This window comes from Oncorhynchus tshawytscha, linkage group LG19 (assembly GCF_018296145.1).
Source record: "Oncorhynchus tshawytscha isolate Ot180627B linkage group LG19, Otsh_v2.0, whole genome shotgun sequence".
Lineage (NCBI taxonomy): Eukaryota > Metazoa > Chordata > Actinopteri > Salmoniformes > Salmonidae > Oncorhynchus > Oncorhynchus tshawytscha.
This window is the reverse complement of record NC_056447.1, coordinates 54,342,079-54,403,026: the sequence shown is the minus strand read 5'-3', so window position 1 is coordinate 54,403,026 and position 60,948 is coordinate 54,342,079. Positions and strand designations below refer to the sequence as shown.

At 43.6% G+C, this 60,948-nt stretch overlaps 2 protein-coding genes and 4 pseudogenes across 3 annotated transcripts; 4 read left to right on the top strand and 2 right to left on the bottom strand.

Annotated features, from left to right (window-relative positions):
- The first annotated feature begins 3,153 nt into the window (after positions 1 to 3,153).
- On the top strand, positions 3,154 to 12,094 carry LOC112251446 (eukaryotic translation initiation factor 3 subunit J-A-like). Of its 2 annotated transcripts, none has more exons than XM_042301906.1 (8): positions 3,154 to 3,264; positions 3,386 to 3,483; positions 6,988 to 7,042; positions 7,134 to 7,228; positions 8,006 to 8,117; positions 9,765 to 9,926; positions 10,061 to 10,134; positions 10,433 to 12,094. In XM_042301906.1, the coding sequence occupies exons 1-8, from the start codon at positions 3,222 to 3,224 to the stop codon at positions 10,565 to 10,567; spliced, it is 774 nt and encodes a 257-aa protein (XP_042157840.1). In that variant the 5' UTR covers positions 3,154 to 3,221; the 3' UTR covers positions 10,568 to 12,094. The 2 variants fall into 2 exon arrangements, with proteins under 2 accessions (XP_042157840.1, XP_042157841.1); XM_042301907.1 differs by having other exon boundaries at positions 9,765 to 9,930; positions 10,433 to 10,575.
- Positions 12,095 to 17,914: 5,820 nt separating this feature from the next.
- LOC121840130 lies at positions 17,915 to 18,081 on the top strand (annotated as a pseudogene).
- Positions 18,082 to 19,396: 1,315 nt separating this feature from the next.
- LOC121840126 lies at positions 19,397 to 19,576 on the bottom strand (annotated as a pseudogene).
- A 2,049-nt stretch (positions 19,577 to 21,625) lies between these two features.
- On the bottom strand, positions 21,626 to 21,719 carry LOC121840129 (annotated as a pseudogene).
- A 1,649-nt stretch (positions 21,720 to 23,368) lies between these two features.
- Positions 23,369 to 23,494, top strand: LOC121840134 (annotated as a pseudogene).
- A 4,079-nt stretch (positions 23,495 to 27,573) lies between these two features.
- LOC121840099 lies at positions 27,574 to 36,655 on the top strand. Its single transcript, XM_042301889.1, has 8 exons — positions 27,574 to 27,979; positions 28,719 to 29,670; positions 29,887 to 30,022; positions 30,221 to 30,316; positions 32,681 to 32,782; positions 35,080 to 35,225; positions 35,423 to 35,445; positions 36,537 to 36,655. The coding sequence occupies exons 1-6, from the start codon at positions 27,709 to 27,711 to the stop codon at positions 35,116 to 35,118; spliced, it is 1,596 nt and encodes a 531-aa protein (XP_042157823.1). The 5' UTR covers positions 27,574 to 27,708; the 3' UTR covers positions 35,119 to 35,225; positions 35,423 to 35,445; positions 36,537 to 36,655.
- The last annotated feature ends 24,293 nt before the right edge of the window (positions 36,656 to 60,948 follow it).

Sequence of the window (60,948 nt, the reverse complement as noted above, 5' to 3'; positions counted from 1 at the left end):
CAGTAGTTTAAACAGACCTCTGGTGGCATGTCTTGTGGGGTATGCATGGGTGTCTTAGCTGTGCGCCAGTAGTTTAAACAGACCTCTGGTGGCATGTCTTGTGGGGTATGCATGGGTGTCTTAGCTGTGCGCCAGTAGTTTAAACAGACCTCTGGTGGCATGTCTTGGGGGTATGCATGGGTGTCTTAGCTGTGCGCCAGTAGTTTAAACAGACCTCTGGTGGCATGTCTTGGGGGTATGCAGGGGTGTTTGATCTGTGTGCCAGCAGTTTAAACAGACCTCTGGTGGCATGTCTTGTGGGGTATGCATGGGTGTCTTAGCTGTGCGCCAGTAGTTTAAACAGACCTCTGGTGGCATGTCTTGGGGGGTATGCAGGGGTGTTTGATCTGTGTGCCAGCAGTTTAAACAGACCTCTGGTGGCATGTCTTGGGGGGTATGCAGGGGTGTCTGATCTGTGTGCCAGCAGTTTAAACAGAGAGTTTGGTACATTCAACATGTCAATACCTCTCACAAATACAAGTAGTGATCAAGTCAATCTCTCCTCCACTTTCAGCCAGGACAGATTGACATGCATATTATTAAAGTTAGCTATTTGTGTACATCCAAGGGCCAGCCGTGCTGCCCTGTTCTGAGCCAATTGCAATTTTCCTAAGTCCCTCTTTGTGGCACCACACGACTGAACAGTAGTCCAGGTGTGACAAAACTTGCACCTGTAGGACCTGCCCTGTTGAGAACACCTTATTATGAACAGACTTCTCCCCATCTTAGCTACTGTGGTATCAATATGTTTTGACCATGACAGTTTACAATCCAGGGTTACTCCAAGAAGTTTAGTCTCCTCAACTTGCTCAATTTTCACAATATTCATTACTAGATTTAGTTGAGGTTTAGTGAAATATGTGTCCCAAATGCAATGCTTTTAGTTAGACAATAATGTTTTCACCTCTTCCAAACTTACCTTTCGGAATTCAAAATTACAATGTTTGTCTTTCATAATTTGGTCAAATATACTTGGATGTGTAGTGTCAGCGTTTGTTGTTTGCATGTTATGCCTACTTGTATTGCTAATCTTACCAATGAAAAAATCATTAAAGAAGTTGGCCATATGAATGGGTTTTGTGATGACTGAGCCATCTGATTCAATGAATGATGGAGCTGAGTTTGCCTTTTTGCCCAACATTTCATTTATGGTACTCCAATGCTTTGTAATATCATTCTTTATGTCATTTATCTTTGTTTCATAGTGTAGTTTTTTATTTTTTAAATTCAGTTTAGTCACATGATTTCTCAGTTTGCAGTACGTTAGCCAATCGGTTGTGCCGCCAGACTTATTTCCCATTTCTTTTGCCTCATCCCTCTCAACCATACCATTTTTCAATTTCACATCAATCCATGGGGATTTAACAGTGCCTACAGTCATTTTCTTAATGGGAGCATGCTTATTAGTAACTGGAATAAGCTATTTCATAAATGTGTCATGTGCAGCATCTGGTTGTTCCTCCATTGCACACCACAGACCAACAAATATTATTTACATCAACAACATAGGAATCACTACAAAACATATTGTATGACCTCTTATACGCTATACTAGGCCCAGCCTGACCTCTTATACACTATATTAGGCCCAGCCTGACCTCTTATACACTATATTAGGCCCAGCCTGACCTCTTATACACTATATTAGGCCCAGCCTGACCTCTTATACACTATATTAGGCCCAGCCTGACCTCTTATACACTATATTAGGCCCAGCCTGACCTCTTATACACTATATTAGGCCCAGCCTGAGCTCATATACACTATATTAGGCCCAGCCTGACCTCTTATACACTATATTAGGCCCAGCCTGACCTCTTATACACTATATTAGGCCCAGCCTGAGCTCATATACACTATATTAGGCCCAGCCTGAGCTCATATACACTATATTAGGCCCAGCCTGACCTCTTATACACTATATTAGGCCCAGCCTGACCTCTTATACACTATATTAGGCCCAGCCTGACCTCTTATACACTATATTAGGCCCAGCCTGAGCTCATATACACTATATTAGGCCCAGCCTGACCTCTTATACTCTATATTAGGCCCAGCCTGACCTCATATACACTATATTAGGCCCAGCCTGACCTCTTATACTCTATATTAGGCCCCGCCTTTGGATATGTGGTTTTCCTAGCTTCTATATTGTGATCACGACATCCGATGGATTTGGATACTGTTTTAAAGCACATTTCTCCAGCATTAGTAAAGATGTGATCAATACATGTTGACAATTCAATTCCTGTGCTGTTTGTAACTACCCTGGTAGGTTGATTGATAACCTGAACCAGGTTGCAGGCACTAGTTACAGATTGAAGCTTTTTCTTGAGTGGGCAGCCTGATGAGAGCCAGTCAATATTTAAATCACCCAGAAAATATACTTCTCTGTTGATATCACATACATTATCAAGCATTTCACACATATTATCCAGATAGTGACTGTTAGCACTTGGTGGTCTATAGCAGCTTCCCACCAGAATGGGTTTTAGGTGAGGCAGATGAACCTGTAGCCATATTACTTCAACAGTATTTAACATGAGATCCTCTCTAAGCTTTACAGAAATGTAGTTCTGAATATAAAACAGCAGCACCTCCACCTTTGGCATTTTTGTCTTCTCTGTAAATGTTATAACCTTGTATTGCTACTACTGTATCATCAAAGGTATTATCTAAGTGAGTTTCAGAGATTGTCACAATATGTAAATAAATGTGTGCACAACATTTGAGAGAAATAAGCTTTTGTGCTTGTGGAAGATTTCTGGGATCTTTTATTTCAGCTCATGAAACATGGTACCAACACTTTACATGTTGCGTTTATATTTTAGCTCAGTGTAGATCGGGCACACCAATATAATTGACTGCTGAAGCTGCACCCCACAATAGTCTATTTTACTTACCAGTCACAAAAATGACTATGAAATCACCTTATATTCAGTGAAATTAAGATATTCATTTTTATTTTCCATAATTTTAGATATTCTGTACATGTGTAACTGACAGTATTTTTTTTTTTTTTGGCTTGATCTAATTCTATGTTGTCACTAATTAGGAAGCAGTAATGACTGGACAGACAAGAATAATGGGAGCATACAGACGACAGCACAGAACTATATGTACGTGAATTTTCTCTCGGAACCAAAGAGCCAGTTACCGATTGTACACACACGGAATTCATTATGATCAGACACACAGGCAAGATGGCGGAGGGAGATTCATGGGGTAAGAATCCACCTGTGTGTGGAATGGCATATTATTCAAGTTATACCTCATCGTTAACAATTACACATATCAGAGATGATAGTTTAAGTTTGTAAAAAAATGTGTGTATTGTTGGTCTTAGATGCTGACACTTTTGATCCGGATGAGCTTGTTATCGGTACCAAGAAGGCTGTTGTAGCGGATAAATGGGAAGGCGAGGACGAGGATGACGATATCAAGGTAACCAGCTAACTTAATTAGCTGGCTAACATCACAGTTGACGAGTGGACAACCAAAACAACACTAGATCATTTATCGAGAACGTGTATTCTACTCTGAATATCACCTGAACCATAAATTGATTTCGAGGTCCTCTCTTCGCATCCTAGCTAACTAAGGTTAGATCACCCAGAACCCAGATGATGTGCACAGTGTTAGCCAGTTAGCTAAAGTTTAGCCGAGTGGTCCCCAGTCTAGCGAGGACCAGTCGGGACTCATAGGATGACAGTTGTTATTTTTATATATAAATCTATACAGTGGGGAGAACAAGTATTTGATACACTGCCGATCTTGCAGGTTTTCCAACTTACAAAGCATATAGAGGTCTGTAATTTTTATCATAGGTACACTTCAACTGTGAGACTGAATCTAAAACAAAAATCCAGAACATCACATTGTATGATTTTTAAGTAATTAATTTGCATTTTATTGCATGACATAAGTATTTGATACATCAGAAAAGCAGAACTTATTATTTGGTACAGAAACCTTTGTTTGCAATTACAGAGATCATACGTTTCCTGTAGTTCTTGACCAGGTTTGCACACACTGCAGCAGGGATTTTGGCCCACTCCTCCATACAGACCTTCTCCAGATCCTTCAGGTTTCGGGGCTGTCGCTGGGCAATACGGACTTTCAGCTCCCTCCAAAGATTTTCTATTGGGTTCAGGTCTGGAGACTGGCTAGGCCACTCCAGGACCTTGAGATGCTTCTTACGGAGCCAGTCCTTAGTTGCCCTGGCTGTGTGTTTTGGGTTATTGTCATGCTGGAAGACCCAGCCACGACCCATCTTCTATGGTCTTACTGAGGGAAGGAGGTTGTTGGCCAAGATCTTGCGATACATGGCCCCATCCATTGTCCCCTTGGCAGAAAAGCATCCCCAAAGAATGATGTTTCCATCTCCGTGCTTCACGGCTGGGAGGGTGTTCTTGGGGTTGTACTCATCCTTCTTCCTCCAAACACAGCGAGTGGAGTTTAGACAAAAAGCTCTATTTTTGTCTCATCAGACCACATGACCTTCTCCCATTTCTCCTCTGGATCATCCAGATGGTCATTGGCAAACTTCAAACGGGCCTGGACATGCGCTGGCTTGAGCAGGGGGACCCTGCGTGCGCTGCAGGATTTTAATCCATGATGGCGTAGTGTGTTACTAATGGTTTTCTATGAGACTGTGGTCCCAGCTCTCTTCAGGTCATTGACCAGGTCCTGACGTGTAGTTCTGGGCTAATCCCTCACCTTCCTCACGGTCATTGATGCCCCACGAGGTGAGATCTTGCATGGAGCCCCAGACCGAGGGTGATTGACCGTCATCTTGAACTTCTTCCATTGTCTAATAATTGTGCCAACAGTTGTTGCCTTCTCACCAAGCTGCTTGCCTATTGTCCTGTAGCCCATCCCAGCCTTGTGCAGGTCTACAATTTATCCCTGATGTCCTTACACAGCTCTCTGGTCTTAGCCATTGTGGAGAGTTTGGAGTCTGTTTGATTGAGTGTGTGGACAGGTGTCTTTTATACAGGTAATGAATTCAAACAGGTGCAGTTAATACAGGTAATGAGTGGAGAACAGGAGGTCTTAAAGGAAAACTAACAGGTCTGTGAGAGCTGGAATTCTTACTAGTTGGTAGGTGATCAAATACTTATGTCATGCAATAAAATGCAAATTAATTACTTAAAAATCATATAATGTGATTTTCTGGATTTTTGTTTTAGATTCCGTCTCTCACAGTTGAAGTGTACCTATGATACAAATTACAGACCTCTATATGCTTTGTAAGTAGGAAAACCTGGTAGTACATGTCAGTAGTACATGTCAGTAGTGGTAGTACTGGTCAGTAGTGGTAGTACTGGTCAGTAGTGGTAGTGCAGGTCAGTAGTGCAGGTCAGTAGTGGTAGTACAGGTCAGTAGTAGTAGTACAGGTCAGTAGTAGTAGTACAGGTCAGTAATGGTAGTGCAGGTCAGTAGTACAGGTCAGTAGTGGTAGTCCAGGTCAGTAGTGGTAGTCCAGGTCAGTAGTGGTAGTCCAGGTCAGTAGTGGTAGTCCAGGTCAGTAGTGGTAGTACTGGTCAGTAGTGGTAGTACAGGTCAGTAGTGGTAGTACAGGTCAGTAGTGGTAGTGCAGGTCAGTAGTAGTAGTGCAGGTCAGTAGTAGTAGTGCAGGTCAGTAGTAGTAGTGCAGGTCAGTAGTACAGGTCAGTAGTAGTGCAGGTCAGTAGTAGTAGAACAGGTCAGTAGTACAGGTCAGTAGTAGTAGTGCAGGTCAGTAGTAGTAGTGCAGGTGCACCGTGAGGCCCAAACCACTGTTGATAGCAGCTGCCTTGTGAATTCACGTGGAATTTTTTTATTTTTTAAAATTTTAAACAGGATTTATTTTTTCTGTGGATTTAGAATGTTTTCCATTTGTCACATCCCTAGAGTCAACTACCATTATAATTCAAACAGTGGATACAAACGTCATTGTCCTCCTTGCTGGGATTTTCTATTTTACCAATGATTATCCAACAATAGATCTGTGGTTTGCTTTAGGAATGGGTGAAATCTACCAGGACATTTGCATCAACACCATCTGAGAAAGCTTTGCCAGGCTTCCACAGGTTGATTTCAGGATTGATCAGTCCTTGCATCCATAGATCTGTACATTTTAAGTAATTAATTTCTCCGGGCCCATCTCACTTTTTACCAAAACAGTACCAAACATAACTTTGTTATTGTTTCCATTGCAGACTGTCGCTTTAAGGAAAACATTTTGAATTACTACTTCATTTCATGTTATGAAAATTTTCCTTAAGCTATTTTAAACATGTTCATTACCATCTACATTGGCAGCCATTTTGAATTCCGCTTCCTAATTTAAGTTTGCAATGAGTACCCCTTCTAGGATGTATTTCGTATCATCTGAAGAATGTTTAACAAATGTCATGCTTTTATCTGTTGCATAACATTTTAGGGTCAAATACCAGCTGTTATGGCAGCCATTTTGATTTTTTTGTTGCAATAACTCACTTCCTGGTTAAGTTTGAAAAAGGTACTCCTACTGGGGTATATTTTCATATTTTCTGAGAAATGTTTGTACCAAATTTCATGCTTGTATCCACCGTTTGCTGGATCCACCTTGCAGCTAAACATTAAAGGCATTGGATTACTAGCCCCATTAGCTAACTATCAACTTAGCTATCGTATGGGATGCTTATTAGTCACGTTGACTTTTGTTTACTAGTGATCACATGAGTAAACAAATAACATCCAGTGATTATGTTGCGACAGGTAGTCTAGTGGTTAGAGTGGAGGGGCGGCAGGTAGCCCAGTGGTTAGAGTGGAGGGACGGCAGGTAGCCCAGTGGTTAGAGCGTTGGGCTAGGAACCGAGAGGTTGCAACTATTCCCCGGTAGGCCGTCATTGAAAATAAGAATTTCTGAAGCTTACGTCCATTTGTCCCTAACCTTGTTTTCTCCTGTTTCCTGTTTTGTAGGACAACTGGGATGATGACGAGGAGGAATTGAAAAAAACAGAAGAGAAAAAAGCAGGTATTTTTTTAAACCAGTGAGATCTGACTGTATTAATTGAATACAAGCTCAATTGTTATTTTTTCTCTCTTTTTTTCTCTTGTCTTTATAGCAGAGACAAAACTTTCTGAAAAGAAGAAATTAGCTGAAAAAATCAAGGAAAAGGAAAGTTTACAAATGAAAAAACAAGAAGAGCTGAGAAAGCGGGTAAGTGTTTTATTTAAATTAGGTGTTTTATTTAAATTAGGTGTTTTATTTAAAGTAGGTGTTTTATTTAAAGTAGGTGTTTTATTTAAATTAGGTGTTTTATTTAAATTAGGTGTTTTATTTAAATTGGGTGTTTTATTTAAAGTAGGTGTTTTATTTAAAGTGGGTGTTTTATTTAAAGTAGGTGTTTTATTTAAATTAGGTGTTTTATTTAAAGTAGGTGTTTTATTTAAAGTAGGTGTTTTTTTAAAAGTAGGTGTTTTTTTAAAAGTAGGTGTTTTTTTAAAAGTAGGTGTTTTTTTAAAAGTAGGTGTTTTTTTAAAAGTAGGTGTTTTTTTAAAAGTAGGTGTTTTTTTAAAAGTAGGTGTTTTACATACAAGGATATTTTTTCTTGTCGTTGCTATGGAGTACATTCGTTATGGCTCGTCGTCACCATAACCAACCCAGCTACTGCCACAGTGACTGCTAGTTTGCTTATCAAAATTCAGCAGAAAGTTGACCTTTTTTTGCTTTAAGCCAATTTCCCTGATTATTTGAGTTGTATTTATCACATTTTAAAGTTTAATTTTAAATCACTAGAAGACACTTTTACATTTTGGTTTGGGCCCATATTAGGAAACAAACTGTATTTCATCTGGTTTTCCGGACCCAGATTCATTAAGCCTCTAAAATCAGCCTTAAGGGGTTTCACACACTGTCCATGAATAACAAAGTCATTGGCTGCTGGATCTGAAAGTATATTTCTTTGTTTGTTTGTTTGTTTGTTTGTTTGTTTAGTTAGAGGAATCACAGGAAACAGAACTCTCACCGGAGGATGAGCTAGCAGAGAAACTCAGAGTGAAGAAACTACAGGAGGACGCTGATCTTCTATTGGCTCAGGAGGCTTTCGGTAAGAGACCTGTATTACAGGAGGACGCTGATCTTCTATTGGCTCAGGAGAACGCTACCTGCTCGACTGCATAGTGCCAACTGTGAAGTTTGGTGGAGGAGGAATAATGGTCTGGGGCTGTTTGTCATGGTTCGGGCTAGGGCTCTTAGTTACAGTGAAGGGAAATCTCAACACTACAGCATACAATGACTTTCTACATGATTCTGTGCTTTCAAATTTGTGGAAACAGTTTGGGGAAGGCTCTTTCAGCATGAATACCCCCGTGCACAAAGCGAGGTCCATGCAGAAATGGTTTGTCGATCAGTGTTTGACTGCCTGCACAGAGACCTGACCTTAATCCCATCGAAAGCCTTCGGGATGAATTGGAATGCTGACTGCGGGCCTAATCGCCCAACATCAGTGCCGACCTCACTAATGCTCTTGTGTCTGAATGGAAGCAAGTCCCCGCAGCAATGTTCCAACATCTAGTGGAAAGCCTTCCCAGAAGAGTGGAGGCTGTAATAGCAGCAATGTTCCTACATCTAGTGGAAAGCCTTCCCTGAAGAGTGGAGGCTGTTATAGCAGCAATGTTCCAACATCTAGTGGAAAGCCTTCCCAGAAGAGTGGAGGCTGTTATAGCAGCAATGTTCCACCATCTAGTGGAAAGCCTTCCCAGAATAGTGGAGGCTGTAATAGCAGCAATGTTCCAACATCTAGTGGAAAGCCTTCCCAGAAGAGTGGAGGCTGTTATAGCAGCAATGTTCCAACATCTAGTGGAAAGCCTTCCCAGAAGAGTGGAGGCTGTTATAGCAGCAATTTTCCAACATCTAGTGGAAAGCCTTCCCAGAAGAGTGGAGGCTGTTATAGCAGCAATGTTCCACCATCTAGTGGAAAGCCTTCCCAGAATATTGGAGGCTGTAATAGCAGCAATGTTCCAACATCTAGTGTAAAGCCTTCCCAGAAGAGTGGAGGCTGTAATAGCAGCAATGTTCCAACATCTAGTGGGAAGCCTTCCCAGAAGAGTGGAGGCTGTTATAGCAGCAATGTTCCAACATCTAGTGGAAAGCCTTCCCAGAAGAGTGGAGGCTGTTATAGCAGCAATGTTCCAACATCTAGTGGAAAGCCTTCCCAGAAGAGTGGAGGCTGTTATAGCAGCAATTTTCCAACATCTAGTGGAAAGCCTTCCCAGAAGAGTGGAGGCTGTTAAAGCAGCAATGTTCCAACATCTAGTGGAAAGCCTTCCCAGAAGAGTGGAGGCTGTTATAGCAGCAATTTTCCAACATCTAGTGGAAAGCCTTCCCAGAAGAGTGGAGGCTGTTAAAGCAGCAATGTTCCAACATCTAGTGGAAAGCCTTCCCAGAAGAGTGGAGGCTGTTATAGCAGCAAAGGGGGGACCAACTACATATTAATGCCCATGATTTTGGAATGAGATGTTCAACAAGCAGGTGTCCACATACTTTTGATCATGTAGTGTATGTTGAATGATAAATATTTAAGGCTGACAGTCTACACATATTACAGATTCATAGAAAGCTTTAGAGAATCTGCGATTTATATTGCAAAATGTCTGGTTTTAGCATCAAGAGTTTTAGACATTGTCAACACCAGTTGCCTGTGGAAAGCTTCATATCATTGGTGCTCAAATCATTTTTTTCCTTCTCAAATCAGGTGTCGTCAACAACGTAAAAGGAATTGATGCCATAAGCCCGTCTTCTAAAGATGAGTTCACAGAGTTTGAAAAGTTGTTAAAAGACAAGATATCACCTTTTGAGACTTCAATACACTATTCCGGCTTCCTGGAGTCCTTGTTTCGAGACCTCTGTCTCTCATGCAAGTATTGACTTAATAATATACCGTTTGAAAAGTAACCGATGATATTGGTCATGCATCTCAATGGTCAGTGGGGCTGTATGTCCCTGTATTATATGAAATACTGTTTTAACTGTGCATCTCTTATGTTACAGTGGAGGTGGAGGACTTGAAGAAAGTCAGCAACTCCCTGACAGTCTTACTAAGTGAAAAACAGAAACAGGAAAAGGTTAGTGGGTTTTTTAAAATTTTCTTTTTCAAAATGACAGACAAAAAAAAAAGTTTAAAAAAAAATCTGTGACAAAACTGACATGCTTTATTTACAAAAAACAAACACAAGCAAGCTTTTAAAATGGTTACAGACAGAGACATTTATCACCAGTATCCATGGTCTACTTAGACCGGTATTCAGTCTTGTTCATTAGGCATCAAACGGAAGACAACAGACTGAAACAGTGAGGCCCTAATGGAAATGATGATCAAATGAATTACTGTCATAAGACAAAACGAATCTTTATTTCCAACAGCAGCTGAATAAAGGAAAGAAGAAAAAGAAAGGTGTGGTTGCTGCCGGAGGGATGAAGTCCAAGATGAAGGATGACCTATCGGACTACGGCGAGTTCCATGGAGGTTACGCACAAGACTACGAGGACTTCATGTGACGTGACACCAACCCGATTTCTGCGTCTCAAATGACACCCTGTTCCCGATGTAGAACCCTTATATAGGGGATCGGGTGGCATTTAGTAGGCTTCCACTGTCTGTCCCCATTCCCCCTCCGCTCTGCTCCACCCAGCCCCCTCAGAGCATGACCTATGACCTATTCTACTGCCCAGAGCCATCCAATGATAACCACCCTTATGTCGCCCACCGCCAGCCGCACACAAACTCGATTCTGAAAGAAGTGTTGAATGGTTTGACGAGGAACGTCTGATTTCAACGGGGTTGTTTCTCCTCGTTAGAAATTCCTTCAACGGTTCCTCGAAACTGACTGACCAATAAGACTGTGTTCTGGATACCAAAATGTTTCACCTCCCATAATGAGATGCGAAAACCCAGCAGCAAACTTGTTTTTTTTCCCAATCCTAGAATGAATTTAATTTGATCTTTTAAAAGAAATGATCTGTCAAACTAAATTTAATTGTTACTGTTTGACGAAGGAAAATACATTTTGTGTTCCGTGCAAATCAGATTATTACTATTTTTCTCACTCAAAGGATGGCTATTGGCATTCTGAAATATAATACTACATTGTTATGTAAAGAATATAGTTCTCCAAATGTCAGTTCGGTGCTCATCACATATTACACTTGGGAATATATTGATCCTTGACATCATATAGTATTTTTCAGGAGAACATGTCCAAATAAGTCAAGGAGTTTAGGACCAGTTGAGAAAAGCAACATTGACATGTTAGATAAATTCAGGACTTGGTTTGCATGGTCACATAGTCTACAAATATGTTTTGGGGGGTGAATTCCTAAATTCCGTGTTTATAGAATGTTTAAAGATTGATTACTTGTAGTTGTAAGGAGGGTAATATTGCCCGGAACATTCTTCCCCCTACATTATATTAATTTTATAGGAAAATAATACAAAATGTTATGAGTAATTAAAGGCTAGGAAGTATTGAAGCCACACAAGTCAATGTGTGAACAGAGGCCCATATACTGCTGAAATGAATATGATGTAACCATAGTCTGAACTGTCCGTGTATTTTAATGGAGGAATGATGGCGCTGAAAATAATCTGTTATGTAGCATTTCAATAAATAGTCAGTAGTCAAGTAGAAAACACAGCGCTGACCATTTCATCCTGGGCCTGTGTTCACAAAACGTCTGAGTAGATACGCTGATCTAGAATCAGATCCCCCCCCTCTTATTCATTATGATCAGAAAAGGCTAAACTGATCCTAGAGCAGCACTGCTACGCTGAGAAACCCAGTATAATCACTTCCACTGAGTTGAAGCAACAATCACTCTAGGTCTCCTTGGCATAACTTTGCACGGCTTGTATCAAGTGAGGTGAGAAACAGACCAAATGTATTTAGGAAAGAAGGTTGTAATCACTTGTTTTTCTTTTTCACAGCACATTTTCAGGATTGGTAATGGAAATATAAACATAATATTAAAGACTAGTTGTCTTATTTTATCCACCTAATTTAATAAAATCATTGTTTTAAAAAAGTATATATTTTTTTTAATGCATTTTAGAATTTGGATAATTTTGGCTAAACAAATATGATGTATTTTTAATGTTATTTATGGGTTGATCTGCTAATTGCGCCCAGAGCATAACGGGGAAGAGTGGTGAACGAGTTACCGACTAACTACCATAACGTCAAAAGAAATAACTACCTTCAACAAACAGTCTCCATTGGGGGAATTCCTCTCGTTCATCAGACGACTTGAATCAGTGTTTTTGTCAACGTATTGTGACATGGAATCCATGTGGGAAATATATTGGATTTGGAAGAAGAAAAAAAGGTCTCGACTTGTTTCGAGGGTGACATTTCAAACAACAATATTATGTCGTCACGGTAACCACAATATTATGTCGTCACGGTAACCACAATATTATGTCGTCACGGTAACCACAATATTATGTCGTCACGGTAACCACAATATTATGTCGTCACGGTAACCACAATATTATGTCGACACGGTAACCACAATATTATGTCGTCATGGTAACCCCATTTGAACATAGACAAACCTTGCAATGCAAGTTGAACATGTTGCTTTAAAACAATGTCATGTCCACGATCAGAAGAAAGAAAACAATAGGCTACGCAGCACATCCTACTGGAAAAATAGAAAAATAGCTATGATATAGTTGTCACTGACTATTACCAATGAGCTATCGTGAGAATGATTGTCGAAAGGTCTCCACTTGAAAACGAAATAGATTCACTGTTGCTATCGAAGTCATTCTGAAGGGTAGATTTAACAGATGCAAATGATCCTGCTTTATCACTATTTAGGCCTGTAAACTGAGTGTACAAAACATTAGGAACACCTTCCTAAATTTGAGTTGCACCCCCTTTTGCCCTCAGAACAGACTCAAAGTATATTTGGGTACAAAAATTAAATCTTAATTAAAACAATAGCAGGGCATAACCAGTCATTATTATTCCTGAACTCTACAAGGTGTTGAAGGCGTTCCACAGGGATGCTGGCACATGTTGACTCCAATGCTTCCCACAGTTGTGTCAAGTTGGCTGGATGACCTTTGGGTGGTGGACCATTCTTGATACACACGGAAAACTGTTGAGCGTGAAAAACACAGCAGCGTTGCAGTTCTTGACACAAACCATCTACTACCATACCCCGTTCAAAGGCACGTAAATATTTTTTGGTCTTGCCCATTAACCCTCTGAATGACACACAAACCCAATCCATGTCTCAATTGTCTCAAAGCTGAAGAATCCTTCTTTAACCCGTCTCCTCCCCTTCATCTACACTGATGGAAGTGGATTTAACAAGTTACATCAGTAAGGGATTTTAGCTTTCACCTGGATTCACCTGGTCAGTCTGTATCATGGAAAGAGCAGGTTTTGTATGTATACATCATTTGCAAAGTCATCAACAGCTACTGTTTCGATTCAACCCAAAAAATAGACAATACAATGGTTTCAGGTTCTGTTAGATTTCAAATGTATTGATACAGTATTCACAATCTCCGCTGTGGAGCTTTGCAGACTTCTGGTGCAACCAATTACCTTCAGATCTTATTTAGGGGCTTCACAGCAAAGGGGAGGGGCTTCACAGCAAAGGGGAGGGGCTTCACAGCAAAGGGGGTGAATATACATATATGGAAGCACCACTTTTGCATTTTATATTTATTTTAAAAAATTCTGAACCAAGTTATTTTTTACATTTCACTTCAACAATTTGGACTATTTTGAGTCTGTCCATTACATGAAATCCAAATAAAAATCAATTCAAATTACAGGTTGTAATGTAACAAAATGGGAAAAACAGCAAGGGTATGAATACTTCCGCAAAGCTCTGTATTTAGTGACCCGCTCCTCTGGGCTGCAGTGACCCGCTCCTCTGGGCTGCAGTGACCCGCTCCTCTGGGCTGCAGTGACCCGCTCCTCTGGGCTGCAGTGACCCGCTCCTCTGGGCTGCAGTGACCCGCTCCTCTGGGCTGCAGTGACCCGCTCCTCTGGGCTGCAGTGACCCGCTCCTCTGGGCTGCAGTGACCCGTCTCATGCTACCACTAGAGTGAAAGCACCGCCAGCATTCAAAAGTGACCAAAACATCAGCCAGGAAGCATAGGAACTGAGAAATGGTCTGTGGTCACCACCTGCAGAACCACTCCTTTATTGGGGGTGTCTTGCTAATTGCCTATAATTTCCACCTGTTGTCTATTCCATTTGCAGAACAGCATGTGACATTTATTGTCAATCAGTGTTGCTTCCTAAGTGGACAGTTTGATTTCATAGAAGTGTGATTGACTTGGAGTTACATTGTGTTGTTTAAGTGTTCCCTTTATGTTTTTGAGCCGTGTATAACAAACATAAGTATTCCTTTTGCTATGAGACTCGAAATTAAGCTCAAGTGCCTCCTGTTTCCACTGATCATCCAGGTTGTAAAGGCAACAAAATAGGAGAAATGCCAAGGGGGGTGAATACTTTAGCACGCCACTGTGTACCTGCAACGTGGTACTCTCCACTGAGACAGTCTGCTACACCTGCAACGTGGTACTCTCCACTGAGACAGTCTGCTACACCTGCAACGTGGTACTCTCCTCTGAGACAGTCTGCTACACCTGCAACGTGGTACTCTCCACTGAGACAGTCTGCTACACCTGCTACGTGGTACTCTCCTCTGAGACAGTCTGCTACACCTGCAACGTGGTACTCTCCTCTGAGACAGTCTGCTACACCTGCTACGTGGTACTCTCCTCTGAGACAGTCTGCTACACCTGCTACGTGGTACTCTCCTCTGAGACAGTCTGCTACACCTGCTACGTGGTACTCTCCTCTGACAGTCTGCTACACCTGCTACGTGGTACTCTCCTCTGAGACAGTCTGCTACACCTGCTACGTGGTACTCTCCTCTGAGACAGTCTGCTACACCTGCTACGTGGTACTCTCCTCTGAGACAGTCTGCTACACCTGCTACGTGGTACTCTCCTCTGAGACAGTCTGCTACACCTGCTACGTGGTACTCTCCTCTGACAGTCTGCTACACCTGCTACGTGGTACTCTCCTCTGAGACAGTCTGCTACACCTGCTACGTGGTACTCTCCTCTGAGACAGTCTGCTACACCTGCTACGTGGTACTCTCCTCTGACAGTCTGCTACACCTGCTACGTGGTACTCTCCTCTGAGACAGTCTGCTACACCTGCTACGTGGTACTCTCCTCTGAGACAGTCTGCTACACCTGCTACGTGGTACTCTCCTCTGAGACAGTCTGCTACACCTGCAACGTGGTACTCTCCTCTGACAGTCTGCTACACCTGCTACGTGGTACTCTCCTCTGAGACAGTCTGCTACACCTGCAACGTGGTACTCTCCTCTGACAGTCTGCTACACCTGCAACGTGGTACTCTCCTCTGACAGTCTGCTACACCTGCAACGTGGTACTCTCCTCTGACAGTCTGCTACACCTGCAACGTGGTACTCTCCTCTGACAGTCTGCTACACCTGCTACGTGGTACTCTCCTCTGAGACAGTCTGCTACACCTGCAACGTGGTACTCTCCTCTGACAGTCTGCTACACCTGCAACGTGGTACTCTCCTCTGACAGTCTGCTACACCTGCAACGTGGTACTCTCCTCTGACAGTCTGCTACACCTGCAACGTGGTACTCTCCTCTGACAGTCTGCTACACCTGCTACGTGGTACTCTCCTCTGAGACAGTCTGCTACACCTGCAACGTGGTACTCTCCTCTGACAGTCTGCTACACCTGCAATGTGGTACTCTCCTCTGACAGTCTGCTACACCTGCAACGTGGTACTCTCCTCTGACAGTCTGCTACACCTGCAACGTGGTACTCTCCTCTGACAGTCTGCTACACCTGCAACGTGGTACTCTCCTCTGACAGTCTGCTACACCTGCTACGTGGTACTCTCCTCTGACAGTCTGCTACACCTACATAACGGCGGCAGGGTAGCCTAGTGGTTAGAGCGTTGGACTAGTAACCGGAAGGTTGCAAGTTCAAATCCCAGAGCTGACAAGGTACAAATCTGTCGTTCTGCCCTGAACAGGCAGTTAACCACTGTTCCTAGGCCATCATTGAAAATAAGAATTTGTTCTTAACTGACTTGCCTAGTAAAATAAAATAAAACCAGAAACCAGAACCAGTAGAAAGTGAGAATAAATCCTGGTCCAACAATGGGCTGGTTGTGCTCTGAACATCCTTATGTAAAAAAATTGAAGACATAGTTCCTCAAGAAAGATGTATTTTTTATTCACAAGCACTGGTGGTAATCTGAGTACAGTAAAACAATGTCTGTCTTCATTCGGTCAATCCACAGACATCTTGGATATCTCAGTTACAATCACATTGCTTCTGAAACTTCACACGAGATACAACTAAGATGATAAAAATCAAGAGGATGTAGGCTGCTTCTCCATTCAATTAGAATTCTAAAAGGTTATTAGTAAGACAGAGATAAATCAGATAAAAGCACAGTTTTGCAGGCCACAGCCTGTCTGAAAGCACAACATCTATTATCCACTTTTATGTTTGGATGTTCAGGGAATACAAGAGGAATTATACTTAAAAGGTTGATTTAATAATTGGTAGATAAGTGATTGTTGGTCTCCTGAGTAGCGTAGAGGTCTAAGGCACTGCATCGAAGTGCTAGAGACGTCACTCCAAACCCTGGTTTGATTCCAGGCTGTATCACAACCGGCCGTGATTAGGAGTCCCATACTGCGGCGCACAATTGGCCCAGTGTCGTCCGGGTTTTGCCCGGTCGGTAGACCGTCATTGTAAATAAGAATTAGTTCTTAACTGACTTGCCTAGTTAAATAAAAGGTTAAATAAATGAGTCGAGAGGAGGAAACAAAAGAAGAGGATGAAGAGGAAGAGGTTGGACGAACATGAGGAAGAGGAGGTGTGGTGAGCTTTAGTGTTAATACTGGAGAAAGGCCTGTCCCAGTCTCCTCTCTATATGTACCACTAATGTAAATGTAAATATCAAAACAGATACCAAACATTAAGAAACTATTAGGAAGAGAAGAGTAACTGCAATGAAATAAACCAGGGACCTGTGGAAAGAAGCCCCCTGATCTCCTCGTGTCCGCCAGCAGGGGAGGACACAGCGCCTCAGCTCAGGACACAGCGCCTCAGCTCAGGACACAGCGCCTCAGCTCAGGACACAGCGCCTCAGCTCAGGACACAGCGCCTCAGCTCAGGACACAGCGCCTCAGCTCCTGCTGTAACGGGTGGACCGAAGGCCGATTCCACCAAGCTCTGGCTCACCCTCACGTGTCTGAAGGACGCACTGTGGTCCTCTGACAACTTGTTGGTAGGGAAACGCATGGAGACCACCCATCAGACAGTGGCCTTGATAGCCACGGAAGCCCTGAGGTGGTATGGACAAAATAGAGCCTCGACCCCAGACAAAGTATCACCCACAACATCTAAGGTCCCGGCCTGACAGTGCTGCAGCGCCGAGGGGAGGGATCTCTTCTGGGCCCTGAAGGATGGGGGCGGAGTTGATTCGGAAGAGCAGGAGGAGGCAAATTTGATAAGGACTCACCTCGTTCCTGCACAAAGGAGAGAAGACCTCTTTTTTAATAAAGGGACTTTTAAACCGTTTACATGTCTTTAAAAGGTATACTCGTTTGAATTATATGTTCACATTTGAAATGGTTTTACAGATTGGATATGTTTAAAAGTACTTCTTTCTTAGGGTGTTTTATTGTTTTAATAACATGTACTTTTAACATATGTTTCAACGCAGTTTTTTATGCATATTATGTCGTTTTAAAGCATACAAATGATTATGTTAAAAGTATGAGCTATTTTAAGAAACGCTGCGACAATAACCATTTATCCAAAATAAAATAAATCTGTTCTTATCAGTTTAATATCTGATATGTCCTCTATCTGGGGACAATATATTAAATGGATTTTTCCACAGTGAAGTAGGTTATACATAACTGTGCCATTATGCAGAATTCTGATTGTGTGCTGTCATAATTAGCTTGTATGAAATTTGAAGCTTATAGGCTTCTGTAGGGCTAAACCTGCCGAGTTGAAAACATGTGATTTAGAAGGGTTTGATTATATGCCCGGCTTTTATTTTACAATTAGTATCAGCAACGATCTGGAGCCGTCTGTCAGTAATACCCACATACATTTATTTTAGCGATCATTTTGGACATGTAGCCTATTGTAATCATTATGGAACTATGTAGCAGGTTAAACCTGGAGCCTGGCGCACGGTTCACGACGACTGGACTGTTGTCATACAGTTCCACGATTAGTGAGAATGAAAGTAGATTTGTAGGATTATAGTTCAACCACTATTGGACACTTTCTCCACATTCCAATATTTCATGGATGGAACTTGAATATGACAACTTTCAGTATGAATCAAAACAGTGCATGTTTTATTCATCGATATACAGTATTTCACGAGTAGATAGATGCTCTCCAACCCAATAGGCCTATTGGTATTTTATGTGCATGATATGAAGTTTGCTGTAGTGACTGACTAAGCTTAACTGTAAAAGTGTGCCTCAACAGAGCCATGTTTACAAAAGTGTATTATGCGAAGCACACATTTAGTTAGGCAGCCAGGACCGTAGGCCGGGACCACTCCGTAGGACGCATTGTCGGTCTAGCTCTCACTGCAGTCCAGTGCCATGGACATCTTTGAAGTTTGGCCTCTAGTAATTTAGGAGGGCAACTTTATAAAGGCCTCCTCACAATGACCTTATCATGCAAGGCTCTACAGACAGATTTAAAAAAATATAGGCTATTTTTATTTCATGCATTATTTGTGTTGATGATGTACTATGTAATGAAGTCGAGTGGTTCAACATTAAAATGCATTTTGATTGAACACACAGCTTGAACAAGGCGACGGTCGGTGGAAGTCTGGCGCCACCAAGTGGACAATTATTTTACCTGAGATATTTTGTAAAAGATCAAATGTTGTGTGTCAATATTGTTATCTGCAAATTGTTTCATACACCCCTATTTGATAGATTATTATTCCAGATTAGCTGTAAATCTGGTTTTATTAGAATCATTACGTTAGAGCAAGTCTGTCAATGATGCCTAGAAAGTGGTGCAAGTGAGAACAGGTGTTTTCTTCTGGAAGTTTTGTTGCATTTCCTTTGAAAACAGCTCATCTGTATTTTTGTACATCATTTTATACACATACAAACGGCATAAAAGCATCAAGGCCGAGTGGCTTCACCACCTTTCTAGGCATCATTGACAGACTTGCTCTAACGTAATGATTCTAATAAAAGTAACATCCGGGTAACTAGGTCTAATTTATATTTACAATGGCAGGGGGTGCACCGTTCCTGGAGGTACTGCAATACCAGGTCGATGCGTGGAGTGGACGGAGCAAGCCCCTATTCCATCTCCCTATTCCAAAAATCAATTTAATATATGGTCCCCAGATAGGGGACGTATCAGATATTAAACTGATAAGAACAGATTTTTTTTTTTTTTTTGGAAAAGTTTTATTGGCACAATTCCTTTAAAAAGCTCATACATTTTTTACATCATTTATACACATAAAAACAGCAACAAGGCATAAAACACAGCATTTGAAAGTTGCATTTAAATTTGTTAAAAAGTACATGTTGTTAAAACCAATGAAAACAACCATTAATAAAAGTACTTTCCTTGTAAAAACATCAAATCTGTAAAGCCATTTAAAATGTGTACTAATGATCTAACAAAGGTAAAACATTTTTAAGACATGAAAAACATGTTAAAAAGCCACTTTGTTAAAAAGCTGTCTTCAGTCCCTTGTACAGGAGCGGGGTGAGTCATTATCAAGCTCACCTCATCCTGCTCTTCTGAATAGATCATCGTCCCGTCCTTCGGGGCCCAGAGGAGATCCCTCCCCTAGGCGCATCGCCCTAGGCGCCGCAGCGCTGTCAGGCCGTGGCCGCCGGGACCTAGGGTGTTGTGGGGGACCCTTCGCCTGGGGTCGAGGCCCCCTTCCTTTCGTACCACCCCAGGGCTTCCGTGGCTACCATGGCCACTGCCTGGGGGGTGGTCTCTACGTTTTTCGCTACCAGCAGGTTACGGGAGGACCACAGTGCTTCCTTCAGACACGTGAGGGTGGGCCAGAGCTTGGTGAAGGTCTTCGATGAAAAGGGCCTTCGGCCCACCCCATACAGCACGAGCTGAGGTGTTAGGTCCTCCCCTGCTGGCAGACACGAGGTGATCAGGGGGCCTGCTTCCTTCCACAGGTCCCTGGCGGCTCTGCACTCCCAGAGCATGTGCCTCACCGACTCTTCTTGGCCGCAGCCTGGTCGGGGGCACGCGGATGTCCTCGCCATGCCCCGTGAGTGCATAACGGCCCTGACCGGGAGGATCTCGTGGGCGACCATCCAGGACAGGTCCCGATGCCGATTCAGGAGAGCAGGGTGGGCCACGTTGCGCCAAACCGTTGTGGGCTCACCTATAGCGAGCCCGCGCACTGGACATACTGGTTCCCGATCCTGCACAAGAGAGAGAAGAGAGCGGTGTTTTGTTAAGACCGTGACTGTTTCTTTTTCCAGTTTAAAATGTCTTAAAAACTTCTGGAGCTGGACGTAGGGCGGGGGTAGCAGGAAAGAGACTGGGGCTCGCAGGTCGACTGGGATCAGCCTCAGAGTCCTGAGGTAAGATCCCAGCCAGAACCGTGCGAGGGCCTGAGTCTTGTTGTTGACCGGGGGAGGTGGCAAGAGTCAGATGTAACGCTGTGTAGCGGCTGCCCAGGAACAAGTAGAGGTCAGGCAAGCCTTTCCCCCTTGGACCTGGGCCTCTTGACCACCTCCCTCCTCAGCCTCTCCCACCTGCCCCCCACAGGAAGTAAAAAAGCATTCGCTCCAGGTCTAAAATACTCCTTCGAGGGGGATAAAAACAGAACTGATTAATAAAAGCACAGGTAAAATCACTGCTTTAATGATTAAAACCTTGCCCTCAAAAGTCAGCTGTCGTAGTCCCCAAAAACCCAGTCTCTGTCTTACAGTCCCCAGGATTCCACTCCAGTTACCGCTCCCTCCTCCCCCGGTCAAACTTTACCCCCAGTACCCTTATGTCCGTCAATTTAACTGTCAGAGGTAGTCTGGTCAAGTCTGGGTCTGCCCACGGTCCGAAGAATTGGGCCTCTGTCTTGTCTCTGTTCAGTCTCGCCCCAGAGGCTCGTCCGTACCAGTCAGTCCTGTCCAGAGTCCTGTCGACGGATAAAAGGTCGGTACATAAAATGTTGACGTCGTCCATGTAAAAGACGCACTTGGCGGTCATCCCCCCCACTCCCCGGGATACCCACCCCACTGATCCCTTGGTCCCTTCTCAAGACCTGTGCCAGTGGTTCAATACAGGCCACGAACAGAAGAGGAGATAACGGACAGCCCTGACGGACGCCGCAGTGTACTCCCACTGCTTTTGACAGATGCCCATTTACAAGGATTTTGCTGGTGATGTCCCCGTACAGCAGTCCCACCCAAGCTAAAAACCTGTCCGGGAAACCCATTTTTTGCAGCACCTTAAAGAGGTACTGGTGCGAGACCCGATCAAAGGCTTTTTCAAAATCTAAATTTAGGACTACAAGCCTCATGTTTCTGTCTCAGATACTACACTTGATCTTAGCCAAAAGGCCGAGAAGCGATACCGCAATGCTTTCGGGAGGAAGGTGCCGTTCTCAGACACGTCAAATCCGGTAAAGGTTACACCAAAATGAGCTCTGTACACTTTACAACAAATATCAAAGATGATGCTATTTAAAATGAATGGTGACATAGACTGGGAGTTGATCAACGTCGGGAAAAGACACTTTTCACTGTTACAATGTAACACATTGGAAGGTTCCAAAGGGACGTGGACATCCGCCCTCCAATCGGAAACGAGACAAATCCTTATTGAGTTAATACCAGATTTACAGCTAAATTGGAATAAGAATCTATCAAATAGGGGTTGGAGAAATAATTAATATTGACATAACATGTTATCTTTTATATAATATCTCAGGAAACGTTGATGCCACAAGGGAACTAAAATAATTGTCCACTTGGTGGCGCCAGACTTCCACCGACCGTCGCCTCTCCTATGTGGTCAATCAAAACGCATTTGAATGTTGAACCACTTTGAAAACTATATTTAACTAGGCAAGTCAATTCAGAACAAATTCTTATTTTCAATGACGGCCTAGGAACAGTGGATTAACTGCCTTGTTCAGGGGGCAGAACAATAGATTTGTACCTTGTCAGCTCAGTGATTTGATCCAGCAACCTCTCAGTTACTGGCCCACAATGCTCTAACTACTAGGCTATTTGCCGCCCCAGTTGACTTCAATACATACACCAACGCAAAAATAGCCTATGTATTTTTAAATCTGTCTGTAGAGCCTTGCATGATAAGGTCATTGTGAGGAGGCCTTTATAAAGTTGCCCTCCTAAATTACTAGAGGCCAAACTTCAAAGATGTCCATGACACTGGACTGCAGTGAGAGCTAGACCGACAATGCATCCTACGGTCCTGGCTGCCTAACTAAATGTGTGCTCAGCATAATACACTTTTGTAAACATGGCTCTGTTGAGGCATACTTTTACAATTATGGGAGAGATGATGAATTTTGGCAAAGAGATTTATTTATAGACTAATACACTTGAAACAAAGCAAACCCGAAAACTGCAGACAACACACAGTGGGGCAAAAAAGTATTTAGTCAGCCACCAATTGTGCAAGTTCTCCCACTTATTTTCCACCATAATTTGCAAATAAATACATTAAAAATCCTACAATGTGATTTTCTGGATTTTTTTTCTCTCATTTTGTCTGTCATAGTTGAAGTGTACCTGTGATGAAAATTACAGGCCTCTCTCATCTTTTTAAGTGGGAGAACTTGCACAATTGGTGGCTGACTAAATACTTTTTTGCCCCCACTGTATATTGACTATGACAGCTGATATGAATGGTGAGTTGATCATCACATCAACGTTTATTCGTCACGTGCACAGGATACAGGGTGTAAACGGTACAGTGAAGTGTTTACGTGCATCATATATACATTACAATACAATACGCCCGGTCTCGGAAGCTAAGCAAGGTCAGGCCTGGTTAGTCCTTGGATGGGAGACTGCCTGGGAAAACCAGGTGCTGTCAGCATTTTTGTAGCTCATGGTACTGCACTCTTGTACTATTTAAATTAGGAAACAACCTATTACAGTTTCTCAATCGTCTACAAGCATTTTTTTTGGAACAAGGTTGTTGAGTTTTTAGAACAAAGCCCATAAGACACAGAGCTGTTGCAAAACAGTAAATGGATTTTCAAAATGTAGACCATATATTAAATAGATTTTTGGAATAGGGAGATGGAATAGGGGCTTGCTCCGTCCACTCCACATCCACCTGGTATTGCAGTACCTCCAGGAACGGTGCACCCCCTGCCGTTGTAAAGGAAAAGTAGACCAAGTTAACCGGGTGGCTCTTTTATCAGAATCATGATGGATGATTTTTAAGTAATTCATTTGCATTTTATTGCATGACATAAGTATTTGATCACCTACCAACCAGTAAGAATTCCGGCTCTCACAGACCTGTTAGTTTTCCTTTAAGAAGCACTCCTGTTCTCCACTCATTACCTGTATTAACTGCACCTGTTTGAACTCATTACCTGTATAAAATACACCCGTCCACACACTCAATCAAATGGACTCTAACCTCTCCACAATGGCCAAGACCAGAGAGCTGTGTAAGGACATCAGGGTTAAATTGTAGACCTGCACAAGGCTGGGATGGGCTACAGGACAATAGGCAAGCAGCTTGGTGAGAAGGCAACAACTGTTGGCACAATTATTAGAAAAATGGAAGAAGTTCAAGATGACGGTCAATCACCCTCGGTCTGGGGCTCCATGCAAGATCTCACCTAGTGGGGCATCAATGATCATGAGGAAGGTGAGGGATTAGCCCAGAACTACACGGCAGGACCTGGTCAATGACCTGAAGAGAGCTGGGACCACAGTCTCAAAAAAAAACATTAGTAACACACTATGCAGTCATGGATTAAAATCCTGCAGCGCACGCAGGGTCCCCCTGCTCAAGCCAGCCCCATGTCCAGGCCCGTCTGAAGTTTGCCAATGACCATCTGGATGATCCAGAGCAGGAATGGGAGAAGGTCATGTGGTCTGATGAGACAAAAATATATATTTTTGGTCTAAACTCCACTCGCCGTGTTTGGATGAAGAAGGATGAGAACAACCCCAAGAACACCATCCCAACCGTGAAGCATGGAGGTGGAAACATCATTCTTTGGGGATGCTTTTCTGCAAAGGGGACAGGACGACTGCACCGTATTGAGGGGAGGAAGGATGGGGCCATGTATTGCTTGATCTTGGCCAACAACCTCCTTCCCTCAGTAAGAGCATTGAAGATGGGTCATGGCTGTGTCTTCCAGCATGACAACGACCCGAAACACACAGCCAGGGCAACTAAGGAGTGGCTCCGTAAGAAGCATCTCAAGGTCCTGGAGTGGCCTAGCCAGTCTCCAGATCTGAACCCAATAGAAAATCTTTGGAGGGAGCTGAAATTCTGTGTTGCCCAGCGACAGCCCCGAAACCTGAAGGCTCTGGAGAAGGTCTGTATGGAGGAGTGGGCCAAAATCCCTGCTGCAGTGTGTGCAAACCTGGTCAAGAACTACAGGAAACGTATGATCTCTGTAATTGCAAACAAAGGCTTCTGTACCAAATATTAAGTCTGCTTTTCTGATGTATCAAATACTTATGTCATGCAATAAAATGCAAATTAATTACTTAAATTATACAATGTGATTTTCTGGATTTTTGTTTTAGATTCCGTTTCTCACAGTTGAAGTGTACTTATGATAAAAATTAGACCTCTACATTTTCTTTTACACTAGAAGCTGTCAATCTCTATTTAAATATTTCTGTAAAGCCAATATTGAAAGACATTTCAATCTGCGTGATGTTTTGTTGTCTCTACCTTCTTGTCCTTTGTGCTGTTGTCATTTGCCCAATGTTGGCACCCTGTTTTGTGCTGCTACCATGTTGTGCTGCTGCAATGTTGTGCTGCTGCCATGTTGTGCTGCTACCATGCTGTGTTGTCATGTTGTCATGTGTTTCTGTCATGCTATGTTGTTGTCTTAGGTCTCTCTTTATGTAGTGTTGTGGTGTCTCGTCATGATGTGTGTTTTGTCCTATATTTATCCCAGGCCTCCGTCCCCGCAGGAGGCCTTTTAACCTTTTGGTGGGCCGTCATTTTAAATAAGAATTTGTTCTTAACCAACTTGCCTAGTTAAACAGAGAGGAATTGGAAGAGGTCCATTCCAGAGGCTCATCAACTTTTTATCATGTAGAAAGAGTTACTCCTTTGCTTACGGCCATACTAGCCTGAAACCGCCCGACCTCGGCTGCTAAGCAGGATGTCACGTGTCCTACTTTTATATATCAGTACGGTCAGAAATGCCTAAGCACGAGTTGTTTTTTTCCCCCTAGAACCACACAAACCACAGCTGATTCAAATAATAAGAGCTTGATGATGAATTGATTATTTTAAGTCAGCTGTGTAGCGCTGGGGGCAATAAAACCTCAACGTTCACCCCTTGGGATCCTCAGGACCCAGTTTGGAAAAAGGCCGCTATTGGACACACTTCAAAACACGGCCTGCTATAGGACATACACCTCAAAAAGTGGCCTGCTATAGGACAGACACTTCAAAAAGTGGCCTGCTATAGGACAGACACTTCAAAAAGTGGCCTGCTATAGGACAGACACTTCAAAAAGTGGCCTGCTATAGGACAGACACTTCAAAAAGTGGCCTGCTATAGGACAGACACTTCAAAAAGTGGCCTGCTATAGGACAGACACTTCAAAAAGTGGCCTGCTATCGGACAGACACTTCAAAAAGTGGCCTGCTATAGGACAGACACTTCAAAAAGTGGCCTGCTATAGGACAGACACTTCAAAAAGTGGCCTGCTATAGGACAGACACTTCAAAAAGTGGCCTGCTATAGGACAGACACTTCAAAAAGTGGCCTGCTATAGGACAGACACTTCAAAAAGTGGCCTGCTATAGGACAGACACTTCAAAAAAAAGTGGCCTGCTATAGGACAGACACTTCAAAAAGTGGCCTGCTATAGGACAGACACTTCAAAAAGTGGCCTGCTATAGGACAGACACTTCAAAAAAGTGGCCTGCTATAGGACAGACACTTCAAAAAGTGGCCTGCTATAGGACAGACACTTCAAAAAGTGGCCTGCTATAGGACAGACACTTCAAAAAGTGGCCTGCTATAGGACAGACACTTCAAAAAGTGGCCTGCTATAGGACAGACACTTCAAAAAGTGGCCTGCTATAGGACAGACACTTCAAAAAGTGGCCTGCTATAGGACAGACACTTCAAAAAGTGGCCTGCTATAGGACAGACACTTCAAAAAGTGGCCTGCTATAGGACAGACACTTCAAAAAGTGGCCTGCTATAGGACAGACACTTCAAAAAGTGGCCTGCTATAGGACAGACACTTCAAAAAGTGGCCTGCTATAGGACAGACACTTCAAAAAGTGGCCTGCTATAGGACAGACACTTCAAAAAGTGGCCTGCTATAGGACAGACACTTCAAAAAGTGGCCTGCTATAGGACAGACACTTCAAAAAGTGGCCTGCTATAGGACAGACACTTCAAAAAGTGGCCTGCTATAGGACAGACACTTCAAAAAGTGGCCTGCTATAGGACAGACACTTCAAAAAGTGGCCTGCTATAGGACAGACACTTCAAAAAGTGGCCTGCTATAGGACAGACACTTCAAAAAGTGGCCTGCTATAGGACAGACACTTCAAAAAGTGGCCTGCTATAGGACAGACACTTCAAAAAGCGGCCTGCTATAGGACAGACACTTCAAAAAGTGGCCTGCTATTGGACAGACACTTCAAAACACAGCCTGCTATAGGACAGACACTTCAAAAAGTGGCCTGCTATAGGACAGACACTTCAAAACACAGCCTGCTATAGGACAGACACTTCAAAAAGTGGCCTGCTATAGGACAGACACTTCAAAACGCGACCTATCTGTTTCTAAACGCACTACTTCACGTCTGAGCTCCAAAAGCCCAGGCCACTTTGGAGAATTTAAACTATGAATGAAACACAGAACACGTATTGGAATTGTTTAGTAAACCAGATGAAGAAATAATTGAAAGGTTAGAGTAGACCTATGTTCAGAGACTAACTTCCACAATCTATGTTTACAAGCCATTCAAAATGTATTTCATGTGACGTTAAAATGGTGAGAGGCCAGTACGCTTTTAACCCCTTGGGTACCTTACAATCACAGCAATCCTGAAACTGCCGGGTAGGGCAACAGGTACGCATGCTTTTTCCTCGCGTGTATGTTTTCTTCAAATGATGACACTCGTGCAGACCTCTGCGTAGTTTGATCTGTCGACCTAACGAGCTACATGTATTTGGGTCAGAGAAGACATTGTTTTCCTGTACCTTTAAGAGTGGGGCGCAGTGTGCAGGACTACACTGGGGACGTAAATTCAAACACTTGGCTCCTCCTAATTTTACGGTTTCGTTTCCTGGAGGTCGAGCCTGTCGTGTTGTTGACAAAAACACGTAACAAATATCGTTTTTTACTGGGCAAAATGGGTCAGTCGTTGCCGACCCCGGACTGCGAGCCCTCGGTGTGTCCTTTGTGCCACGGTTTCTGTCGGAATCCGACCGCGCTGAGATGCAAACATATTTTCTGCTACTGCTGTATACAGGAGTTATGGAGTGGTTCGCCCACCGGTCCATACTACTGCCCCGAGTGCAAGGAGGAGTACAAGACATTACCGGTGGGGTTCAAGAGAGACACTACCGCAAGTCCGTGGCGACATGAAGCGCCTGCACGTACACGCACCACCGCAGCCACAGGTAACTTCCCGAATTCACCAGACACTTCTGCCCATGCGCAATTAGGCTGGGGACAACGATACAGGGGTTTATTCATTACGCCGATTCTGTTACAAAACGTTTTGCAACACAAACCGTTTATTTCAAACGGAAAACCTTTTGCAACGAAAACGAGAATTTAATATTGGACCAATTCTGATAGGTCCCTCCACGCTTCATTCCGTTTGCTCTGTTTGGTTCATAAACGGTAAACGGTTTCCCGTTCCAATAAATACACCCCAGGTTCGCTGACTAGTCATGGGAACGAACATTTCCAAAGGTAGGCCACTGCTGGGGAAGATGTACCTGTGTAATGGTACTTGGCCTACAGTTTAAAACAATAACACATTGTTTAATATGGTGATGATGACTTGGCTATGATAGAAACATTAACAACAATATTACGCTATATTGACTGACGCACACGAGTAACGACACAGGTCAAAGTCTACTGAAGTCCATTGACTTGCCTTAAAATCAATCGACCTTATTCTATCTTAAAATAATATGATATTTATGATATTTCCCATCATTTTTTAACTCTGCATCATTGGGAAGGGCTTGTAAAGCAAGCATTTCGCTTAAAGTCTACACCTGTTGTATTCTGTGCTGTGACAAATACGATTTGATTTAGCTAGGTTTGTGTCCTTTTGATGTAACCTAAGTAGGCCTAATCACTACTAATTTATTTGTGTTATGTATGTTGTGTTGGGTATACAAGGCAGAGCCAATGAAGAGGATGTCATTGAGATCAATTCGGCGGGCTGGACCCTTGGGAAGAGAGCCTCCATCTCTCAATCCAAGCGTCTGTTAGGGAAGAGACCAGCCAGTTCTCCTGTCCCAGGAGGCCATCTTCACGACAACAAGAGACAAGCCACTGGCAGCTCCTCTTCCTCCCACTCCAGTGGACAGTCTGGTGACCGTAAGAGACCCGCCACTTCCTCTTCCTCAGCCAATCAGAACACGTCGTCTGACGTCGAGTTGTCCAGTGAGGAGGAGGTGCCAGCAGCACCATTCTCCTTAGCAACCAAACCGTCTAGTACTGCGTCCGTCGCCGTCAGAGGTCCGGACCTGACACGTGATAGGTCTAGGTCCCCTAGGAGAGACCCACCCATTGAGCTGGACCAACCCCCTGCTGCAACAGAACCTCTTACAAGAGAACCCCTGAATGACCCTAGAAAATCACCTGATGCAGCAGCAGGTCACATGACCAACACATCGCCAAGAAGAATCACCACCGTTGAACTGGACCCACCTCCACCCCCTGCAAGAGATCCGTACACACCCGCCAAGAATCCTGCTGAAACGACCCAAACAAGCCATTTACGTTTAGCCACCCCTACGAAGGAGAAGCCTGTTGAAGCTGAGCGGGAGCCTCTTCCAGAGATCTCCAACAGATCTGGTCCAATCGGCACCTCCACCTCTCCTACCCGTGCTGCCAACAACCTGTCCCCTGGACGTACCAACCTGTCCCCCAGCCTGGCTCGTCAAACCTCTAGGGAGACCTTCCTACCCTGCCACTATTGCCCCAGCCAGGGCTCTCTCCCTGCGGTGAAGACCTGCCTAGTGTGTGGAGCCTCCATGTGCTCCGACCACCTCCGGCCTCACCTGGAGTCCCCTGTCTTCCAGAGCCACACCCTGGTACCCCCTGTGGAGGACACCTCACCCTGGAGGTAAGGTTTCACTCTTATTTAGGGAGAATCTCAATTGTATTTCCTTTTCTGAGCTGCACAAAGTGAAATTCCTAACAACTTTGCAGTAACGTCTTGAATTCTTGTAAATACTTTTGTTTCAACATTTCATTTAAAGTTGACGATTGTTTTATTTAATTTATGACAAATCATTAAACAACTGGCAGCAAGCTGTAGTATAACTTACATTGTCATCAGGTGCCCGGAACACCAGGAGATGAACCGAATCTACTGCCGTCAGTGTAGTGTGTGTGTCTGTACCGTGTGTACCGTGATCGGATCGCACCGGGACCACGCTTGCGTCAGCATCAGAGAGGCTGAGAGGGAGCTGAGGGTGAGAAACGGAGGAGTATTTACCAAACACATACCTGATCACATCCCAGTTGTATGAGCCGTAGTATTACTGTTGTCTAAGTATCGTTAGTGGTGAATAAACATATCACACGTGTTATAGTATAAATGCGTGTTTCAGAGAGCTAAAGCATGTTTTCTATTGACGGCAGGATGACGTCACTGTGTTTTTGTCTTGCAGGGGAACCTGAAACAGGAGATGAAGAAGATGCAGGGAACGGAACAGTCTTTAATCAGCAGAGTGACTGAGATGACAGAGAAGAAACAGAGATTCCAGGTAAGAACAGGACCTCAGTTGGACCAGGTATTTTTTTTTTTAGGTCTGACCTGACGCAAAAGCCTAATAATGTACACACCCTGTATCCCTCTAAATCAAATGTTACAGTTCACCATACAGTGAAATGCTGAATACAACAGGTGTAGTAGACCTTACAGTGAAATGCTGAATACAACAGGTGTAGTAGACCTTACAGTGAAATGCTGAATACAACAGGTGTAGTAGACCTTACAGTGAAATGCTGAATACAACAGGTGTAGTAGACCTTACAGTGAAATGCTGAATACAACATGTGTAGTAGACCTTACAGTGAAATGCTGAATACAACAGGTGTAGTAGACCTTACAGTGAAATGCTGAATACAACAGGTGTAGTAGACCTCACAGTGAAATGCTGAATACAACAGGTGTAGTAGACCTTACAGTGAAATGCTGAATACAACAGGTGTAGTAGACCTTACAGTGAAATGCTGAATACAACAGGTGTAGTAGACCTTACAGTGAAATGCTGAATACAACAGGTGTAGTAGACCTTACAGTGAAATGCTGAATACAACAGGTGTAGTAGACCTCACAGTGAAATGCTGAATACAACAGGTGTAGTAGACCTTACAGTGAAATGCTGAATACAACAGGTGTAGTAGACCTTACAGTGAAATGCTGAATACAACAGGTGTAGTAGACCTTTCCAGTGAAATGCTGAATACAACAGGTGTAGTAGACCTTACAGTGAAATGCTGAATACAACAGGTGTAGTAGACCTTACAGTGAAATGCTGAATACAACAGGTGTAGTAGACCTTACAGTGAAATGCTGAATACAACAGGTGTAGTAGACCTTACAGTGAAATGCTGAATACAACAGGTGTAGTATACCTTACAGTGAAATGCTGAATACAACAGGTGTAGTAGACCTTACAGTGAAATGCTGAATACAACAGGTGTAGTAGACCTTACAGTGAAATGCTGAATACAACAGGTGTAGTAGACCTTACAGTGAAATGCTGAATACAACAGGTGTAGTAGACCTCACAGTGAAATGCTGAATACAACAGGTGTAGTAGACCTTACAGTGAAATGCTGAATACAACAGGTGTAGGTAGACCTTACAGTGAAATGCTGAATACAACAGGTGTAGTAGACCTTACAGTGAAATGCTGAATACAACAGGTGTAGTAGACCTTACAGTGAAATGCTGAATACAACAGGTGTAGTAGACCTCACAGTGAAATGCTGAATACAACAGGTGTAGTAGACCTTAGTGAAATGCTGAATACAACAGGTGTAGTAGACCTCACAGTGAAATGCTGAATACAACAGGTGTAGTAGACTTCACAGTGAAATGCTGAATACAACAGGTGTAGTAGACCTCACAGTGAAATGCTGAAATACAACAGGTGTAGTAGACCTTACAGTGAAATGCTGAATACAACAGGTGTAGTAGACCTTACAGTGAAATGCTGAATACAACAGGTGTAGTAGACCTTACAGTGAACTGCTGAATACAACAGGTGTAGTAGACCTTACAGTGAAATGCTGAATACAACAGGTGTAGTAGACCTTACAGTGAAATGCTGAATACAACAGGTGTAGTAGACCTTAGTGAAATGCTGAATACAACAGGTGTAGTAGACCTCACAGTGAAATGCTGAATACAACAGGTGTAGTAGACTTCACAGTGAAATGCTGAATACAACAGGTGTAGTAGACCTTACAGTGAAATGATGAATACAACAGGTGTAGTAGACCTCACAGTGAAATGCTGAAATACAACAGGTGTAGTAGACCTTACAGTGAAATGCTGAATACAACAGGTGTAGTAGACCTTACAGTGAAATGCTGAATACAACAGGTGTAGTAGACCTTAGGCTATATACAGGGTATTACAGTACAGAGTCAATGTGGAGGCTATATACAGGGGGTACCGGTACAGAGTCAATGTGAAGGTTATATACAGGGGGTACCGGTACCAGGTCAATGTGAAGGTTATATACAGGGGGTACTGGAACAGAGTCAATGTGGAGGCTATATACAGGGGGGTACCGGTACAGAGTCAATGTGGAGGCTATATACAGGGGTACTGGAACAGAGTCAATGTGCAGGGGCACCAGTGTCGAGGTAATTGAGGTAATATGTACATGTAGGTAGAGTTAAAGTGACTGTGCATAGATAATAACAGAGTAGCAGCAGCGTAGAAGAGGGGGTGGGGGTCCATGACCAGGGTCCATGATGCTCCATGACCAGGGTCCATGATGCTCCATGCATTAGACGCACTACTACACTGGATGTGTCTGTACGTTAGGCGTTTGGATACAACTATGTCTACATACTGTCACTATGTCAACCCTGACTCCTCCTCTCCCCAGGTGTTGCTAGGTGACGCGCGTGCGGGTGTGCAGCAGCAGTACGAGACCATGCGTGAGGCCCTGCAGCAGGAGGAGGACACGGCCCTGCTGTGTGTGACTCGGGTAAATAAGGAAGAGAACCCAGGCTCAACTCTAGCCTAAAAAACAAACAATGAATCTGGGCTTGGAAGTCAACCGAGGTGGCTGTAAACCTGCAAATGCATGTATTCTAGTAGGATAATGGTGGCTTAAAGCTGAAAATAAGAGAAACAAAGCCTTAATTGTGACTGCAATTAAAGGGGGGGAGAAACAGTTCAAGGCTAGAACAAAATCATGGGCTATACTTTAAGTAGGAACACCGTTGTCGCGCAGCCTGGCTCAATATAAGTAGGCTTTGATTGAAGCTTAGCGTTACATTCAAATCTCCCTACCATCACATCACAGCCAATATGACACCAATGTCCGTGACAACTGGAATTCGTCCTGATTGGAGGTACACAACACACTCCCTGCCTCTCGTCATGAGGTGGAAGTGACAGTCCGGGTGTTACCTAGAACCACATACTGGATTTTTAACAAGGTCGTTAGCATTAGGCAACAAAGACAATGTCTTGCCCTGACCTAGCTCAATATCTAGGTGTCCATGAAGTGACCATCGACTTGCCACCTTTCGTACTGAATAAGTTTGTAGGGGGCAACAGTTTGATTAAATATATAATTTATCGCTCTCATGTGCTCATTTCTGTCCATGAAGAACCGAAGATGTGCTACCTATTTGTAGCATTTCTGACATTTCTAACATGTTTATTTGTTTTAAATCCAAAGCTCAGTTCTAACACCGGGTCTCAACTCAGTTGCTTGGCAACAACACAATTAATACTAAATGACAAAAGCCTGCTCGTCGAACATCTCATTCCACAATCATGGGCATTAATATTGAGTTGTTGCCCCCCTTTGCTGCTATAACAGCCTCCACTCTTCTGGGAAAGCTTTCCATTAGATGTTGGACCATTGCTGCGGGGACTGATGTTGGGTGATTAGGCCTGGCTCGCAGTCGGCGTTCCAATTAATCCCAAAGTTGTTCGTTGAGGTCAGGGCTTTGTGCAGGCCAGTCAAGTTCTTCCACGCCGAACTCGACAAACCATTTCTATATAGACTTGTCATGATGAAACAGGAGAGGGCCTTCCCCAAACTCCCCAAAATGGCTAGCTAAACATGACATGTAAACAGATAAACAGAGCCTCTGTTGTACACTGACTGCAGCTTGGTAGCATCAGAAAAACTCCACGGTTTCTAACATCCATAATAAATTCCAGTACGCTGCTTCTCCTGTCTTCTTGCCATTTTAATTCCGAATGTGTGCTGATTTAACAGTGCCAAACTAACAAAGACCTGGTATTGCAGTACCTCCAGGAACGGTGCACCCCTGCCGTTGTAAATATAACTTATATTATTTTACTTTCACTTTAATCTGAATGTGTGCTGATTTAACAGTGCCAAACGAAACAACTCTGCCAGGTGTTGGATATTTGTCAACAACTCTGCTATGCAAGGCCATTCCAGTGGCGCAGCTCAGGCTTTTCATGTGGAAATCTTGTATAATGCACACATTTAACAGAGAATCTACTTCCAGTGTACAAACCATGACAATTAAAAAATAAATAATAATAAATAAATGTAAAAAATTAAGTGAGAAGTAAGCATTAGTCTGAAGAAAGGAAATTCCCATGAGCACCACAATGCCTACTCCACCCATGCTCTACCAAGGTTTTACAGCACCACGATGCCTACTCCACCCATGCTCTACCAAGGTTTTACAGCACCACGATGCCTACTCCACCCATGCTCTACCAAGGTTTTACAGCACCACGATGCCTACTCCACCCATGCTCTACCAAGGTTTTACAGCACCACAATGCCTACTCCACCCATGCTCTACCAAGGTTTCACAGCACCACAATGCCTACTCCACCCATGCTCTACCAAGGTTTAACAGCACCACAATGCCTACTCCACCCATGCTCTACCAAGGTTTACCAGCACCACAATGCCTACTCTACCCATGCTCTACCAAGGTTTTACAGCACCACAATGCCTCCTCCACCCATGCTCTACCAAGGTTTTACAGCACCACAATGCCTACTCCACCCATGCTCTACCAAGGTTTCACAGCACCACGATGCCTATTCCACCCATGCTCTACTAACGTTTTCCAGCACAGCTTTGACCTGCTACAGTAGCTATGTTGGTCTATTGTAATTTAAACAATGTGTATGCAGGTTGCTTAGGATTCAAAACCTGTGAATTTCCTTTTATTTTTCAACCTCAGACCAATGCCTACTTCTCACTTAAAACGTAGTTAAAATTTTTTTTTTTAAAGTGCATTAGTGTGAGTTTTTATTATGTGTGTGTGTACCCAGGAGGAGAGCAGGGCGGTGGGGGACTGGAGGAACAGCTGACACAGCTACAGGAAACCCTCTCCTCCCTCCAACGGGGTCTTCATACTCTGGAAGGGCTGGCTGACACCCGGGGCGCCGCACGCGTACAGGAACAGTCCTTCATCATGGTACTTCCTCAATCCTCTTACTTCCTGTAGGAACATAGGGCACATACTAAAGGGTACTACTACAAGGAAAGTGTTTGTGTGCATACCGCACCTTGCCCTGACCTAAATACACATGGAACATTGGCTTTTCTCTTGTTTTCGTGACGATGGTCACCGGGAACACACGTTTTCTTATATTTTTGTTTTGTTCTTGACAGGAGTACAGTAAGATAACCAAAAGGTAAGCAACTATTATACATGACGATAGGCTAATTCTCATATAGTTTCTAAGAAAGAAACAAAGTTTAGAAAAGTGAAATAGCTAGAAAAGTTAAGTCCTACCAAGTCAGAACTGAGTCAGTATGTTAAGTAGAAAACCTTGTCTAAGCTCTTTTATATAAGTATAGAATCATTTTATAAATTACTTAGACCACTATTCCCAAACAGATTTATTACCTTGGTGAAAATATGTATACTACGTTTTTCTGTAGATCAGCCCGCATTTCCTGTTGTAGCATTGTGATGCTGTAGTTAGCATTGTGGCGTGTACGGATGCTGTAGCTAGCATTGTGACGTGTACAGATGCTGTAGCTAGCATTGTGACGTGTACGGATGCTGTAGCTAGCATTGTGACGTGTACGGATTCTGTAGCTAGCATTGTGACGTGTATGGATTCTGTAGCTAGCATTGTGACGTGTACGGATTCTGTAGCTAGCATTGTGACGTGTACGGATGCTGTAGCTAGCATTGTGGCGTGTACGGATGCTGTAGCTAGCATTGTGAAGTGTACGGATGCTGTAGCTAGCATTGTGAAGTGTACGGATGCTGTAGCTAGCATTGTGACGTGTACGGATTCTGTAGCTAGCATTGTGACGTGTACGGATTCTGTAGCTAGCATTGTGACGTGTACTGATGCTGTAGCTAGCATTGTGACGTGTACTGATGCTGTAGCTAGCATTGTGACGTGTACTGATGCTGTAGCTAGCATTGTGACGTGTACTGATGCTGTAGCTAGCATTGTGACGTGTACGGATGCTGTAGCTAGCATTGTGACGTGTACGGATGCTGTAGCTAGCATTGTGACGTGTACGGATGCTGTAGCTAGCATTGTGACGTGTACGGACGCTGTAGCTAGCATTGTGACGTGTACTGATGCTGTAGCTAGCATTGTGACGTGTACGGACGCTGTAGCTAGCATTGTGAAGTGTACGGACGCTGTAGCTAGTTTCCGGTATATTTACAGAATAAAAATAGTTGTATAACAGTTTCTTAGTTATAGTAGTACAGCCAGTATTGAGAGTAAACCTCATATCCTGTCTCCTCTCCCTGCAGTGTGTCTGAGAGCTGTTCTGTGGAGGAGCTGGAGGTTCCACAGGAGGTGGACAGGGCCAGGCTGAGATGCCTACAGCAGTGGACTGAGAGGCGGCTGGTCTCAGTGGTCATCTCCCTGCCTGACCGGGACCCCTTCAGGCTGCTCTGTAAGGGACACCCCCCGCCCCCTGCATCTCATACAGTACCTACACCAAGGGTTCCCAAACTTTTTTGTCCTGCGGCCCATAAAATATGCGACCCCAACTTGTGACGTAATCAACGGCAAATGTTTACTTAAAAAAATATTTAAAAATCGGGCTATGACCATCTGTTACAAATCAGTCTGACAGAACATGACAGTATTTAAATCGGAAGGAAGTAACTGAAATGCATCAGAAAAGGTATTGGCAAGTTCAGAAGACAAGGCAAATAATTGTTGTCTGATTTTCTGTTTAGAAATTAACGTTGTTAATGATCTTTAAACCCCTAGTCTGATTTAGTGCCTGGTCTTGTCCACTTGGTCCCTGTAGAAGGAAACTGAAGACACACGTACGTGTTCGTGAGTGTCTTATCTGTCAGTGAAAGGTAATATGATAATAAAACATAATATGTTGTAGCTTTAAACCGTTCAAAAAGATTGAGCCACGTTTTGTAGGAAGAAAACAGAAAGCGCGGCTATCTGAGGTGACTGACGCTCTATTAAACAAGCACGATTTTTAATTTCATAGTTTTCTCTCGCGATCCCGTTTTAAAAATCAGGCCCTTTCCCTAGTTTGGGAAACGCTACCTTACACCATACCAGCTCCCTACTCAAAAGGAAGTGGATATATTCAACCAAGGGTATTAAAATAGGTTACGGTTAGGATTAACATTAGGGTTTAGGTTAAGGCATTGGGGTTAGTGATCCGCCATCCGGAACCATTCCAAATCTGCCTGTCTATATCAATCACAGCATCCCAGACAAGTTCTGTTAGACACAATGCCAATGACTATGGGTAGTTTTTTGACTGACAAACCTCTTCTGCTGATGCCCCTCGTGTGTGTGTGTGTGTGTGTGTGTTCTGTGCAGATGGCGCCAGCCCCCGTCTGGACCCGGACACAGCCCACCCCAAGCTGCTCATCTCTGAGGAGAACAGGAAAGTGTCTTACAGCGAGGTCCAGCAGGCCTACCCGGAGCAGGGGGCTCGCTTTAGCTCCTTCCCCCAGGTCCTGGCCTCTAAACCCCTGGAGGGAGGCCGTGCGTACTGGGAGGTGGAGGTGGAGGAAGACGAGGGAAAATGGAAGGTAAGAGGTCAGAGGGTGTACCGTTTGGGGTCAGAGGGTGTACCGTTTGGGGTCAGAGGGTGTACCGTTTGGGGTCAGAGGGTGTACCGTTTGGGGTCAGAGGGTGTACCGTTTGGGGTCAGAGGGTGTACCGTTTGGGGTCAGAGGGTGTACCGTTTGGAGTCAGAGGGTGTACCGTTTGGAGTCAGAGGGTGTACCGTTTGGAGTCAGAGGGTGTACCGTTTGGAGTCAGAGGGTGTACCGTTTGGAGTCAGAGGGTGTACCGTTTGGGGTCAGAGGGTGTACCGTTTGGGGTCAGAGGAGGTTATAGACAGGCAGATTACTGTTTGTTTCTAAGCGTCTGCTAAATGGCATATTATTCTAATATGTTACAAGAGGAGATTTATAATTTCTCATTTTTAATAATTTTATTAAGGTAAAACATCACATAGCATATAGTTAGTAACGCATCACAACGTTTTCACATTCCCGATTGCATTAACTGAGCCCTGTCAAGAGGACATCATTGATTTAGATGTACAGAAACCCTTCGTTGGCACTATTTAGCGAAATCAAATGTCCCTACCTAGTACAGCGTTGTCATAGTCCCCTGCGCTTATCTACAGGTGGGAGTCTGCGAGGGTCAGATCGGCCGTAAGGGCCAGAAAGACACCTGCCGTATCGGCTTCAACCCCTATTCTTGGTGCCTGCTGAGTGAGAAGGGGAAGATAGAAGCCCTGCACGACAAGGTATGTGGATGTGATCGCTGATGTGGATGCTTCCGTAAAAGTCATATATAGAATTGAATCAGATCTCTATGAAAGCGTCTATGTACAACACCAAGAGAAATTCCTAGGGACATTTTTGTTGTTGTTGTTGCCACATTGCTTTACATTTCTCTCTCTCGTTCTGATTCCGAAGGTGGCTGTCCCTGTGGAGGTCGACGGACTGGGAAGGGTTGGGGTGTTGCTGGATTTCGAGGAGGGTAGCCTGTCGTTCTATAAAGTGGCACAAGGGGGCGCTCTGAGCTTGCTCCATTGTTTTAAACAGAGGTTCAGTGAACCATTGTATCCTGCACTAGCCGTGTCTAAAACCCAGCTCAACATCCCTGATCTGTTCCAGGCAGAATCTGTTAAGTCAGAGTAGTTACACGGGTACTTCAGGTCTCTATAAATCTTTTTTTTTTTTTTTTTTAAAGGCAATCTGTGATTCAAACAACAACAAGGGGTCAATCCGCCACTATTTTGTTCTGTAAACCGCTGATGAGTGGGGCTAGAGAAGGGAATGGTTCCAGACAGGCTCAGTAGAATAGTGCACAGTGGGGAAGATAAGTTTTCTATAGATCATAAATACCTTTTTTGTGTAAGCAATAAAACATTTTTTTTTTTAAAAACTTTTTATAAATGTTAATCAAATAGAGAGGATCGCTAAGAGAAATCTCAACGATAATCTTAAATTATTCTTATGTTTCATTCTTTTCAAATGTAGATGTAAAATGAGAAGCATCAATACACTGAGTGGACAAAAATTAGGAACACCTGTCCTTTCCATGACATAGACTGAGAAGCCGAAAGCTATGATCCCTTATTGATGTCACTTGTTAAATCCACTTCAATCAGTGTAGATGAAGGGGAGGAGACGGGTTAAAGAAGGGTTTTTAAGTCTTGAGCCATGGATTGTGTATGTGTGTCATTCAGAGGGTGATTGGGCAAAACCAAATAATTAAGTGCTTTTGTACAGGGATATGGTAGTAGGTGTCAGGCGCACCGGTTTGGGTCAAGAACTGCAACGCTGCTGGGTTTTTCACGCTCAACAGTTTCCTGTGTGTATCAAGAATGGTCCTCCACCCAAAGGACATCCAGACAACTTGACACAACTGTGGGAAGCATTGAGTCAACATGGGACAGCATCCCTGTGGAACGCCTTCGACACCTTGTAGAGTCCATGCCGTGATGAATTGAGGCTGTTCTGGGGGAGGGGGGTGGCAACTCAATATTAGGAAGGTGTTCTTAATGTTTTGTATACTCAGTGTAGAGATCTCTGTTCAGTATAATCTGCATTGCTTGCGGTTTGGGGTTTTAAGTTGGGTTTCTGTACAGCACTTTGTGATATCTGCTGATGTAATAAATGGCTTTATAAATACATTTGACTTACCCTTCCATTTCCTGACCAGTTGTCTGGGCTTTTGTTTTGATGTGCCAATTTGTAGGCATGTTCTCTGGGTTTGATGCTACCAACACCATGAAACTGGTCTGCGAGATTCTTGATATGTTTATCAAGCTCAGACTCTGTGTCATCAGATACAACTTTGTGTTCCTCTGCTCCTCTAAGTGGAGGGGCGGCAGGGTAGCCTAGTGGTTAGAGTGGAGGGGCGGCAGGGTAGCCTAGTGGTTAGAGTGGAGGGGCGGCAGGTAGCCTAGTGGTTAGAGTGGAGGGGCGGCAGGTAGCCTAGTGGTTAGAGTGGAGGGGGGCGGCCAGGTAGCCTAGTGGTTAGAGTGGAGGGGCGGCAGGCTAGCCTAGTGGTTAGAGCGTTGGGCTAGGAACTGAAAGGTTGCAAGTTCAAATCCCCGAGCTGACAAGGTACAAATCTGTCGTTCTTCCCCTGAACAAGGCCGTTAACTGACTTGCCTAGTTAAATAAATGTTTTTTAAAAATACTCTCACACAGGTATGTTTTTCTCAGTGTACCTCTTCAGTGACATTCTGTTTTTTGTCCTGCTACTCTACTGGACCTGGTTGCTCTCTAAAGAACCTCAAGGGAGGGTTCTGTGTTCTAGACCCCTGTGTTGCGTTCCCTCTCCCTAGAGGCGTGCGTAACACCCTGCTTGTTCTACATTTGTTTACACATATCTGCTATGTAACGATACACACGTCACAGTCTGGAGTTTGTGTACATGACGTGTTTTTAAAATACTATGTGTATTATTTATAAAACAGACTAAAATGTTTTTTTATTTGTATTGGGTATTTGATGCGATTTATTAGGACAATGCTTTTGCTTCACTCTGCAGTCCAACTCAATTGGGTTGAGGTCAGGTGATTGTGGAGGCCAGGTCATTGATGCAGAACTCTCATTCTTGGTCAAATAGCCCTTACACAGCCTGGATGTTGTGTTGGGTCATTGTCCTGTTCAAAAACAAATGATAGTCCCACTAAGCGCAAACTAGATGGGATGGCATATCACTGCAGAATGCTGTGGTAGCCATGCTGGTTAAGTGTGCCTTGAATTCTAAATAAATCACTGACAGTGTCACCAGCAAAGCACCCCCACACCATCACACCTCCTCCTCCATGCTTCACTGTGGGAACCACATATGCAGAGAGCATCCGTTCACCTATTCTGCATCTCACAAAGACACGGTTGTTGGAACAAAACAAATCTGGACTCACCAGACCAAAAGGACAGATTTCCACCGGTCTAATGTCCATCTAATGTCGTTTTTCTTGGCCCAACAAGTCCCTTCTTATTAGTGTCCTTTTGCTTTGTAGCAATTCAACCATGAAGGCCTGATTCACGCAGTCTCCTCTGAACAGTTGATGTTGAGATCTGTCTGTTACTTAAACCCTGTGAAGCATTTATTTGGGCTGCAATTTCTGAGGCTGGTAAACTCTAATGAACTTATCCTCTGCAGCAGAGTTAACTCTGGGTCTTCCTTTCCTGTGGCGGTCCTCATGAGAGCCAGTTATCTCTAATGAATTTATCCTCTGCAGCAGAGTTAACTCTGGGTCTTCCTTTCCTGTGGCGGTCCTCATGAGAGCCAGTTATCTCTAATGAATTTATCCTCTGCAGCAGAGTTAACTCTGGGTCTTCCTTTCCTGTGGTGGGTCCTCATGAGAGCCAGTTATCTCTAATGAACTTATCCTCTGCAGCAGAGTTAACTCTGGGTCTTCCTTTCCTGTGGCGGTCCTCATGAGAGCCAGTTATCTCTAATGAATTTATCCTCTGCAGCAGAGGTAACTCTGGTCTTCCTTTCCTGTGGCGGGTCCTCATGAGAGCCAGTTATCTCTAATGAATTTATCCTCTGCAGCAGAGGTAACTCTGGGTCTTCCTTTCCTGTGGCGGTCCTCATGAGAGCCAGTTATCTCTAATGAATTTATCCTCTGGGTCTTCCTTTCCTGTGGCGGGTCCTCATGAGAGCCAGTTATCTCTAATGAACTTATCCTCTGCAGCAGAGGTAACTCTGGGTCTTCCTTTCCAGTGGCAGTCCTCATGAGAGCCAGTTTCATCATAGCGCTTGATGGTTTTTGCGAGTGCACATGAAGAAACTTTTAAAGTTCTTGACATTTACCAGATTGACTGACCTTCATGTCTTAAAGGGCTCCAGCGGTCTCTACAGTCCCTGGTTCAAATCCAGGCTGTATCACATCTGGCCTTGATTGGGAGAACCATAGGGCGGCGCACAATTGGCCCAGCGTCGTCCGGGTTTGGCCGGGGTAGGTCGTCATTGTAAATAAGAATTTGTTCTTAATTGACTTGCCTAGTTACATAACAACTTTAAACATTAAAGTAATGACAGACTGTTGTTTCTCTTTGCTTATTTGAGCTGTTCTTGCCAGAATATGGACTTGGTCTTTTACCAAATAGGTCTATGTTCTGAATACCACCCCTACCTTGTCACAACACAACTGATTGGTTCAAACACATTAAGAAGGAAAGAAATTCCACAAATTAACTTTCAACCAGGCACACCTGTTAATTTAAATGCATTTCAGGTAACTACCTCATGAATCTGGTTGAGAGAATGCCAAGAGTGTACAAAACTGTCATCAAGGCAGAAGGTGGCCTTTGAAAAATCTTAAAATATATTTTGATTTTGTTGAACACTTTTTTTTTTTTTTTGGTTACTAGATGATTCCATATGTGTTATTTCATAGTTTTAATGTCTTCACTGTTATTCTGGCCAGTACTGTGCCATGAGGTGTTTTTTATTTTATTACTATATAAGTCCACAAAGCTACAACAATGCTCTTTCATGCTAGGTTTAGGACCTCATATTGTATCCTATAGAGACAACTGACGTATACAACTATCTGTTTTGATTTAGATACAAGCAATATGAAACCTGGAACACTAACAAAACAGTGGGCAGCACCGATTTCTCTATCAGCCCTATAAGGCAGCACCTATTTCTCTCTCAGCCCTTCAGGGCAGCATCTATTTCTCTATCAGCCCTTCGGGGCAGCACCTATTTCTCCATCAGCCCTTCGGGGCAGCACCTATTTCTTTATCAGCCCTTCAGGGCAGCACCTATTTTCTATCAGCCCTTCAGGGCAGCACCTATTTCTCTATCAGCCCTTCAGGGCAGCACCTATTTCTCTCTCAGCCCTTCAGGGCAGCACCTATTTCTCTATCAGCCCTTCGGGGCAGCACCTATTTCTCCATCAGCCCTTCGGGGCAGCACCTATTTCTTTATCAGCCCTTCAGGGCAGCACCTATTTCTCTATCAGCCCTTCAGGGCAGCACCTATTTCTCGATCAGCCCTTCAGGGCAGCACCTATTTCTCTATCAGCCCTTCAGGGCAGCACCTATTTCTCGATCAGCCCTTCAGGGCAGCACCTATTTCTCGATCAGCCCTTCAGGGCAGCACCTATTTCTCGATCAGCCCTTCAGGGCAGCACCTATTTCTCTCTCAGCCCTTCAGGGCAGCACCTATTTCTCGATCAGCCCTTCAGGGCAGCACCTATTTCTCGATCAGCCCTTCAGGGCAGCACCTATTTCTCTCTCAGCCCTTCAGGGCAGCACCTATTTCTCTCTCAGCCCTTTGGGGCAGCACCTATTTCTCTCTCAGCCCTTCAGGGGAGCACCTATTTCTCTATCAGCCCTTCGGGGCAGCACCTATTTCTCTCTCAGCCCTTCAGGGGAGCGCCTATTTCTCTCTCAGCCCTTCAGGGCAGCACCTATTTCTCTATCAGCCCTTCAGGGCAGCACCTATTTCTCTATCAGCCCTTCAGGGCAGCACCTATTTCTCTATCAGCCCTTCGGGGCAGCACCTATTTCTCTCTCAGCCCTTCAGGGCAGCACCTATTTCTCTCTCAGCCCTTCAGGGCAGCACCTATTTCTCTATCAGCCCTTTGGGGCAGCACCTATTTCTCTATCAGCCCTTCAGGGCAGCACCTATTTCTCTATCAGCCCTTCGGGGCAGCACCTATTTCTCTCTCAGCCCTTCAGGGCAGCACCTATTTCTCTATCAGCCCTTCAGGGCAGCACCTATTTCTCTCTCAGCCCTTCAGGGCAGCACCTATTTCTCTATCAGCCCTTCGGGGCAGCACCTATTTCTCTCTCAGCCCTTCAGGGCAGCACCTATTTCTCTCTCAGCCCTTCAGGGCAGCACCTATTTCTCTATCAGCCCTTCGGGGCAGCACCTATTTCTCTCTCAGCCCTTCAGGGCAGCACCTATTTCTCTCTCAGCCCTTCAGGGCAGCACCTATTTCTCTCTCAGCCCTTCAGGGCAGCACCTATTTCTCTCTCAGCCCTTCAGGGCAGCACCTATTTCTCTATCAGCCCTTCGGGGCAGCACCTATTTCTCTCTCAGCCCTTCAGGGCAGCACCTATTTCTCTATCAGCCCTTCGGGGCAGCACCTATTTCTCTCTCAGCCCTTCAGGGCAGCACCTATTTTCTCTCTCAGCCCTTCAGGGGAGCGCCTATTTCTCTCTCAGCCCTTCAGGGCAGCACCTATTTCTCTATCAGCCCTTCAGGGCAGCACCTATTTCTCTATCAGCCCTTCGGGGCAGCACCTATTTCTCTATCAGCCCTTCAGGGCAGCACCTATTTCTCTCTCAGCCCTTCAGGGCAGCACCTATTTCTCTCTCAGCCCTTCAGGGCAGCACCTATTTCTCTATCAGCCCTTCAGGGGGAGCACCTATTTCTCTCTCAGCCCTTCAGGGCAGCACCTATTTCTCTATCAGCCCTTCGGGGAGCACCTATTTCTCTCTCAGCCCTTCAGGGCAGCACCTATTTCTCTATCAGCCCTTCGGGGAGCACCTATTTCTCTCTCAGCCCTTCAGGGCAGCACCTATTCTCTATCAGCCCTTCGGGGAGCACCTATTTCTCTATCAGGGGAGCACCTATTTCTCTCTCAGCCCTTCAGGGCAGCACCTATTTCTCTATCAGCCCTTCGGGGCAGCACCTATTTCTCTCTCAGCCCTTCAGGGCAGCACCTATTTCTCTCTCAGCCCTTCAGGGCAGCACCTATTTCTCTATCAGCCCTTCGGGGCAGCACCTATTTCTCTCTCAGCCCTTCAGGGCAGCACTTCTTTCTTCGTTTTTAGTTTTTAAAATGTCACAATGAATTCAATTTTTATCCTGGAAGCACAGGAGGTTGGTTGGGGAGGACAGGGGAGGATTGGGGAGGACAGGCTCGTGGTAATGGCTGGAGCAGAATGAGTGGAGTGGTATCAGGCACATGGGTTCCATGTGGAAGGCCCTAAAATTGTCAAAGACTCCAGCCACCCCAGTCATAGACTGTTCTCGCTGCTACTGCATGGCAAGCGGTACCGGAGCACCAAGTCTAGGTCCAAGAGGCTTCTAAACAGCTTCTACCCCCAAGCCATAAGACTCCTGAACATCTAGTCAAATGGCTACCCAGACTATTCACATTACCCCCCTCCACACCACTGCCACTCTCTGATGTCATCTATGCATAGTCACTGTAATAACTCTACCTACTTGTACATACTACCTCAACTAACCGGTGCCCCCACACATTGACTCTGTACCGGTACCCCCTGTACATATTGTTATTTTTTACTGCTGCTCTTTAATTACTTGTTACTTTTATCTCTTATTCTTGTCCGTATTTTTTGAAAATGCACTGTTGGTTAGAGGGCTCGTAAGTAAGCATTTCACTGTGAGGTCTACTATACCTGTTGTATTCAGCATTTCACTGTAAGGTCTACTACACCTGTTGTATTCAGCATTTCACTGTGAGGTCTACTATACCTGTTGTATTCAGCATTTCACTGTAAGGTCTACTACACCTGTTGTATTCAGCATTTCACTGTAAGGTCTACTACACCTGTTGTATTCAGCATTTCACTGTAAGGTCTACTACACCTGTTGTATTCGGCGCATAACATTTCATTTGATTTAACTAGAACCAGACGTTGGAGAGTAACTAACTAGAACCAGACGTTGGAGAGTAACTAACTAGAACCAGACGTTAGATCGTAACTAACTAGAACCAGACCGTAGTAGTCTCCACTGAGTTCCAAGTTAATTGTCTTATCCTGGTGGAGTTCCATGTCAATTGTCTTATCCTGGTGGAGTACCATGTTAATTGTCTTATCCTGGTGGAGTTCCATGTTAATTGTCCTATCCTGGTGGAGTTCCATGTTAATTGTCCTATCCTGGTAGAGTTCCATGTTAATTGTCCTATCCTGGTGGAGTTCCATGTCAATTGTCCTGGTAGAGTTCCATGTCAATTGTCCTGGTAGAGTTCCATGTTAATTGTCCTATCCTGGTAGAGTTCCATGTTAATTGTCCTATCCTGGTAGAGTTCCATGTTAATTGTCCTATCCTGGTAGAGTTCCATGTTAATTGTCCTATCCTGGTAGAGTTCCATGTTAATTGTCCTATCCTGGTGGAGTTCCATGTTAATTGTCCTATCCTGGTGGAGTTCCATGTCAATTGTCCTGGTAGAGTTCCATGTTAATTGTCCTATCCTGGTAGAGTTCCATGTTAATTGTCCTATCCTGGTAGAGTTCCATGTTAATTGTCCTATCCTGGTAGAGTTCCATGTTAATTGTCCTATCCTGGTAGAGTTCCATGTTAATTGTCCTATCCTGGTAGAGTTCCATGTTAATTGTCCTATCCTGGTAGAGTTCCATGTTAATTGTCCTATCCTGGTAGAGTTCCATGTTAATTGTCCTATCCTGGTAGAGTTCCATGTTAATTGTCCTGGTAGAGTTCCATGTTAATTGTCCTATCCTGGTAGAGTTCCATGTTAATTGTCCTATCCTGGCGGAGTTCCATGTCAATTGTCCTGGTAGAGTTCCATGTTAATTGTCCTATCCTGGTAGAGTTCCATGTTAATTGTCCTATCCTGGTGGAGTTCCATGTCAATTGTCCTCGTAGAGTTCCATGTTAATTGTCTTATCCTGGTAGAGTTCAATGTTAATTGTTTTCTCATCCTTCTTCATTGTGATCCACAATGCGTCAGCCAATCCAATGATTACTCCTACCGTTAGTAAATAGTTTGTGTGTTGATGCACAGTGAGTCTGTAATCATTACTAATGCGCTGTACTGCGTGTGGCTCATTAAAGCCAGTGTGTCCGTTAGCTGCGTGATGTCTTTGGGAGTGTTCACAGACCACAGTGCCGCGCTGCCAGGAGACGCTTAGTAGGCCGCTGTGATGCCACGTAGCTCTGTGTGTGTGTGTCAGTGCGCGCCATGCTCTGTGTCTGAGACACATGCTGTCTGTCGGCTGCCATCCTGCAGCCAGGCCTCGTCCCAGATGGCATCCATGGGACTCTGGTCAGACGTAGTGTACTATGGTAGAACACTTCTTTATTGTAATATTCACTCTGAAGACACTGTTTCCTCTTCCTGCTCTGTGTATCACCTTCCTTTTTGTTTTTCTCTCAGGTTTTATTCTCTTATGTCTGGTCTCTTCTGTCTCCTCTCCTCTGTCCTGTTTGCCTCTTCTGTCTTCTGTCTTGTCTCTTTTATACTGTTTGTCTCTTCTGTCTTCTGTCTCCTCTCCTCTGTCCTGTTTGCCTCTTCTGTCTTCTGTCTCCTCTCCTCTGTCCTGTTTGCCTCTTCTGTTTTCTGTCTTGTCTCTTTTATACTGTTTGTCTCTTCTGTCTTCTGTCTCCTCTCTTCTGTCCTGTTTGCCTCTTCTGTCTTCTGTCTCCTCTCCTCTGTCCTGTTTGCCTCTTCTGTCTTCTGTCTTGTCTCTTTTATACTGTTTGTCTCTTCTGTCTTCTGTCTCCTCTCTTCTGTCTTCTGTCTCCTCTCTTCTGTCTTGTCTCTTCTGTCTTCTGTCTTGTCTCTTCTGTCCCGTTTGTCTCTTCTACCTCTGCTAAAGTCCTTCATTATAGTAGTCTGTCTGGTAGGACAAAGGTTCCTGCTGCTCTCCTTGTCCCTCTCCACCACACCCCTCGTCGCGAGACAACATTACTTAGGTTGTGTCCCAAATGCCACCCAAAAACCTACATCAGGGATGGGTGACTCCAGTCCTCGGAAGCCTGATTTAGTGTCTCACACTTTTGCCCCAGCTAACACACCTGACTCCAATAATCATCCGATTATGATCTATTGGTTTAGAATGCAATTAGTATTAATTACGGTGTGTTAGCCAGGGATAGAGGACAACGTGTGACTTTAGCCCTTTGACAACTGGAGTTAACCATCCCTGCCCTACATAGTGCACTACTTTTAACTAAGAGTCCTATGGGCCTTGGACAAAGGTAGAGAACAGGGTGCTGTTTTGGACGTAGCCGTACTTAGGAAAAGAGGGATATTCCTTCACAGCTCTGACGTGTGTGTTTGTCCTGACTGCCCTGTGTTGGCATGGCAACGTGTGAGCTTCTGGTCCCTGGCATCTGACTAACCCGGTCACCGGTGCCACAGTGTCTCTATCGCTCTCTCTCTATATCTCTCTCACACACAGACACGAAAGCTGGTCTCTGGCGGCTCTGACGCCGAGGCCACCTGTGGAACGGTGTCAACAGAAATCAGATGAGGATGTGATGAGACTGTTATTGGGTGACATGCCTATTAATTTCTCCATCCTACCTTCCTCCCACCTATTCATTTCTCCATCCTACCTTCCCTCCCTCCTATTCATTTCTCCCCTCATCCTACCTTCCCTCCCTCCTATTCATTTCTCCCCTCATCCTACCTTCCCCTCCCTCCCATTCATTTCTCCCCTCATCCTACCTTCCCTCTCTCCTATTCATTTCTCCCCTCATCCTACCTTCCCTCCCTCCTATTCATTTCTCCCCTCATCCTACCTTCCCTCTCTCCTATTCATTTCTCCCCCTCATCCTACCTTCCCTCTCTCCTATTCATTTCTCCCCTCATCCTACCTTCCCTCCCTCCTATTCATTTCTCCCCTCATCCTACCATCATTTCTGCCTATGAATTTCTATCTCCCCCTCTATTCCCTCCCCCCTCTATTCCCTCACCCTGCCTATTCATTCATTACCCTTTTCTATTCCCCGTGCAGACAAATCAATCCTCCGTGTGCACCTTCACACAAAGCAGGCCCTATTGACTTTCATGACTGAATCTTTCATCTTTCCCCTGTTTGTTTGTTTGCCCGTCTGTGAGCAAGGTCTTTATATTGTGTAACAGAAATACCTTGTGGAATAGAGGTGAAACTTACATGGACTTTTGAATCAGGGGCATTTCACACAAACACTCCATTATCTTATTTTTTTAAAGGTGACGTTAGCATTACTGATGATCTTATTTATTTATTTAAAGGTGACGGTAGCATTACTGATTATCTTATTTATTTATTTAAAGGTGACGTTAGCATTACTGATTATCTTATTTTTTTTAAAGGTGACGTTAGCATTACTGATTATCTTATTTATTTATTTAAAGGTGACGGTAGCATTACTGATTATCTTATTTATTTAAAGGTGACGGTAGCATTACTGATTATCTTATTTATTTAAAGGTGACGTTAGCATTACTGATGATCTTATTTATTTATTTAAAGGTGACGGTAGCATTACTGATTATCTTATTTATTTATTTAAAGGTGACGTTAGCATTACTGATTATCTTATTTATTTTTTTAAAGGTGACGTTAGCATTACTGATTATCTTTTTTTTTTTAAAGGTGACGTTAGCATTACTGATTATCTTATTTATTTATTTAAAGGTGACGTTAGCATTACTGATTATCTTATTTATTTATTTAAAGGTGACGTTAGCATTACTGATTATCTTTTTTTTTAAAGGTGACGTTAGCATTACTGATTATCTTATTTTTTTTTAAAGGTGACTGTAGCATTACTGATTATCTTTTTTTTTTAAGGTGACGTTAGCATTACTGATTATCTTATTTATTTATTTAAAGGTGACGTTAGCATTACTGATTATCTTATTTATTTATTTAAAGGTGACGGTAGCATTACTGATTATCTTATTTATTTATTTAAAGGTGACGTTAGCATTACTGATTATCTTATTTATTTATTTAAAGGTGACGTTAGCATTACTGATTATCTTATTTTTTAAAAGGTGACGTTAGCATTACTGATTATCTTATTTATTTATTTATTTAAAGGTGACGTTAGCATTACTGATTATCTTATTTATTTATTTAAAGGTGACGTTAGCATTACTGATTATCTTATTTATTTATTTAAAGGTGATGTTAGCATTACTGATTATCTTATTTATTTATTTAAAGGTGACGTTAGCATTACTGATTATCTTATTTATTTAAAGGTGACGTTAGCATTACTGATTATCTTATTTATTTATTTAAAGGTGACGTTAGCATTACTGATTATCTTATTTATTTATTTAAAGGTGACGTTAGCATTACTGATTATCTTATTTATTTATTTATTTAAAGGTGACGTTAGCATTACTGATTATCTTATTTATTTATTTATTTAAAGGTGACGTTAGCATTACTGATTATCTTATTTATTTAAAGGTGACGTTAGCATTACTGATTATCTTATTTTTTTTAAAGGTGACGTTAGCATTACTGATTATCTTATTTATTATTTTAATGGTGACGTTAGCATTACTGATTATCTTATTTATTTATTATTTTAAAGGTGACGTTAGCATTACTGATTATCTTATTTTTTTTAAAGGTGACGTTAGCATTACTGATTATCTTATTTATTTATTTAAAGGTGACGTTAGCATCACTGACGTCACCGTTGCTCCCGGGCCGATAGTCTGAAAACATTGTGCCGTCTGACGTTAAGACTATATATTGACAAGCCCTGTAATCCATTTGGAAATATAATGAAATTGAACCCACACATGTACTGACATGCTGATTAACTTCTTGTCTGGTCACAGTATTCATTGAATGAGGCATATCTACACTGAACGAGGCATATATCTACACTGAACGAGGCATATATCTACACTGAACGAGGCATATATCTGCACTGTGAATGAGGCATATATCTACACTGAACGAGGCATATATCTGCACTGTGAATGAGGCATATATCTACACTGAACGAGGCATATATCTACACTGTGAATGAGGCATATATCTACACTGAACGAGGCATATATCTACACTGTGAATGAGGCATATATCTACACTGAACGAGGCATATATCTGCACTGTGTGTGTGAAAGGATATTGAGATACATGATCTAAATCACACAAGTTCATCTCGCTGTGCATCATATTTCCAACAGCTTTATTGCACCTGAGGTCATTGTGGTAAATGTGTATTTTTACTCCTAGTGTTGTTATTAGGATATGTTCCTAATGGTAACCTGTTCCCCATATAGTGTACCCTATGGGCTCTGGTCTAAAGTAGTGCACTATATAGGGAATAGGGTTCTATAGAGCTCTGGTCTAAAGTAGTGCACTATATAGGGAATAGGGTTCTATAGGGCTCTGGTCTAAATTAGTGCACTATATAGGGAATAGGGTGCCAGTAGGGACTGATCCTTGGTGCTTAAAGGCCATTACTGCTAACTGCTATGTAATCTCCTCTCTCTCTGCCCACGTTGTAATGGAGATGCCCTTTACTGTGGCCAAATGAACCATCAACGTATCAACACACAGTGATTAGGAGGAAACAGAGGGGCCAGGGAGGAGACAGAAAGAGAGGGGCTAGGGAGGAGACAGAGAGAGAGGGGCCAGAGGAGGAGAGAGAGGAGACAGAGAGAGGGAGAGAGGGGCCAGGGAGGAGACAGCGAGAGGGGCCAGAGAGGAGACAGAGAGAGAGGGGCTAGGGAGGAGACAGAGAGAGAGGGGCCAGAGAGAGAGAGAGAGAGGAGACAGAGACAGAGAGAGGGAGAGAGGGGCCAGGGAGGAGACAGAGAGAGGGGCAAGAGAGAGAGGGAGAGAGGAGACAGAGAGAGAGAGGCCAGAGAGAGGGAGAGAGGGGCCAGGGAGGAGACAGAGAGAGGGGCCAGAGAGAGGGAGAGAGGAGACAGAGAGAGAGAGGCCAGAGAGAGGGAGAGAGGGGCCAGGGAGGAGACAGAGAGAGAGAGGGCCAGAGAAGAGAGAGAGGGGCCAGAGAGAGAGAGAGAGAGAGAAGGGCCAGAGAGAGGGAGAGAAGGGCCAGAGTTAGAGAAGGGCCAGAGAGAGGGAGAGAGGGGCCAGAGAGAGAGGAGAGAGGGGCCAGAGAGAGGGAGAGAGAGGGCCAGAGAGAGAGAGAGAAGGACGAGAGAGGGCGATAGGAGACAGTGAGGGAGAGGGCATCTATCTCATACTGCAGCCTCTCTATGGATGGGAGGGCTTCAGCTCTGGTGCCTCCCTGTCTCTATCTCTGTTTGTAGTCTCTCTCTCTCTCTCTCCCCCTTAACCCACTAGCTGTCTCTCAAGACGTCTGTCTCTGAGCTTGTAAGTTGGCCAATGTGTTCAGGAGTTAAGAGTTTTTTTCGGATGACTTTTTGAGACGGCTCTGTGTTTTTTTTTTGTGTCTGCCTTCAACCTCCACGGTCAAATTGTCAGCTAGGAAAGGTCTCCTCTCGTCTCAATGCTGTCTGGGTCCTAGCATTTCACTGACTGGGTTCCCTAGCAACCTCTTAACACATACTAGACATTTTTTGTACCATCACATATTATTCTGAATGAATGTGAACTTGCGTTCTTGCTACGTCTCGAAGCAGGTAAACGGAATGGTCTCGTCGAGCCAACACTCCTACAGTATATGTGGTAATAGAGCTCGCCAGTCCTAAAACCACAGAAATTAGTTACGTGTGGTTGGTTCAGCCATCCCTACGGGGGAAAATGAATGGGAAATTTAAAATTGAGTTTTGGGATGACCGCCGTAAATAAGGTCGGAGATTAACACAAGTTTAGATCATTTGCTCGTTTTTAAAAATTACATAAATGCTTCAAAATTAAACAAAAAAAGTGACGTTAGCTGATAATCTTTATCTCATAGAACAAAACGTATGAGATCTCCTAAGCCTGTGTTTACCACAGACCTTATTTTCGGGTGTTTCTCCCCCCAAAAAACTACGAAAATGCCCTTTAATTTCCCCATAGGATTTGTCCAACGAACCATAGAGGAACTAGCATCTACAAAAAGACGCCATTACTATTTCTGGCTATAGCAGAGCAATGTTTTTTAAACAGCTGAAAATGTAAAGACATTTTTCCTCATATTTGAGACTTGTTTTTATTTATTTTTTAATTAACCTGAATTACGCAGTAACAGCCTGTTACATTCTGAAATTGTAGCCATAGCTGCAGGCCTGCACTGAGCCACATAAAACTACGGAAGCCCATCCCCACCAAAAAACACATGTCGAATGTAGATCAAACCAATAGGATATGTATTTGTAACATTGTGTGATAGTTTCAGAGGTGGCACCACAGGTCTTAAGAGTGGTTGGGTGGAAATGGTTTTCCTGATCTGGTAGTAGACCAACCTAACCAACTCTGGACCCTACATGGTGCAATGCCATCGTAATAAACTGTTTTATCTGGGCTGTTATGGGACCAGAACCTTTCTTATGAATCAGGGCATATTTGTTGGGGGGGCTGCAGGTACCGAGCCTTGCAAAAGAATTCATCCCCCTTGGTGTTTTTCCTATTTTTGTTACATTACAACCTGTAATTTTAAAGGATTTTTCTTTGGATTTCATGTAACGGACAGACACAAAATAGTTAAAATTGGTGAAGTGATTTTTTTTTTAAATGACTTGGTTCAAAAAATATAAAACGCAAAAGTGGTGCTTCCATATATGTATATTCACCCCCTTTGCTGTGAAGCCCCTCCCCTTTGCTATGAAGCGCACCCCCTTTGCTATGAAGCCCCTCCCCACTGCTATGAATCCCCTCCCCTTTGCTGTGAAGCCCCTCCCTGTTGCCACGAAGCCCCTCCCCACTGCTATGAATCCCCTCCCCTTTGCTGTGAAGCCACTCCCTTTGCTGTGAAGCCCATCCCCTTTGCTATGAAGCCCATCCCTTTTGCTATGAAGCCACTCCCTTTTCTATGAAGCCCCTCCCCTTTGCTATGAAGCCCCTAAATAAGATCTGGTGCAACCAATTATCTTCAGCAGGGGGTGGGTGAAGCACGCTCCATTTGTCTGTTTTTTTGTCCTATTTCTTCTTTGTTTCACAAGTGATAGGCATGTTGTGTAAATCAAATGATACAACGCCCCCCCCCCAAAAAAAAATGTTTTTTTTAATTCCAGGTTGTAATGCAGCAAAATAGGAAAAATGCTAAGGGGGGTGAACACATTTGCTAGCCACTGTAGCCTAGTGGTTAGGGCGCTGGGCCGGTAACAGGTTGCTGGATCGAATCCCCCGAGCTGACGAGGTGAAAGTCTGTCGTTCTGCATCTAAACTAGGCAGTTAACCCCACTGTTCCCCAGTAGGCCATCATTGTAAATAAGAATTTGTTCTTAACTGACTTGCCTAGTTAAATAAATAAATATAAATAAAAAGTAAGGCAAGGATGTAATGTGAATTAAAAAGTAGAATTCTCTTTCCCAGTCCTCAGACTGTTCTTCATATCACCTAGTGGGAATATCTGACCTGGGTTGGGACACACACAGTCAGAGCTCAGGTTTAGGTGAAACTCCATTGGCATTTTTCAGCCACACAATAGGAATCTGTGTGGTTAAAATGTGGTCTTTGTAGGTTCTGGCTGTAGAGTGTAACAGGCTGATGTGGAGAAAGAGAGGGTTGTAATGGGTTTGATCCATGGATCCTGTGGTGTTGAGGTGAGAGCACCACAAAAGCCCGGGCAGAGGCAGTATTATGTATGAATCCTGTCTGCAGTATTATGTATGAATCCTGTCTGCAGTATTATGTATGAATCCTGTCTGCAGTATTATGTATGAATCCTGTCTGCAGTATTATATATGAATCCTGTCTGTAGGGGCAGTATTATGTATGAATCCTGTCTGCAGTATTATGTATGAATCCTGTCTGTAGAGGCAGTATTATGTATGAATCCTGTCTGCAGTATTATGTATGAATCCTGTCTGTAGAGGCAGTATTATATATGAATCCTGTCTGTAGGGGCAGTATTATGTATGAATCCTGTCTGTAGGGGCAGTATTATATATGAATCCTGTATGTAGGGGCAGTATTATGTATGAATCCTGTCTGCAGTATTATGTAGGAATCCTGTCTGTAGGGGCAGTATTATATATGAATCCTGTCTGTAGGGGCAGTATTATATATGAATCCTGTATGTAGGGGCAGTATTATGTATGAATCCTGTCTGCAGTATTATGTAGGAATCCTGTCTGTAGGGGCAGTATTATATATGAATCCTGTCTGTAGGGGCAGTATTATATAGGAATCCTGTCTGTAGGGGCAGTATTATATATGAATCCTGTCCTGCAGAGGCAGTAGGTCTGCAGAGGCAGTATTATGTATGAATCCTGTCTGTAGAGGCAGTATTATATATGAATCCTGTCTGTAGGGGCAGTATTATGTATGAATCCTGTCTGTAGGGGCAGTATTATGTATGAATCCTGTCTGTAGGGGCAGTATTATATATGAATCCTGTCTGTAGGAGCAGTATCAAATCAAATCAAATCTAGGACTGTAGATTTTGACTGTAGAGGCAGTATTATGTATGAATCCTGTCTGCAGTATTATATATGAATCCTGTCTGTAGGGGCAGTATTATGTATGAATCCTGTCTGTAGGGGCAGTATTATATATGAATCCTGTCTGTAGGGGCAGTATTATGTATGAATCCTGTCTTGCAGAGGCAGTATTATATATGAATCCTGTCTGTAGGGGCAGTATTATATATGAATCCTGTCTTGCAGAGGCAGTATTATGTATGAATCCTGTCTTGCAGAGGCAGTATTATATATGAATCCTGTCTGTAGGGGCAGTATTATATATGAATCCTGTATGTAGGGGCAGTATTATATATGAATCCTGTCTGTAGGGGCAGTATTATATATGAATCCTGTCTGTAGGGGCAGTAGGTCTGTAGAGGCAGTATTATATATGAATCCTGTCTGTAGGGGCAGTAGGTCTGTAGAGGCAGTATTATATATGAATCCTGTCTGTAGGGGCAGTAGGTCTGTAGAGGCAGTATTATGTATGAATCCTGTCTGCAGGGGCAGTAGGTCTGTAGGGGCAGTATTATGTATGAATCCTGTCCTCTAGAGGCAGTATTATATATGAATCCTGTCTGTAGGAGCAGTATTATATATGAATCCTGTATGTAGGGGCAGTATTATATATGAATCCTGTCTGTAGGGGCAGTATTATATATGAATCCTTTCTGTAGGGGCAGTATTATGTATGAATCCTGTCTGCAGTATTATGTATGAATCCTGTCTGTAGGGGCAGTATTATATATGAATCCTGTATGTAGGGGCAGTATTATATATGAATCCTGTGTGTAGGGGCAGTATTATATATGAATCCTGTCTGCAGTATTATATATGAATCCTGTCTGTAGGGGCAGTATTATATATGAATCCTTTCTGTAGGGGCAGTATTATGTATGAATCTTGTCTTGCAGAGGCAGTATTATATATGAATCCTGTCTGTAGGGGCAGTATTATGTATGAATCCTGTCTTGCAGAGGCAGTATTATGTATGAATCCTGTCTTGCAGAGGCAGTATTATATATGAATCCTGTCTGTAGGGGCAGTATTATATATGAATCCTGTATGTAGGGGCAGTATTATATATGAATCCTGTCTGTAGGGGCAGTATTATATATGAATCCTGTCTGTAGGGGCAGTAGGTCTGTAGAGGCAGTATTATATATGAATCCCGTCTGTAGGGGCAGTAGGTCTGTAGAGGCAGTATTATATATGAATCCTGTCTGTAGGGGCAGTAGGTCTGTAGAGGCAGTATTATGTATGAATCCTGTCTGCAGGGGCAGTAGGTCTGTAGGGGCAGTATTATGTATGAATCCTGTCCTCTAGAGGCAGTATTATATATGAATCCTGTCTGTAGGGGCAGTATTATATATGAATCCTGTCTGTAGGGGCAGTATTATATATGAATCCTGTCTGTAGGGGCAGTATTATATATGAATCCTGTCTGTAGGGGCAGTAGGTCTGTAGGGGCAGTATTATATATGAATCCTGTCTGTAGGGGCAGTATTATGTATGAATCCTGTCTGTAGGGGCAGTATTATATATGAATCCTGTCTGTAGAGGCAGTATTATATATGAATCCTGTCTGTAGGGGCAGTATTATATATGAATCCTGTCTGTAGGGGCAGTATTATGTATGAATCCTGTCTGTAGAGGCAGTATTGTATATGAATCCTGCCTGCAGAGGCAGTAGGACTGTAGAGGCAGTATTATGTATGAATCCTGTCTGTAGGGGCAGTATTATATATGAATCCTGTCTGTAGAGGCAGTATTGTATATGAATCCTGTCTGCAGAGGCAGTAGGACTGTAGAGGCAGTATTATGTATGAATCCTGTCTGTAGGGGCAGTATTATGTATGAATCCTGTCTGTAGGGGCAGTATTGTATATGAATCCTGTCTGCAGAGGCAGTAGGACTGTAGAGGCAGTATTATGTATGAATCCTGTCTGTAGGGGCAGTATTATGTATGAATCCTGTCTGTAGGGGCAGTATTGTATATGAATCCTGTCTGCAGAGGCAGTAGGACTGTAGAGGCAGTATTATGTATGAATCCTGTCTGCAGTATTATGTATGAATCCTGTCTGTAGGGGCAGTATTATATATGAATCCTGTCTGTAGGGGCAGTAGGTCTGTAGAGGCAGTATTATGTATGAATCCTGTCTGCAGGGGCAGTAGGTCTGTAGGGGCAGTATTATATATGAATCCTGTCTGTAGGGGCAGTAGGTCTGTAGAGGCAGTATTATGTATGAATCCTGTCTGCAGGGGCAGTATTATATATGAATCCGGTCTGTAGGGGCAGTATTATATATGAATCCTGTCTGTAGGGGCAGTATTATATATGAATCCTGTCTGCAGAGGCAGTATTATATATGAATCCTGTCTGTAGGGGCAGTATTATATATAAATCCTGTCTGCAGAGGCAGTATTATATATGAATCCTGTCTGCAGAGGCAGTAGGTCTGTAGGGGCAGTATTATATATGAATCCTATCTGTAGGGGCAGTAGGTCTGTAGAGGCAGTATTATATATGAATCCTGTCTGTAGGGGCAGTATTATATATGAATCCTGTCTGTAGGGGCAGTATTATATATGAATCCTGTCTGCAGAGGCAGTATTATATATGAATCCTGTCTGTAGAGGCAGTATTATATATGAATCCTGTCTGTAGGGGCAGTATTATATATGAATCCTGTCTGCAGAGGCAGTATTATATATGAATCCTGTCTGTAGAGGCAGTATTATATATGAATGCTGTCTGTAGAGGCAGTATTATATATGAATCCTGTCTGTAGGGGCAGTATTATATATGAATCCTGTCTGCAGAGGCTGTATTATATATGAATCCTGTCTGCAGAGGCAGTATTATATATGAATCCTGTCTGTAGGGGCAGTATTATATATAAATCCTGTCTGCAGAGGCAGTATTATATATGAATCCTGTCTGCAGAGGCAGTAGGTCTGTAGGGGCAGTATTATATATGAATCCTGTCTATAGAGGCAGTATTATATATGAATCCTGTCTGCAGAGGCAGTATTATGTATCCTGTCTGTATGAAACCATTTTCTCTCACAGCTTTGCAGTAGTGTCTGATCCTGATCAGTCCAGGTAATTTCACCCCACACATTGTTTCATTGTCTAGGTGTCCAAGTTAATTCCCTATATGATCTTTTAACGGTTATACATGTCTTATTTGGGGCGGCAGGGTAGCCTAGTGGTTAGAGTGTAGAGGAGGTAGGTAGCCTCGTGGTTAGAGTGTAGAGGAGGTAGGTAGCCTCGTGGTTAGAGTGTAGAGGAGGTAGGTAGCCTAGTGGTTAGAGTGTAGAGGCGGCAGGTAGTCTAGTGGTTAGAGTGTAGAGGAGGTAGGTAGCCTAGTGGTTAGAGTGTAGAGGAGGTAGGTAGCCTAGTGGTTAGAGTGTAGAGGCGGCAGGTAGTCTAGTGGTTAGAGTGTAGAGGAGGTAGGTAGCCTAGTGGTTAGAGTGTAGAGGAGGTAGGTAGCCTAGTGGTTAGAGTGTAGAGGAGGTAGGTAGCCTAGTGGTTAGAGTGTAGAGGAGGTAGGTAGCCTAGTGGTTAGAGCGTTGGACTAGTAATCGGAAGGTTGCAAGTTCAATCCCCCGAGCTGACAAGGTACAAATCTGTCGTTCTGCCCCTGAACAGGCAGTTAACCACTGTTCCTAGGCCGTCATTGAAAATAAGAATTTGTTCTTAACTGACTTGCCTGGTTAAAAATAAAAAATATCTTCCAACAAGTAGACAAGTTTAAATGAGGAAATTACATACCTTCTTGTCTTGGAATAGAGATCCGCAAGAGAAAAACACTTTTTAGAACACCACTTGACGGAGCAGTCTAATTATGCACATTGCTTAATTGTTTGGGTCCCTGGGTAAATTATCTCTTTCGCCTTTAATTGGGGATGAGCAACAGTGTGATTTAGTCTCTCATTAAAACATATCCCAACTGGTTGTTCTGACGAGTCTCCCCAAACCCTCACAGTTTAATTGCTCTTTCTTAACAGGTCACACATCTTGTGGCTGTGATGGCACACTGTGGTATTTCACCCAATAGATATGGGAGTTGAACACAACTTGATTCTTTTCATAATTCTTTGTGGGTCTGTGTAATATAAGGGAAATATGTATCTCCAATATGATCATACATTTGTCAGCTGGTTAGAAAGTACAGCTCAGTTTTCACCTCATTTTGTGGGCAGTGTTCACATAACTCTCCTGTGATGATCTGAAGGATCAGGTTACAGTGGGTCCTGTCTACAGTGTGCTCTCTCTCATAGAGGGGGAATGTCATGACTCTCCTGTGATGATCTGAAGGATCAGGTTACAGTGTGTCCTGTCTACAGTGTGCTCTCTCTCATAGAGGGGGAATGTCATGACTCTCATGTGATGATCTGAAGGATCAGGTTACAGTGGGTCCTCTCTGTTGTTGTCCTTCTCTCTCTCTCTGTTCCAGATCCAGAGAGAGAGAGAAGGACAACAAACAGATCCAGAGAGAGAGGGACAACAAACAGATCCAGAGAGAGAGGGACAACAAACAGATCCAGAGAGAGAGAGAGACAACAAACAGATCCAGAGAGAGAGAGACAACAAACAGATCCAGAGAGAGAGAGACAACAAACAGATCCAGAGAGAGAGAGACAACAAACAGATCCAGAGAGAGAGAGGGACAACAAACAGATCTAGAGAGGGACAACAAACAGATCCAGAGAGAGAGAGAGAGACAACAAACAGATCCAGAGAGAGAGGGACAACAAACAGATCCAGAGAGAGAGAGACAACAAACAGATGAAGAGAGAGAGAGAGAGAGAGAGACAACAAACAGATCCAGAGAGGGAGGGACAACAAACAGATCCAGAGAGAGAGAGGGACCACAAACTGATCCAGAGAGAGAGGGAGGGACAACAAACAGATCCAGAGAGAGAGAGAGGGACAACAAACAGATCAAGAGAGAGAGAGAGGGGGACAACAAATAGATCCAGAGAGAGAGGGACAACAAACAGATCCAGAGAGAGAGAGAGACAACAAACAGATCCAGAGAGAGAGAGAGAGAGAGAGACAACAAACAGATCCAGAGAGGGAGGGACAACAAACAGATCCAGAGAGAGAGAGGGACAACAAACTGATCCAGAGAGAGAGAGAGGGACAACAAACTGATCCAGAGAGAGAGACAACAAACAGATCCAGAGAGAGAGGGACAACAAACAGATCCAGATAGAGAGGGACAACAAACAGATCCAGAGAGGGAGGGACAACAAACAGATCCAGAGAGAGAGAGAGAGGGACAACAAACAGATCCAGAGAGAGAGGCAGGGACAACAAACAGATCCAGAGAGAGAGAGGGACAACAAACAGATCCAGAGAGGGAGGGACAACAAACAGATCCAGAGAGGCAGGGACAACAAACAGATCCAGAGAGAGAGAGGGGACAACAAACAGATCCAGAAAGAGA

What these genes read in the sequence shown, in the direction of transcription:
- LOC112251446 (XM_042301906.1), top strand. Translation starts at nt 3,222, where the DNA reads ATGATCAGACACACAGGCAAGATGGCGGAGGGAGATTCATGGG. An exon ending in AACAGAAGAGAAAAAAGCAG is followed by an intron (nt 7,043 to 7,133) that starts GTATTTTTTTAA and finishes TTGTCTTTATAG; the next exon opens with CAGAGACAAAACTTTCTGAA. An exon ending in AAGAAGAGCTGAGAAAGCGG is followed by an intron (nt 7,229 to 8,005) that starts GTAAGTGTTTTA and finishes TTGTTTGTTTAG; the next exon opens with TTAGAGGAATCACAGGAAAC.
- LOC121840099 (XM_042301889.1), top strand. Translation starts at nt 27,709, where the DNA reads ATGGGTCAGTCGTTGCCGACCCCGGACTGCGAGCCCTCGGTGTGTCCT. An exon ending in GAGGACACCTCACCCTGGAG is followed by an intron (nt 29,671 to 29,886) that starts GTAAGGTTTCAC and finishes CATTGTCATCAG; the next exon opens with GTGCCCGGAACACCAGGAGA. An exon ending in AGAAGAAACAGAGATTCCAG is followed by an intron (nt 30,317 to 32,680) that starts GTAAGAACAGGA and finishes TCCTCTCCCCAG; the next exon opens with GTGTTGCTAGGTGACGCGCG.